General features: G+C 41.9%; 2 protein-coding genes across 2 annotated transcripts; one reads left to right on the forward strand and one right to left on the reverse strand.

The window, feature by feature from the left end:
• Nucleotides 1-1304: 1304 nt before the first annotated feature.
• On the forward strand, nt 1305-4531 carry PEX10 (peroxisomal biogenesis factor 10). Its single transcript, XM_054292000.1, has 6 exons — nt 1305-1413; nt 1572-1652; nt 2086-2492; nt 3173-3348; nt 3632-3767; nt 4336-4531. Exons 1-6 carry the CDS (start codon nt 1305-1307, stop codon nt 4405-4407), a joined length of 981 nt encoding a protein of 326 aa, XP_054147975.1. The 3' UTR covers nt 4408-4531.
• Nucleotides 4532-5073: 542 nt separating this feature from the next.
• Nucleotides 5074-12925, reverse strand: RER1 (retention in endoplasmic reticulum sorting receptor 1). The gene is made up of 7 exons (XM_054291970.1): nt 12861-12925; nt 9400-9485; nt 8766-8870; nt 7812-7911; nt 7210-7288; nt 6968-7103; nt 5074-6174 (listed from the first exon to the last, which is right to left on the reverse strand). Exons 2-7 carry the CDS (start codon nt 9478-9480, stop codon nt 6085-6087), a joined length of 591 nt encoding a protein of 196 aa, XP_054147945.1. The 5' UTR covers nt 9481-9485; nt 12861-12925; the 3' UTR covers nt 5074-6084.
• Nucleotides 12926-71798: the final 58873 nt, after the last annotated feature.

The raw sequence follows: 71798 nt of genomic DNA on the forward strand, positions 1-71798 counted from the left end.
GATCTGTGCACTAATAGCCTGCTGAAAGGATTACAAATATCCAGTTTATTTGTGGTTATGTCTGGCCACAGGGAGCTTTTCTTTGCTTCTCAAGCTCCTGCTCTCTCAAATTTTATCAGTGAGTTCCTGCCATATGAATCTGTAAATTCTTCAGGAAAACACCTACTTTAATTTCAGTTAAATAGTTTTGTCAAATAAATTAATTAAATGTGGAACTGTTCAACTGTCCTTTCACTTCAGCGTGCTGCAAATTTGAATGTATAATAATGCGACATTAAAATCTGCTAGGAAAAAAAGAAAAGAAAAAAAGGTGTTTTGTCAAAAATGAATGTACCAGACCTCAGAGTGTAAATATATATAAATACACACACATGTAGAGGTTTATCTGTCTGGTACCAGGATTTTGGAGAAGGATGCACTGACATGTTGATGTGTTTGTAGCTTTGCTGTGCGGAGGTTGTGTTTGTTGTTTTTGGCAGAAAACAAAGGGCAGCTTGTTCAGTTTCCGCATACAAACAGCTCATTTCGCAGCTGTTAAAAAAGCAGCAGTAGGACACTAAATACACCTTCTTTCTGAATTAACCCCAATTTAAAAAGCAATTTTTTAAAAGTGGGAATAGATGACACCATGAAAGGTATCGCTGCTTTTAGCCTAAAACTGCAGATAGTGGATGGGGCCATGATGTTTAATAAAAAAAAAAATTAAAAAAAAGAAGAGTTGCGGAAGGGCTGGAGGATTTGTACAAGGTTACAAGGTTGTGGAGAGCACCTGCCTGGGGAGCGGTGATTCGGTGGGTTCCGTGTGAACTGTGTTCTGAAACATTCTAGATCTCACTTTTACCGATATTAGCAACTCAGCTGCGATCGCGGGGCTCCCTCCCGTTCCTTTTCCCTCCCATTTCCCCGCCCCTCACAGCCTTTTCCTCCCCTTTCCCCGCCCCTTCCCGCCCCTTTTTCCGCCCCTCACTGTCCATTTCCTCGCCCCTTTTCCCACCCCTCACAGCCCTTCCCTCCCCTGGCGCTCTTCCCGCCCCTTTTCCCACCCCTTTTCCCTCCCTTCCCTCCCATCCCCACCCCTCACTGCACTTTTTCCACCCCTTTTCCCACTCTCTCCGCCCCTTTTCCCCCCCCTTTCCCATTTTTCCCACCCCTTTTCCCACCCTTTTCTCCCCCTCAGCGTAGGGGAGGTGTTTCCCGCCTCTTTTCCCGCCCCTCACTGACGGAATATCCCTGCGCGGCCGGCGGGTGCTCCGCCGCTGCCGGAGCCGCGGCGCCGCCTGAGGCCCCGTGTCCGTCCGCCCGCCATGGCGGCGGCGGCGGGCCCGGCGCGGCTGGTGCGCTGCGGGCAGAAGGACGAGCTCTACCGGGCCGGGCTGCGCAGCGGGGCCGGCACGGCGCTGAGGGGGCTGGCGGGTAATGCCTGAGGGGGGTTGGATCCGTCCCGAGCCCTCGCGGGTGTTCCGGGATCCGCCGCACAGCGGCTCTGGATGGGGGTCGGAGGGACCGGGAGGAATTCCCCGTGAGGGCTCGGCCCAGCACGGCCCTGGTGCAGTGACAGCCCCGTCCCGCAGGTGCGCGGCCGTGGCTGGCGTGGAGGAGGGAGGTGGAGCTGCTCTCCGATGTGGCTTATTTCGTGCTCACCACGCTATCAGGTAATCTTCTCTGCCATTTTTTATCATTTCTGCCAACATCTGAAAGCTATGAGGGGTCAGTGCTGGTGATCACCACCTGAGACTGCCCAACAGCAGTTCTTTCCAGCCTGGGGGTTGGTTTGGTTTGGATAAATGCCTTCTGGTAAATATGATAGCACAAAATTGTTGGGTTCAAACACACAGATAGATGTTCTTCTAAAAGCAGGAATAGCAGGAATAGGAATTTTTTAAAATCAGGGATACCATGGAAAGTATCCCTGCTTCAAGCCTACAACTGCAGATACTGGATGTCACCCTGACGCTTATCTTAATTCAACAAAAAAATAACTATTTCCAAATTCCAAAGCCTGAACAGCCTGTCCCCACTGCTCAGCACATCCAGAATGATCCTGCAGCTGCCCTCTCACCCTGTTTTCTCTCACACATTGTTCAGGTTATCAGACCCTTGGAGAAGAGTATGTGAACATCATTCAGGTTGACCCGAGCAAGAAGAAGGTGCCTTCCTTCCTTCGTCGGGCCCTCTTCATTTCCCTGCACACCTTGGTGCCCTACTGCCTGGAAAAGGCACTGCTGCACCTCCAACACGAGCTGCAGGTGGAGGCTGAGGAGTGCAGGAGCCCAGAGAGCCCCCCAGCCCTTGGCTTTCCCAGCAGGAGCTTCATTCGCACCTGGATTCGGAGGCAGGTTGGGCAGCTCAGTGAGCAGCAGAAGAAAAGAGCCTCCCAAATCGTGGATGTCCTCAAACAATCCATCCCCCTGCTGCACCGGCTCCACCTGGCAGTGTTCTACATCCAGGGCACCTTCTATCACCTGTCCAAAAGGGTCACAGGCATCTCATATGTAAGTGGGTTTGGTTCAAGATGTGAATGCAGAATTTTGGCCTCTTCTGGGGTGCTGTATGTATAAAAGGGATAGGAATTTGGCTGTTGTTGCAGGGCAGGAGGGGTGAGAGGGAAGGTTTTGCTTTATGTGGGGGGTGATGAGTCCCAGCAGTCAGGAGGTTACAGGAATAAACATCAATGTTTATTGATGTTCATACATATTCTATGTATGAAGTTACTGTGTAACTTCAGTCTGTCTGCCAAAAACACACTGGAAGTGAGAGGTGAGTTGATAAATCCATGGGAAATACTGTTTTGAACAACACCCAGTAAACATTTAGGTAGCAGTTTTCTATATGAAGATAATTTTGTATCTTTACAAAAAAACATCAGAAATGTGTACAGACAAAAGAGTTCTCAACAATTCCCAGCATCAGTGCAGGAAAGAGGTGTTTGTTTGCTCAGAGATACAAAAGAAAACCAAACCAATTAAAACTGCAATTTTTGTGGATAGACAGCTGCCAAGTCCAGCCTGACCAAAGGTGGTTACACCTCTTGAGAGACAGCTGGCTGAGAAGTCCTAAAATGTCATTTTTTTGACATGAGAATCCCAGATCAAGTTTATTGCAGATGGGGAGAGGGAGAACAGTTTCCTAAAACCACAGTAACAAAACATCTCTCATTCTGTGAATTCTCCAGCTGCATTTTGGAGGACTGCAAGGAGAAGATCAGAGCATCAGATCAAGTTACAAGTTCCTTGGAATAATTTCCCTCTTCCACCTTCTGCTGACCATTGGCGTTCAGATGTACAGCTTCAAACAGAAGCAGAGAGCAAGGCAGGAGTGGAGGCTGCACCGCAACCTCACCCACCAGAAGTAAGAAAGAGGTGGTTCTTAATTCTTAGGAAAGAGGTGGGAAAGAACAGGAGTAACAGCCCAGTTTAGGTTACAGTCTGATGTAAACATTTCATTAATTAGCACAAGTAATTATTTGCTGGTTTGTGTGTCTTGGACTTCATGCTTTGGTGTTTCTGCGACCCTCATGAAAATGGCTGATCCTTGAGCACAGGTTTTACCCCAGGATGTGTTGCCCAGTATTTCTGCCGAGCAGGGTGAGTGCAATTAACACAATTAACCCCTCTGTGCCTGTGTTAATTAGAAGCAGGAGCACGGAGGCGGCGGCCGGGCGCCAGTCGCGCTGCACGCTGTGCCTGGAGGAGAGGAGGCACAGCACAGCCACCCCCTGTGGGCACCTCTTCTGCTGGGAGTGCATCACGGCCTGGTGCAGCACCAGGGTGAGTACACACAGCTCACCAGCACTGGGAGCCGTGGAAATACAGTGACAATTGTTGGGAAATTTAGGTGACTAGAGAATGGAAAAGTACAAAGCCATGGCTAATTCCAAGTTTTGCACCTGTGAGATAGCGTGTCCTTGGGCCTAGCTGTAGTATAATAACAAATAGTGAAAGAGACATGAGAAAAGAGAGATGCAACCCCTAAGGAATGAGGAGGAGTTAATGGTATAGTTTAACCAATAGATTGCTTGGCTTACAGAATATTCATAAGCTTATTATTTACTGTATAAGTGTTTGATGCTTTCTTCAATAAACTGGACCTGTGATGAACCAGTTGGTGTCCTGGTCCCCTTCCTACGACAGACAATGACATGGGTGAGGTCAGCACTTCATACTGGGCCAGCTCAGGGGAGCTTGTACCACAGCTGGGACTGAAAAATTATTTTCTAAAAGCAGCTATTGAGTTCTATTCAGATTTCTTAAAATACAACTATTCAGTATGTCCATCTATTCCTTTTTTTTAATACAACTATTTACTATATCCATCTACTCCCTTTTCTTTCTGTAGGCAGAATGTCCACTGTGCAGAGAGAAGTTCCATCCTCAGAAACTGATCTACCTACGGCACTACCAAATGTAAAGGGAACCTCTTCTGTCTCCTCCTACTTGGGTTGGTCCAAGAAAAGGCTTTATTAAACTGGAAACTGCCTGTGCAAGGTGGTACTACATTCCTGTGTGACAGAATAAAGCTATTTTTGCTTCTATATTCAATATGGAATATATTCCTTTCTCTAGATTTTTTTCTTCTATATTCAATATGGAATATATTCCTTTCTCTAGATTTTTTTCTTCTATATTCAATATGGAATATATTCCTTTCTCTAGATTTTTTCTTCTATATTCAATATGGAATATATTCCTTTCTCTAGAATTTTTCTTCTATATTCAATATGGAATATATTCCTTCTCTAGATTTTTTCTTCTGTATTCAATATGGAATATATTCCTTCTCTAGATTTTTTCTTCTCTATTCAATATGGAATATATTCCTTTCTCTAGATTCTTTCTTCTATATTCAATATGGAATATATTCCTTCTCTATATTCAATATGGAATATATTCTTTCTCTTCTGATGTAACTCCTGACCATATTAAAAATGGATTTATTAACCATGCTTAACCCAAGTGAATGCTCCCTGAAGAGTTGAAAAATGCTTTGCATGGACGTAAAGTAAGGGCAACCATTATTGAAAAGGAGTCATAAATAGTGTTAGATCAAGAGATGTATATAAAGATAGAGAACAAGTAAAGGGGAACACTGTCTTTTAATAAATTTTGGAATTAAAAAGTCACTTAATAAAACTGCAGTTGTATCACATGAAAAAGTTTACATGCAGGTCCATTTATCTCTCATTTTATTCCCCCCCATAAAAAAAGAAAATCTGTGTTAAAACCCCCATGACTGTCTGTTCTGTCCTGGCCAGTTTGGGCACGTCCTGTGGGGCTGCACAAATCCAACTTCAATTATTGAAGAAACCATTACGTATGAAAGAAACTCCAACCAATAACAATTAAAATATATATTTTTATAATTCCATGTCCTCAAAGGAAATTGTAATAGAGTTTGAACAAAGTTCTGAGTCATCAGAAAGAGCCCAATTTTAGCATCTGCTGGGAGATGGAACAGTGAAACTGGCATTAAAACCCAACACAAACGAGTTGCTTTAGAAGCTAAATGAGTATTTCTGCCCTACTGCAAACCCCGTAATTTAGTAATTTCTTATTCCTATCTATACTTGTTTGGTTATAACTCAGTAATACCATGCATTTAGGAAACTGGCTTAAGTTCTGCATCTAATTTAGGGCTACTGAATTCTTCTATGAAAACAGCACACGGCCATGAAGCAGAAAACAGCATCACGTGTGCCAGCTTACACTTTCCTCCACAGATGTGCACAGCACTTCAGGGTGATGTTGAGCAGGAGAACTATGTAAAAATATCCAACTCTAGGCCATTAACCTCTCCAGTGCAACAGATTTTGAAAGAAATATGTTATCCCAAATCCATGGGATTATCCAAAGTTTCTCCAACTTCTTACATAAGAGAATAAACTCAATGCAATTTGGTTAGAATGCCAGTTTCCTCGAGAATCTGATATTTCAGATAAAAATAGCAAGATCCTCGTAAAATGAAAATTCAACTGCTTTGTCACCACTCTGTTAATCACTTTTATGAAGAAAAAAGGCATTGTTACAATGGCTCAAAATCTTTCCTTTAGTGAGCAGTAGAATTGGTCAACAGGTTGATTGCTTCTTCCTAGCTAGCAAAGGTCTTCCCCACATCCTCTTTCCCTTTGTATTTCCTCTTGCCATGTGTGAAGGGTATATATCTGTACTTTATCATGTGCTGCAAAGAGAAAACAGCAGTTGTTGAGACAAGAAATACATGTAATACTTAGAAAAATGGTTTCTAATATACACTGTAAATTACTGAGTCCTCCAAGAAAGAGAGTTCTTAGTAAAGAAACAGCTAATCCTACAGCAGTTTAAATGTAAATAGGAGTATGAGAGGAGTTTTTAAATGTAAATAGGAGTAGGAGAGCAGTTTATAAATCTCAGATTTTGGGTTACCCAACAAACTGTACACTACAGTGAGGATTACTGATTGGGGAACCAAGGGAAACTGGAGAGAGCACAGAGGTATTAATTATTTACTACCCTTTCAACTCAAATTTACCACTTTGCATCACAGTACACACCCAAAATTCTGAATATCTAAGAAAAAATTAGGTTTTTTTTTAATGCTACCAAACCATAAGTAATTTGTTAAAATGTTCTGAATCACTTGCCTATGTTTTTTCCCCTTCTCCCTTCTACTTCCTCACACCACCTTGTGAGAAGTTCCCTTTTCACCCACCAGAAATGGTTCAACACCTCTGCATCCAAAATAGCCTCAGGAAGTGGATGAGAACCTGCATAAAACCCTGACACTGCACTCTAAAGTCAAAACCTTTTAGAAACAAGAATAAAGTTTTGTAAAACATGCCCCACAATCAATGTTCAAGTATTAATTATTGAAGTTCCTCCAGTAAAATAAATGTGTGCAGCACATTTAACCCCTGAAGGGCTCCACTGGATGGCCAGTTTGAAGCAATGCTGTAAATCCTGACATCACAAATTCTCTGTTCTTGCCAAATTACCTTGATTTGCCTCTTCATAGTGATACAAAATAGCATGATGAAGTACATCACAAGGATGGGCCAAAACACAGGAACGTTGAAAGCCTCAAAGAATGTACAAGCCATAGCAACCAGGATTCCTTTAGTGGCAGAATGCCTGAAAAATAATAGCAACAATTAATCCTTCAAGCCCAGTTACCATGAATGTCATGCAGATATTTGTATTTTTCCAAACCAGAACACAGGCAGATGGATGCACTCACCAGAATTTGAATTCTGGGAGCCTTCTAATGAAAGGCCGGAATTCTTCATTTTGCCTTGTAGGTAAGGAAGGACCATCATCTAAAAATAACAGAAAAGAAACCAAACCACAAACCTCCTCACAGTAGTTTTTTTAGACTAATCAGACCCCAGTTTTTTGGGTTTTTTTTACTGTTTATCTTAAGGGAAAAATAAAAATCACAAAACAAAACCACACCCCATTTCCATTGTCACACATAGATCCCAGTTAAGAGTTGCTGATTTAATCTAAGTTCACATAAATTCCTTAAAATAAACTTAATGTAGATTCTTTTAAAGAAAATAGGGAATAGGAATGCCAAGCCACTTGAGTAACTATGGGGAGAGCTTAAGTCACATAAACCTCATTTTAAAACACAGAAAATTATTACAATATGGAATATATTCAAGCCCCATGAAAAGGACAAACTTAGAGCAACTCTTGATGTTAAGGTGTACAGATTTTTTTTCAGGTCTAAAAAATACAATATAGTGCTGAAAGTGCATTATCTTTATACTACAGTATCAGACAAAAGGAGCTGGAAATTTGACCAAGTTTGAAATTAAAAGGAATTTTTGCCCATACCTGAATCCTCCATTAGAGAGGGGTCTACCTTTGGCGACAGGAAAGCTATGAAGAGGTTGAGGTGGTAGATTCCCAAGGCATATGTCACAATGTACCAACCCTGCACAGGGAGGGACAGACAAGGGTAAAATCCTCCTGGAAATCATTCTCTGATAATGATTTTTAACAAGATTAAACAAGCTGGGTTTTGTGCTTCCTTGAGAAGCTTTTCTGTGTCTTCACATTAACTGAAAGGTTTCTGGGCTTGTAAAATATCAATTCTCGGTGATCAAAACAAGTTTTAGATCATGACAGGAGAGCAAATATCTCATGCAGTGACAGATTCAACATGAAACCATGGTCTAGCATCCAGTTTCTCTATGTTCAGGATGTGGACTTCAAAAGTAGTAAAAAGCATAAAACCATCCCTTTTTTAATCATCTTTGCAGCCCTCAGGGTCTGAAATTTTCCTACTACTATGACCTGTAAAGGTTTCAAATTCTGTAATCTTCACTTTTTGGGACTAACAGTTCCAAGTTGTTAACTGAGCTGCAGACTGGCATGGCACAGAAACATCTGATTAGTGGGGAACAGTCGGTCCCTGCCTGCAGGGAGAGAAATGCTGACAGAGCCATTGCTCGTGGTTTTCATGACAGAAAGGAACCCCTGGCTCTGAGCATGTTGTTATACAGCTTTAATATAAAACTAAAAACTTAATTACAACAGTTCCCAGAGATTTATTTTGTGAATTCAGATGAATATCCCCAAGTGGTCACACATTTTTCTCTCTGTATCAGCAGCTTCCACACCCACAGGATGTGTTCTGTCTTCAGACTCCACAATTTACCTTCTGCCACATGAATGATGCCACACCTGATTCTAAAGTAACAGCACACTTTAAAAACACTCTTAGAATCCAAATCAGACCAGCAACAATATCTGGAACTACTTCAGCATCAAGCCCAGTCCTCTCACCTGCAGTAAATAAACTCTAATCATGTAGATAAAGCTCAGCCCCAGCGTTACAATCCATCGCACTGCAGTGTAGGGGGTGGATTTGTCTAACCAGGACTGGTAGATCTGCAGGAAACACAAAGTAAATAATAAATAATGTAAAATACTTGGTGCACAATGGATAAAGTTTATTTGAGGGCAGTATGGGCAAAAGAAGGCATTTGGGAGGAGTATTTTGGGAAAGAGAGTAACATTGAGCACTTTTATTCTTTAATACAAATAAATTACACAGAACTGTACTTACAAGTTTCTATATTTTTACAAAGGAAAAAAGTCCCTAATGCTTGGGGATTTTGTAAAGCAATTTAAATTTTCTGTATTTTATGCAAATTGCTTCCGTTAAGATGAATTTGAAACTAAATCTGAACTCACTCCTCATTTCTGGCAGTAACAACATGTGCAATGTCACACATATGCCCATTGAATATTCCAGTAAATCATTTATTATAGATATTTATCTATTTTAAAAGGCTTCAAAAGAAATCTTTTGTATAGATTTCAGAACTTCAACAACCCAGCCAACAAGGAGTGAGTTCAAGAAGCTGCAGTGAGATCTGATTCTAAAGGAGTCAGAAAAATCCTTCACAAAACCAACCTGTCCAAGTCTTGAGAAAAATCTATAGACCACGGAAGGTTTTCCATGCACAGACTCCCCAATGCTGTCCCCTTCTGACATGGTGGCTGTGGAAGCAAAACATGGGAGAAGGCAACGTTGAAATCCAAAATCTGAGCTCAGGGAGGTTTAAATTAAGCATATTATCTGAGCCAGCATCTACACAAAATATTATCCTGGTTTGTTCTGTTTGAAACAAATCATTCTGAATAGTTTTAAAGAGAGGACATTCATGCCGAAATGAATGAAAATTCCTTGTCCAAGAAAGCAAAGAACAGGGTATTTTATAAAAGCGAGACAGGATCCAGTGCTTTTTGGGGAAGGAAATAAAGAAGTCACAAGGAAATTCAGGACCAGCCCAGTTGGACATTGTCACCTTGCTGAGGAACAGCCTGAGGTACAAGCCCTGAGAAATGAACGGCAGCACCTCCCTCCTGCCACCTCGGGCTCCAGAGGCAAAGAACAAAACCACAGTGAGTAGATTCTTTAAAAAAAAGCTGCTTAGGATTTTAAATACCGAGTAAGTAGTGAAGAAATAAACTCAGGACTCTGCACACCAGTGGTTTCAGGTTTCAGCCTCTGCCAGAGCACCAAACCCAAGGTGCTGCCCATGCTGGAATCACTCAATGAGTTTCTCTGTCTCTGCAACACCAAGAGCAGTGACAGGAGAGTTTTATACAAGAGCAAAACTGCACAGTCAAAGGCCCAAGAGCCTGAACTCAAATATAAAATTACCCAAGGGGATTTATTTTCAGTCCATGCCTCTGCTACCAACTGAAGAGCTTGATTTTTCTTATCAGTGAGTTTTACAGCTCACTTGGAGATAGAAGGCAAATAAAGTGGATCCTAAGCAGGAACATTTTGCCACATCACCAAGAGCAATCCCTGGCACTACTTCCTGCAATCCTCATCTGTGGGAGGGACTGTGTAACCCTGGGATACCGGGAGCACACTCAGCCCTGCTCAAGAGCCTCGCAGGATAACAAATCTCTATGAAACATTCATAAAATAAAAAAAAAAAAAAAAGCAAATTGTCTTAGATGCTGCAATACAGACTGCTGCAGAAAATTTGGGATCAAGGATAATCTGAGGAGGCACAAAACCTTAAAGCTGCGGGTTTTTTCCATAGATATCTGAAAACTACATCCTGTGGAATAATTACAAAGTAGAAAAAAAGGAGCCCTGTTACAGTCCAAAAGCTAAGGGGAATCATTAGGAGGCTTCAGGAGCTGAATCCACTTTGATTCAAGGAACAGCTAAAAGAAAAAAATCTATACAAAGTCATAGACTATACACACTTTTCCATTACAGGCAAAACAAATAATTATTTTTCTCCCCACTCTCTGCAGGACAGAAATTCAGCATTCTCAGCTGAGCATCATTTGGTGCTTTATTTTGGGGTATTTTTTAATGTCCTGAAGTACAAAGCTGCAACAAAAAGTTATTCAATTAATTCAAATCACAGAATAATTTATCAGAGATCAATAAAAACTCTCATAGTATCAAAATTAATTCTACAGATACGTTCACAGCAAATATGGGCTACAGGCAGACCTTGCAAGGCAATCCTGTAAATGTTCCCCTGTGCAGAGCAAGTGGAAAATCATGGGTGTGAGGTTACTGATGCTGCAGCAGGGATCATGCTTGGTGTAAAATATTGCATTATGTGTGATTATTTATGATTTTATCATACACACAGTTCTTCCAGAGCAAACCAAGAAATAAATCAGTTCTACTGAGGAGAAACCTCTCTGGGGCTCAGTTTAACCACAAGACCCAGACAAGAATTTAAGGAATATTTCTCATCACATTAAAACTCTGCTGGAAGATCACCTGTAATGAACAATTCCACAATTATCAAAGGCAGGAGTCCTTGGCACTGCTCTGAGGGCAGCTCACAGTTAAGAACACCGGCCTGTGTTGGTTTAAGGGAATGATTAAACCTCGACAGTTGCAATTTCTCTTTCATAATCATGGAACCATAGAATGATTTAGGTTGGGAGGGACCTTAAAGATCATCCCATTCCACCCCTGCCACAGGCAGGGCCACCTTCCACTGTCCCAGGGAGCTCCAGTGCCCATCCAGCCTGGCCTGGGGCACTGCCAGGGATCCAGGGGCAGCCACAGCTGCTCTGGGCACCTGTGCCAGGCCTGCCCACCCTCCCAGCCAGGAATTCCTGCCCAACATCCCACCTAAAGCCTCTCCATCCTTTTTGAAGTGTAACATCAGATTCAGTGCCCAGCACAAGGAGCTGTGACTGCCCTGAAGCCATTCCAGGACAACCAGGCACACACAGAGCTGAACACAACCAGACACACACACAGAGATGAACACAGCAGAAATTAACACAATCAGGCACACGCACGCAAATTAACGCAACCAGACACACACAGAGGTATGGACACAACCACCAGAAACACACAGAGACATTCCCAAAACAACCAGAAACACACACAGAAATTAACACAACCAAACACAAGAGGTGAACACAACCAGACACACACACACACAGGTTAACAGAACCAAGCACACACACAAAAATTAACACAACCAAACACAGAACTTAACATAACCAGGCACACACAAATCAACACAACCAGACACACACAGAGATGATCACAACCAACGAGGGAATCCTTTGTGCCAGCAGAACTGAGGCTGCTCCTAAAACCAAACCGTATTACAGCATTTTTCTCCGCTAGAAAACACCACGTAAGCGAAGGTACGGCCTGAACAATTATGCTTTCACCGCAATTGTTATGGTAATTTCATGACAAACAGCACTGATCGCTGAGTTCTGAAAGGCAGAACCTCCGGCAGGAAGAATATTCACTTTATGCCTCACATCATCACACAGAGGTACAGAATTAGAGCATAAGTCTGCTCATAATACAGATTTTTCTTAAATGTAAAATACAAATGAAGCAGGTAACTAGCAAACACACATTACTGATTCCGGTTACCTTATCTCATAGAGGAACTGTCTTTGGACAGTAAGACACTAAGGTGATTTATTACAAACTGGGTGAAGGGACAACCACGGGGAACCATCCCATTGGTCGCTCACATTGGTTTTTCACACTAAAAAAAGGCACCGTTTCATTTTATCCATTGCCACAGCAGCCGAGCAGCACCTGCGCCTCTCGCTTGTGCCCGCAAGCCGGGACTTCCCCTTGCCCGGGCACCGCTCAGCCCCGGGCACAGCGAACGGGAGGGGCCGCGCTGCCTCGGCACGGAGCGGGGCCGGTAAGGGGGAACCGAGCCCCGGGAGGCCGCGGCCGGAGCGCCGAGCCCGCAGCAGCCCCCGCGCTCCCGGAGGGGCCGCTCGCTCCAGGCCGCCGCCCGCCCTCCCGCGGGTGTCAGCGCCGCTCCCGGCGGCCCGGAGGCGCAGCGCCCGCCCCCGGTCCCACCCGCGCCGGCCGCGGTCGGTCCCGGTACTCACAGGCCGCCGGGCCGGTCCTGCCTTCCGCTCCCGCCCCTCCACACACCAATATGGCGGCGGCACCGGGATCCCCTTCCGCTTCCGGGGTTCAGGGGCGGGGCACAGCCGCGGTGCTGCCCCGCTATTGGCCCCGGGGGAAAGGGCGGGGCCCCGGCGCCGGGCGGGGCGGTGGGAGGTGTGCGCGCTCCGTGAGGGGACACGGGGAGCGGGCGGGGCGGTACCGGCGGAGAGGTGGGAGGTGTGGGGGTGTGTGTGTGGCCTGTGAGGCGGGGCGGGATCGGGCGGTACCGGCGCGCACCGAGCGCAGGACAGGACGGGGCGCGCGGCGCTGAACGGGCTCGACCTGCTACCGTGAGGGGCGCGCCAGGCCCCGCCCCCCGCGCTAGCGCAGCCAATGGGAGCGGCTGCTGGGGCGGGCGTGGACGCGCGGCCAATAGCGGGATGGCGGCGGGTAGGGAGGCGGAGCTGAGGGCGTGGCCGAACGTGTTCAGCCGAACTCAGCCGATCCCGAACCGAGCCCTACCGAGATGAGCCGAGTCGAGCCCGAACCGAACCGAGTGTAACCGAACTCAGCCGAGCCCGAACCGAACTCTGCCGAGATGGGCCGAGTAGAGCCCGAGTCGAACCGAACCGAGCCGAGCCCGAACCGAGCTCTACCGAGATGGGCGGAGTCGAGCCCGAACCGAGCCGAACGGAGGCCCCTCACGGGGTGAGGCGAAAGCGCTGAAGGATTTAAAGTTTTAACGAATTCGGTGTATTTTGTTAAACGAGAACATGAACCTTTAAGAATCAAAATCAGTAGGAGAAAACAAGAAATACTCGTTACGTGGAAAAAGAGGTGACACAAACATCCCTACACGTGCTGAGGTGCGTTTGTTCCCGTAGAACAGAAACGCTGATACACGAACCCCAGCCATGATAATTTATATTTTATTTATATTCCATGGATTCGCTGCCCCGAGGCTGTTCAGAGTTTCTGTACCGCCTTTGGGCACCACTGGGCGTCTCCCCAGCATCTCTTTTGGGGCTGAATCAGTAAATTCTTCAGGCTCCGTGGCTGCAGCATTTAGTACTGAAGTTTACATTCAATACATGCTCAAAAGTGACAAGATGCCAAAAAAAATAGTCCTGACACTTCTGAAAAATCGATTGATTTAGTATTTATAGTATAGAAGTATATGAGTATAGTATATACATATAAGAAATAGGCTAGAAAAAAATATATCAAAATACATGTTAATACAAATATAATAATATAATAATGTAATTACATTCTAATATAAACATATTATAGTCTACATATATATTTATATACAATATACAAACTATATATAAAATATTATATTATATATTAGATCTTATATAGTTTATCTTCTATATTATACATTATATATTATATATTATATATTATATATTATGTATTATGTATTATGTATTATATAATGTATATTATATATTATATATTATATATTATATATTATATATTATATATTATATATTATATATTATATAATATATTATATATTATATATTATATTCTATTTCAAGCTCTAGGGTATCCCAGCATTACTTCTGTGGGGTAAAGGATGGATTGAATATTGGCATGAATGTTTAATCTCAGTTTCAGCTGCATCAGGGCCAGATTTTTAGATCAATCCTTGGCAAGTATAATCTCTTTAGTGAGTGGATGCTGTCAGTTAACAGCTCACTGCAGTCTGGGAATCTTCAGAGATTCAGGTCGATTAAATGTCCACTAAACAAACAATAATTACAACTATCAACAGAGGAGGTTAATAAGAGCAAACAACCTTGATTTATCTCCTTTTTAAGAGTAAAACTGGTTTTGGATTTGGTAAAAATGTTGTGAAGAGGTGCAACTATAACTGAGTAATAAGGAACATGGAGCAGAGTCTCTGAAAGCTGGTTTTAAAAATAATGAAAATAATTTAAAACAATTAAATAAAGCCCCCAGTGACCTGTGGTGACCTGTGGTTTTCATGCATTTTTATGTGCAAGGTTCGAGAATGAAAGGAAACAATGACACATGAATGAAGTTTGCAGAGGTTGGATGAAGGAAAACACTCATTTTTTTGCCATAAAACATTTCCTCCCTGTGCTGCCTGGCTCCGTGCTGTCCCTGTGGCTGTTTCCCTGTGTGCTTTGGCTCAGTCTGGTTTGTCCTGGTTCCTGAGGAAGCCCTGCTGCCTCTCACACCTGTTAGCCACACAAACAGGTGCCCGTCCTTCTGGGCTTGCTCACCTGCAGGAATCCATCTCAGCTCCCTGCTCAGAGCCCTCAGCTCACTGCAGATTATTTACATTTCTGCAATTTTGGTTATTTATTATTAGGCTGTGTGTGAGTGGCCAATAAGACACAATAAATCTACCCAAATCTTGATTATTATTATTATTATTATTACAACATAAGGATATATGATGTAAAAATATAAACAAAACTATTCCTGATTTAAAAACCATGAATGAATCTCCCCACTACTAAGTGGTTTTTTTCTATTTTAATGGCTTTTGGAGAGGACCACTAAATTCTGGTTAGTAAGAGAGTGCCCTGAGTAAAGCTAGGTCTGAATTTCTGTACTTCATTTACTACAGTTCAGTTGTTTTCTCAGAACTAGCTGTTTCAAAGTTGTTCCCCACACAATAAATCTTCCCAAATTTTGATTATTATCATGATTACAACATAAGGGTATAGGATGTAAAAATATAAACAAAACTATTCCTGATTTTAAAACCATGAATAGATCTCCCCACTAGTAAGTGGTTTTTTCTACTTTAATGGCTTTTGGAGGGGACCACTAAATTCTGGTTTAGTGGTACCAGAATTTGCCTACCCTGAGTAAAGCTAGGTGTGAATTTCTGTAGTTCATTTACTACAGTTCAGTTGTTTTCTCAGAATTAGCTGTTTCAAAGTTTCTCCCCACAATGAATAAATTCGTAACATCTCAGGTTTTTCAAACACAAAATGAGTCATGCCAACCTGTTTTCGTGGGCTGCTGCAGAAATGAATTAATATGATAATATGACCTTGTGAAATTACTACTGTTGGTGTAATAAATGTTCTTATTTATTACCCCTAACATTTAATTGTAGTTTAAATAAATTCCATACAAACACATTTGCCGCAGAGTTTAGAAACAATCCACAATTACATAACGCAGGAATGAATTCCCTATCAGTGATTCTTAGAAGAGGAGGATTAGTAGGGTTGATACCAAGCTGATGATAAACAGCTTTGCCTTTATCAGTTCCTGTTTGTCATGAACTCCTCACACACAGAATCCCAGACTGGTTTGGGTTGGGAGGGACCTTAAAGCCCATCCAGGGACATCCATGGGCAGGGACACCTCCCACTATCCCAGATTGCTCCAAGCTCTGTCCGAGCTGGCCTTGGACACTTCCAGGGATGGGACATCCATTTCTGGTCTCTCTCAGTCCTTGCAGTGGCTTTGTGTCTGTGTCTGAATCACAGGGCATTGCTAAAACACAAGGCCTTTATGTGTTTAAAGCAGAATTTCCAGTTCTGCCTTAAAATCCAAACCAAACACAAACAAACCCCCTGCAGTTGAACTCATCCCATCACTGGGAGCTTGCAGCTCTCCCTTTTTCCCTCTCCCTGCTCCCTCTGGGCACCGGTGGCTCTTTTCCTGGAGGCCCCGTGTCCCTGCGGGTGTTCACGCCTTTGTTTCTCTGCAGAAATGTGTGATGTAGAGATTGTGCTTGTGTGGACGTCAGCATTTCCAAACCTTGCATGTGTTGCATTGCTAAGCAACTTTTAGCAACACTTATCTCGCGTCCTTATGCCATCTGGAAAAGAGGATTAGACAAGGAAATGTGCCAGGGAGAGACAAAGGCACATCTAAGAAAGAGGTGGCTTAATTGCTAAAGAGAATGAGTGACATTAATAGTAGGCAATCAGCAGAAGTGATTGAAAGCAGGCACAATGCTTCACAGGTAGTGATCTGGAAGCTCTGGGAAAGGTGGAATATTTTATATCCCCTGGCCTCTTCCCTCCCTGCAGGAGGCACAACTTGGCTGCATCCCATTGCATGATGCAAGATGAAGGCCCCTGGGATTTCAGATTATAAATTAGACACAGTTCCAGTGACAGTGAGGCTTTTCTAGATCTTCCAGTTGTTCTGTCCATCCAGGAGTGTCCCTGGCTGGCTGCTCTTTGGAGATCCTTCCCCTGCAGCAGAGGACGCTGTGAGCTGCCAGTGGAGCCTGGAACTTGAGCTGTTGCTTGTAGAGATGTTGTACACATGAGTTACAATGGTTTTGTACATGAGTTACCAGCAGTGCAGCTATTCTGGGGTAACTGCTGAGGAAAACATCCTTGCTTTGGGGGGATGGCAAGGGTAGAGCAGAGCACGTGGTGTCAGGGGTGTGTTTCTGAAGCCTTGTCTTTGTTGTCATTTCAGCACACCTGTAACTGCTGGAGGTGTAAACCAAGCCACACCTTTGGCTACTAAATCCATCTGGAGCTTCAGCTGGGTTCACACACATTTGAGAATTGTAGGAGACCCTCTTCTGATACCTCTGCTGTTATCACATAAAACACCAAATATCCAACTTAATAGAAGGATGATCATTTCAGGTTTTAAATATTCTTATTCTCTAGTTCCTTATGCACTCTGAGATTGGAAAAATGATGCCTGATGGCTAAATAGGATTTAGTACCACATAAAACCAGTGAGCTTTGTTACTGAGCTGTTTTATTTCCCATACCTGGACTTTTGACTGCACTTTGACCATTGTCTAATTATTTCCACTCAGTTGTGACTCTAAAATCATCCAATAATATGAAACAATTCACACTAAATTTCAGTGCCAGCTCTGGGCTTTAAGATGATTTTTACATGTATCTTGGAAAAGAACTGTCCCCTAATAGACAATCCTATACTTTCTTCTCCCAGCAGGAACTGAAGCCAGTATTCCTGACCATGTCCTCTCCTGCCCAGGCTGGCTGTGCTGCCAGTTAATGTCACTAAAATGGTGGCAGCATGTTCATGATGACGTCAGGCTGGGCTGCACACTTACGTGTCCACTTTTAACATTGCTGGAAACTTAATTGGCTCATACCTAAACTTCTGTGGTATTTGGCTTTGCAGCCTTAGGAACCTTTAAACTTTTATGCAAAGGGAGTACCTTGGGTGAAATGCAGACTGGATTTAAATAACCAAAGCTTTTTGGAATGGAGTTTGGTACACTATTTCACTTTTCACAATCTTTAAAAAGCAAAATAATGTGTGATTCTGTATGTGACAAAGCAGTTATTCATTCTTGCCATGTAATTTAATGCGATGTTCTATATGAACTGAAGGGCTTCACATAATAGTATCCCACAGTAACAAACCTTGGGCAAGAAATGTTTGATTCTCCTCCCTTCCCCCTTTAGAGCAGTGCCACATAATCCTTGGTTGTTGTGTGGTCTCCTATTCAACTTTTCACACAAATGTTGGAAGGGTATTTATAAAAAGTCTTGAGGACCACCCACTTTGCTATTGAAAATTGGCTGAAATAATCCCTTCTTTATAATTTAGCTGTGGTGTTGTCGAAATTTAAGTTCCATGTGCATTTCTGTTCAAGGGGCAGGGTTGGAATGACGTGTTGGATGGACGGGATTGTGGAGGTGACACCTGTGACAGGCTCAGTGCCTGGGACATCCCTTCACTGAGCTCCCTGCTCCTGACAGCACTCTGACATAATGCTTTGGCTGTCCCTCTTTTGATGGATATGATCTGACTGGAGTGTTTGGCATCCCTGGGTGCTCAGCTCTCCCAGAACACGAGGTTCTCTGGAGCAAGAGGGACAGAGACCTTTCCTGAGCTTCATTCCGATTAAATACAGAAATACAGTGAGGTGCCCAATATTCCTCTAATGAATTTTTATTCTTGCAGTGAAGGAGTGGTTTCTGCCTTTAATACTGTCAATTTTTAATTTTAAAAGGAAAGTACTTTGGAACCAAAAAGTTGGAAAAATAGAGGAAAAACCAAGCTCTGAGTGTGCATGCCTGGTTTATGTGTTTGTCGGAGAATAATCCCAGTTAGTGTAAATGACACATTGTACACTGGAAACAGTAAAGGATTGCTCAGCAGGTTGTAATTTGTCAAGCACAGAGCACAATTGAATCCCATCCTAATGCAGAGATATGGAATCCATGGCTTCAAGGAAAGCTTTTCTAATCCAATTGACTTCTGGGGGGGTTCTGTTTGCACAGCACACACAGCTCCAACCAGAGCACAGCTGGGCAAGGGGCGCTCACAAATACATCTTGGATTGCCTCACTCAGATATGAGTGCATCACCTCAAAGAAAATGATCCCAAAACCTGGGAATCCAGCAAATACAAATGTACTCTCAGTGTCAGGCAAGCAAAACACGTGGAAGGGAACTCAGGAGAACCAATACAGCAGCCCATCCAAACAATATTTGAATCTACTGTGGGATGTTAACACTCTCAAAACGAAATATTTAACAAAAAAAAATCAGAGGAATATAGTTCACCAGATTGATTTATTTCTGCCTTTAATTCTAGACATGCTTAGAGTGCTAGGTCATATATCTGAACCGAGAATGAAAATGTTTCTTTTTAGAAGTATTTCCTCTAAAGGAATAAGTTTTTGTAGGTTTCAAAAGTCTCAGAGTAAAGTGCTTCTTTAATCCAGCCAAAGTTGATAATAATCAAAATTCATAGCAATGTTCAAACCCTGTGGAATGTTGGGATGGTCTGTTCCATGATTAGTTAGCAGATGTTAACTTTAACAGGCCCTTTTTTCTGGCTCTGGAAGCTGAACAATAAGGAATTGAATAGGTCTTGAAGAAATCGCTACACAATCATGGGAGTATTCTCTTCAGATTACTATAAGGATATATTTGAAGAGAGAAAATTTGTTCCACTCCTGTTCATTGGGTACTTAGAAGACTTAATTTTCCCTTTTCTCAGCAGTGCAATCATTTACATTCTGCATTAAGAAAGCATGATATTCCTGTTTATTGCAAAAACTTAATTGTTTTCTTTTAATCTTTTTAAAATGCATTTTTGTGGAAGTTGAGGTTATTCACAGGACTTCAGTTTAAACATCCAGATAATTATTTCAGGCAGAGCGATAGCTTGGCTTTTGTGAAGAATCAGCCTTTAAGGGAATCAATGTGTGTCTTCTTTCCATCCTCTGGGGAGACAGGTTTGCTTTACCACCGCACAGCAGAGAGGATGTGGGGGGAAAAAGAGCAAAAAAAACCCCTGAGGAGACTGAGGTGAGGGGAAGGAGGTTCACCAGGTGTCAAAGCAGATCTTCCTCCTGCAGTGGAAGGTTGGAAGAAGCTGTGTGGAGCAGTTTGGGGTCCTGGAGGAAATGCAGAACAGGGAAAGCCCAGGCAGGAGCAGGAGCAGGAGCAGGTTTGGGTTCGGGTTCAGGTTCAGGTTCAGGCTCAGGTTCAGGTTCAGGTTCAGGTTGAGGTTCAGGTTCTTCTGATGGGATTCTAGCTTGAGGAACCCTGCTGGAGCAGGGAACAGGCAAGGAGGAGAAAAACCAGAGAGGGAATGTCATGGGCTGCCCACAACCCCCATTCCTCATCCTCATCACTCTGAAGTAATTAATACTCTGAAGTATTTAATACTCTGAAGTATTTAAGTCCCTGAAAACTGCTGGATGCATCAGTTCTTTTAACAAGCCAGGAACCTTTAAACCTCACCAAAACGTGTTTCAAAAAATCTCACCCAGCATTAAGTTTCTCTCTGTATTTTGTAGCAATGTTGTTCTTTTTTTCCTTGTCAAGGATAATAGCTGATGTCAGAATTGTAAATACTCTACAATAATTATTTGAAGTACAGAACCAGATTAAATAGACCCTACAGTGAAATGTTTCTTTGAAGCTGTGAAACTTGATTCTTTGTTTATTAGGAAAATCACTGCTTTAAGATGGTGCAGCATTTCAAAAGACTTGGAAAACACAAGAAGTCCTAAATAAATCCTAAATTCCCATTTGTCAGCTCCATCTCCAGTCTGACACAACCTAATAGATTTAAGTTGTTGGAGAGGTAGTTCTCAATATGATGCTTAATGTATGTTTTCTGCTGGATACTCTGCTTTAAATTCAATATACTGAGCACCTAATGGATGTCATGGTGAATTTTTCCTTATATTTGAACTTAATTAAGATTTAAAACCCATCAGCACAAACAAACAAAAATGTCAAAACTGTTTTCTCTCCCTGGCTCTGAGTGTATAAGCTATCTTTTGACATATGTTGCATCTGGAAGCTGGGAACGGCAATCTCCTGTTTGTGTCATTAGCAATTCTGGATTTGCACTGCCTGATTTGCCATTCCCTGAGGGAGGCAGAGCCAGGATCTGGGGCTGACACCCAATGTAGAGCAGGAGATGCTTCAAGCAGCCAGCATGGTGAGTAAAGATAATGGATTAGTGACTGCTCAGCTTGCTGGTTAGCTGAAAAATAAAAAAGTATCTTTGCACTGCAATAAAATAACTTGAGAGTATAAGGAACAGCCTTTGTAATACAAACAGGCAGGGCTTTTTTTTAGCAGAGCGCTGAGTTCCTCATAATAAATACAAACAAAGTAATTTTTTGACATTGATTCCATTCTGTAGGAGAAATCTTTCCCTCCTGGGCTTTCTGCTCAGTTATTTTATTCAGGCAAAACACAGTAGTGTGCAATAAGATCAAAAGAGTTCAAGTTAATAATTTCTGCAGTCCTAATGCATTTACCAAGAATGAAATAGGGCCTAATACCTAAATTTGGACCCCAGACTTTTACCCTTCACTGATATTCAGAAACACTGCTAGCACTTCCCATATTTTCAGTAACAACTTTGGCATGTGAAATGGTCATAAATACAGCAGCTACAGGATCTTAAACTGTGGGAGTTCTACTTTCAGGGAAAAACAGGAATATTCAGGCATGTAGGCTTTTATGTCCACGCAAAACCATTTTCACATTTTACAAATTATTCAAGCAGATGGTGGAGGCAGAAATGTTTCATTTTTTTCCTGATTTAATGTTCTGTCTGATCTGTAACTCGTGGTGATTGAATGGCAACCTGGGAATTACTTTGGTGCTGGAGTAACAAGTTCTAGTTCAAGTGAGAAGTTGCATGTTAAAAAATCACTTTTCCTTCAGAAACACCTTGTGTGACTAATTCTATGAAGGTTCTAAAGGTGGTGGATTTGGGTTCTGTTTATTTATATTTATTGTGAGATTTGCAACATTACAATCCCCAAACCATAACATTGGATGCATTACACTTTCTCTTGATGCCTTAATTGCAACAGAAAGTTCAGGGGGGGAAAAAACCCCCAAAAAAACCCAAAAAATCCCACTACCACAAAATCCTCCTGGCTATGAAACAAAATCAGAAGAACTGGTGACTTTAAGTTTCAAATTTGATGCTTCTGAGGAGGTTTTTGGTAGCTGTGGCTGCAGAGGTGACTGTCCCACCTGTGTTACTGTGTGGAAGCCCTGAAAAACAACCAGTTGATTTGCAACCTCTGTGCAAATCCTGTGTGTGACTCATGAATTTAATCAATTAGAAACAAAATATCTTGTGACTCTCTGGATGGGGCACCATATGTTGCAACAGAAAAAGAGCACTTTAGGAGGAGGCAGTTTGGTGTTTTTGGAAAGATGACATTGGAGAGAAAATGTAGAAAATGTGTTTGGCTTTAAATATTAGGACTTCAAAACAAAACCCAGCCGTTGTTTTGCATAGTTCACTGAGCTAAAGATTGTTTTGGGGATTGGAGTCATCCTGCTCTTACGGGCACTCAACTATTTCTGGTGCTGGTGTCACTGCTCGGGGGTGTTGCTGTGCATGTGATTGTGGTTTGTCCTTTCTGAGTGTTCATGGCAGGAAAACTTTGGGGCTTTGCAGAGCTCACCAATCAATGAGTTCAGTTTGGCCAGGGGAAATTGGCACTGGAAGGTGAGTGAGGCAGAGGGGGCAGAAGGAGTGGGGAAGACACCTGGGGGACTGAAGAAAAGGAGGGAAGGAAAAAGAAGAATGAACACAAAGCTCTACTCAAGTCTATTCAAAGATCTTTTATCTGGGCATTGCTGCACTGATTTCCCTTCTGATTCTTCTCATCTCGGCTTTTGGTGAGAAATGTTGGCTAACTCTCAGAATACCTTGGGAATAAAGCTCTGCTGATGGGTAAATGATGAGATCCTCGAGGCATTCACGCACCACTGCCCGTGGGATGGATATAATCATTCAGTGATGGAGAATCATCCACTTTCATCCAGTATTGATGAACTGTCAGGGAAAGAGTTCCAAGAGGCTTTGCTCTTTAGTAATAATATCTGTGTAGCTATAGTTTAAATATGGATGGTTTTCATATTTCAAATAGGTAATGAGATCCAAGCCCATGGAAGATGGTTTTGATGGTATTTGATGGGAAAACCTCTTTTTTCACTACTTAGTAACACATCTTAATGCTTGCAGAATTATTTTTGGTACTTTCATGGTGTTGGCCAAGCAAGTGACCTTCACTTGCAGCTCTTTAGGTTTTTTCTTTTCTCTTTTCCTCTTTTTCTTACCAATCATGATGTACTTTTGCATTTTTTGTTGAGTTATTGATTATTTTCCAAGGCTGCTTGAAGTAGCATGAGTATCCATTGCTAAACAGACTTAGAGCAGCAATTTTCCTTTGGTTATTTCCTTTTGCCACACTGATGGAAGCAATGCGTGCATGGTGAGGAATGTTCTCCTGCAGATTCTTGATGTTATTACAAGATATCACAATGTAATAAAGAAAACAATTCCTAGGCACTGATAGCAATGACATAATATTGCTGCTTGTCCAGATCACTGTAATCCCTCTGGTTTCCATTTGCTCCATATCAACACATTTCTGCTGCATCAGCAAAAATATTTTTCATTTTTCTGGACTGAAGAATGTTCTGGTCCGATGTGTCTTAAATTTACAGGAATTTACAAGACTGAGTAACAAGCTTTCAATTGAAACCAGGGCTGGGAATGCACGGAGCTGGGGTGTGGAGCCAACTCAAACACATCACTGGGTCATTGTTCAGGAGGTTGGAGCTGTAAAAAGTTCAAGTTTTGGCTCCTACTGGTTTTAGGTCAAAGTATTGTCCTTAAGTATTCTGCCATCTTTTTCAAATTTATCAGCATTGGATGTTTGTTCATCCTCCACCCACTACTGAACATCCACTCAGTTCCACTAAAAGTTAAATCTCTAATTGAGATTCTTTTCTGAAGGTTCTTTAGGACTGAACAGATTCCTTCTTTCTTTTACAGTTGTGAGCATTCCAGTACCAATTGCATTTTGCAATATCAGTGTATAGAACTGTAAACACTGGACTTGAGTGGGAAACCAAACCCACTGAGGTGATGAAATCACTGATAATTTTAGTTGGTTAATGAAGCAGATCACAGCTCACATAGGTCCATGTTCAAATGATGGAGAGAGGGCAAACAAGACTGGATTTCCATGAGTGGAACTCTGGAATTCTCAGCAGCTTAGAAAAGGTGACAAATGAGAGCCACTCTTTATGTCATCATGTCCTAGCTCTGAGCTAGAAAAAGTTGACTGCATAAATTTATGGCTGCATAAATTTAATCCCATAATCAGTGGTTTCATGGTATAAAACCATGTGCATGGGGGAAAATATCCTGTTTTCTCCCTACTATTTCTTCGTCCAAGAAGCCCTTTTTTAGACTATTTGACAAAAGTGAGTGTGTAACTGAATTCAGGAACAGCATCAGATGACACACAGGCTGTCATATGTTAGTTAAAATAAAAAAAAAGAAAAATAGTTACCATAACAACTGACTCACCACTTGTATTTCCAAGAGAGAATATCTTAAAGGAAAATGTGATGGGTCAGTCCATGTGTGTTGGTGCTGTCAGTGAACAAGCAGGAACATTTTTCATGGGTGGCAAGAGTTATTTTTTTCTTACTCAAATAAGGATTTGATCTCAGAAATAAGACTGTGCTTCTTAGAGGATCCTTTCTATTGAAACAACAATGCAAGAAATTTTGTTTCAGAACAAAACCAAAATTCCCAGCCATGATCACTGGATTTCTAAACAAATTAGGGAGCACTCGTTTTTTTTTTTTCTTTTAGAATTACTGATTTTTCTTTTGGGGATTCATTGAAGAACTGATCCTGCTCATGAAGTCAGCAGGACTTTTACTGCTGACGTTGTTGTGCGTGTGATTGAGCCTTGACGTGATTTATTCTGTATTTTGTGTCAGCCCCTCTGAGCCTGCTTCAAAGCCACTCCCCCAGATGTGTTTCCTGCATCTCCTCTGGAGCCCTCAGTGCTAAAATTTGACATCATCACTCGAGGTAGCCTGAGGATCATCAGAGACTTTGATGTAATTTCCACTACACACAAATACTCTGCTGAAAAAAAAGGTTTTGACTCTACCCCCTCTTTCCTGCAGGCAGTGATAAATAAAGAATTTCTGCAGAATCCAATTATTTTTAATCTGACATTTCATATATTTTCCTGGGTTAGGGCAGAGGGAATCACAGAGTCATTTAGGGTGGAAAATAGCTCCAGTAGCAGAGCGTCCAACCTGTGACCAGTCCCCACCTTGTCCCCCAGCCCAGAGCACTGAGACCCACATCCAGTCATTATAAATATATAATAACTGCAGCTCTTAGGAGGTTTCCCCTCTTTTTTATTATTCAGTTTTGTTCTTATCTGGCCTGCATTTCAGCAAACAGCTCTGCTTCTTTCAGCCCATAGACATTTATTGTAAGTTTGATGATTTTGTCTGGAATTTTACATGAAGCCATCACTTTAGTAATTACCATATTTCAGAAGTAATGAAGCCTGACTTCTCCCCATATGACATGGAAAAAGAAATACTAAGGCTTGGACTCATGTAAATTAATGTGCTCTAGGAAGAAATAATTCTTCATTAGCAACAATATGTAAATTTGGTTTCCAAAGTGTCTACAATAACTTTACTTTCTTAATAGTTTCTCTTTGAGTTCTCTTAAGGGTCTGAAAGACATTTATTTGGGTATAATGAGACCCTGTTGGAGCCCAGGGTCAGGCATTTCATGGCTGTGCATGCAGCCCTCCCCCAGGCACTGCTTCCCACGGGTTTCTCAGCACCACACGGTGGCTGCTTGAAAGAACAAATTAGTCTTAGTGTACATAAGTTCTGTGAATTTCAATGTACACGTTTGCCTCCCTGGAGACGTGTCAGGACCCGAGATCCCATCCAATCACATGGCCAGGGCACAATGGCTTTGGTTCTGTGCAGCAGCTCAGACCTGTCTGTGGTAGGCGTAAAACAAAAACTACCACCCCTATCCATAATCACTTCTCTCCATAATTACTTTTTGACCCAAGATCACATACAATCACTTGTCCAGGGCACAATGGCTTTGCTTCTCTGCAGCAGCTCAGACCTGTCTGTAGTAGGGGTAAAATAAGAATTACTACCCTTATTCATAATTACTTCTCTCCATAATTATTTTTTGACGACCCCAGAAATTTTATTTTGGCAAAACGAAACCAGAAACCATTATTGTCTTTCTACTGTTGGAATTAAATGTGTCCCTTTCTGTCGCTCCCAGCTTGCATCTTCCTCTACTTCATTCCTAGTACTGTGAGGCTTTGGCAATGTAGAACCAAATCTTGTGTGTGGATAAGGCACACTCTGGGTAACCCTCTGTCTGTGCAGGTGATTTATCCTCTACTCAACTTCTGAAATAATTTATAACACAGATCCTGTCATGACGGATCAATGCACCACACATATGTGTGAATGTGAACATACACACCTCTGTGTGTGCTGTGCTTGTTTGGTTTCTTGTAAAACATCATGGTTACCTCACATGGTATTTTACCTTTCAGACACCTGTTTGCACACTGGGAGCCCTACAGATCTATAGCTAGAAAGATATAATTATGAAAAGCACCTTGCAGCCCTGTGTTGAAATAGCAGCTAAATCAATTTGTCAGATTCGCCTCTCTAATCTCTCGTACACATCTGTAATCTCATTTCACAACAAAGTGATGATTAACATGTTTGCTGATTTAGCAATTAGAATCCTTGGGCTGGTCCTGAACATGCTGATTCTCTCAGAGATTGAGGAGAGCAGGAGCTGCTGCACTGATTGGGATAAGAGGGGTCCCAGCATGTGCCAAGCACATCCACGTTAACTCAGTGTAATGAGGCATCAATTTGGAGTCAGCCTCTCACTGTACAAATCTCATACCTGATCAGCCTCCACAGCCCAGGAGAAATTCCCCACGTTGTTATTCTGGGACTTGTTAACTAATTTTTATAAAAGATTATTTATTGGTTGGTAACAGGAACTAAGCTTTCATGTAAAAGCTCTTACTTTGAGTTTATCTACATCCAAAGTTCCTGCATGGCCTCTTATCCTCTCAATCAAAAACAAAGGACAACCTAGATAAATTTAAACTTATCAACTCTGTATTTTTCCTGAACATCCTTCTTGTTGATATCTGTTACAATTCCATATTCTCATCAAATTCAGTATTTTGATGTACTTTTAATGACCTTTTTTTGTTTGTTTTCATCTGTTCTGCTTGTAACTTCAGTCTAAATAAAGCAAAGCTGTGGTTCCAAGCATTATAAAAACATTTCACTTTTTTTTCAGTACCCCTGGAAGCTACAGAGAATTAGAGGCCGCCTCTGAAAATATGGATATAGTGATGTAGTGATGCAGTGATGACTTTTGGAGGAAACTTTGTGTTATTAGAACTCATTTGAGTAAAGAAACTTCTAGATTTTGACCACTTTTTTTTTTCACTTTTTTTTTTTTTTTTTTTGACCACTTTTGACATATATCCCTCTTTAAATCATGCACTAAAATAATTTGGGATTTTGAGTCTGGATCATTGCGAGCCTTGATAGGAGTAATGTTCCTTTTAGTGCTAAGGAAAATGAAAAAAACAAAACTATAGAATGCTTTCCTTTGCCTCTTGGGTTTGTTTTGTTTTAAACTTTCAGATTGGCTGCTTAGCATTTTGCTTAAAGAAAAGCCAAGCTCACACACATGGAAGATTGCCAGAGACTCTAATCCCTATTTTGGTTAAATTACAGTACCCAGATTTTGGTAACAAAGCACATTGATTTTATATTCAAAAAGATTTTTATATTTAGTCTGTTAACCTTTTGTAATTCCCACCCACAGCTTTACACTGGGGAACATTTTGATGCTAATTGTTGTCAGTAGGGAATCTGCCACGGCCCCTCGGGAATGTCAATCCACTGAATTGGAATGCAGGTGCTGGTAATTGCAGGACTCTCATTGTCTGCTGGCTGCAGCGTGGATGTCTCACACAATTCTTTTCAAACTGGATCTGAGAACATTTTAAAAAAATAAATCCGGCATTTGAAGATAGCCTTACATTATATTGACCATAAAGAAAGGAGTTGGAGACATTTTTCCTCTAATTGCCAAGAGAGTTTTCCATCCTTGCAGTTGGAAATCACTCTGCCCAGGGCAGGCTCTCAGGTCCAACAGCCATTGTGACTATTTCACATTTCCCTGGGGGTTTGGATGCTTGCAGGAATTTTTCTGGGGTGGTTCCTGAAGGCTGCTTGGTGTAACATCACCATGCACTGGATGTGACATGGGAATGGCAGCAAGGAGAGGCTTGGTGCTCTGAGCCCTGATCCTCTGAGTGATGCTGGACATATTGCTTCCTTCTAGCCCTGCTTTTCCCAGCACAAAATAACATATTGCTTTTCCTCTAAACATCTCAAGCCCTTGTGGCTACTCTGAACTCCAGCAAAACTCTCTCCTATCATTTTTGTGGGCACTTGGGTGTGTTTTCTATGCATAAGAAAACTTATTATTCTTTACTTTACTAAAATCTTCATTATTTTCTTCGTAAGATCTCCATGGTGCAGAGTTAATGATTATGCAACAGCACTTTGTTTGGAATACACAATATGCTAAAGTGCTGCCTGGGAAAATATTTTAAATACAGACTAGTCATTACTTTTATTAAATGATTATAATTTTAGTGGGTTTGATGAACCCTCCCCCTGAGTGAAGTCTTTGTTTCCACAGAATGCTTTAATATGGATGAGAGTCATTCTCACAAAAAATATCTGTAGTGAGCTGAAGTTACTATACAGAGACAAAAGAAAAATAGGGTCAAAAATAGAAGATTCTCACATTCTTTGCTGTAATATAATATATTTTTTCAATTAAAACCACTCAAATTCAATTTTAGTTCCTAAGGATTGTGGTAAAAAGTGTAAGGGCAGTGAACAACCGTGGTGAAATCACAGAATCACAGAATTGTTGAGACTGGGAATGACTGAGACCAGCAGTGAGCCCAGCATCACCACTGTGGTCAGCCCCAGGAAACTTCTAATTTTTGTAAACCTCCCCTGGTGCAACTTGAGGCCATTTCCTCTTGTCCTGTCCCTTGTCACCTGGGAGAAGGGACAGACACTCACCTCCCTGTTTGATTTTGCCAATGCCATCAATGAAATAGAGTCAGGTTTGGGGGTTGTTTGCAGATCCTAACGTGTTTATTCATGCTCTCAGAAGTTTGGCCTCTGTAGCAATGCTAATGGGGTCACAAATTAAAACACGTTTGCTTCTATACTGCACTTCTGCTGAGAGCATTACTGTGGATACATCACACTTGATAATTTTCTCTGGCATCAGTACAGTAGTGAAAGAGTCCTTGGTAACTTGAGTTAATACTAGTTCATTTAACAAAAATTAAATATATTTTGCTTTCTGCTGAATAGATCATCTTTTATCTTTTTTTTTTTTTCCTTGAATGAACAAAGCTCTTTGGTGAATTGACTCCTGCATTAAAGAGTAATGCAGTGTGTCTGGTCACCTTTAAATGAAATGCCTATTACCCCTAGGACTAATAACTCTTTCTTTTTAAAACCCTTCAGTTAAATGAGGATGATTTTGCAGCATTTATTCTGCTACAAACAGATAATAACTCTTTGTGGGATGTTAACAAACATTCCAGCTGCATCTGTGGGGTTACTGCCCCACCAGCCTCACTCAAGGTCCTTCCCTGCCAATGTTTTTTCTTCCTCTCCCCAACCACCCACCCACCCTCAACTTCTGGCTTGATGTCCTACACAAGTGATTAGTGTGCTGTAATTGAATTGGCTGTAAAAAGATAATTAATTGATATTTCACTCCCAGAGAGGTCAGGCTGCCCTATCTTGAAGGGTTGTTATGGAAGGAGTCATTCTGCTGGCACTCGGCCCTCCAAGGTGGCACATGAGCCTTGTCTTGCTGGTAGTTATAATGGTTGTAATTAAAATTAACATGAGGGGGGTATTTAAGGCATAATTCTCTGATTTGGATGCTTTAGCTTCACTTGAAAGCATGTGAAACTGGAATTTATTTTAATGCTCAGCATAAGACATTTCCATTTGAAACTCCTGTGCTGTGTAATGTGGGACCACAGAAATGTCACTAGAGGTGTGTAAGGTTTGAGAGGACTGATAGGAAATCCTGTCAGGACCACGAAACAATTGATCCTAAACACCTTTCTTTGAACAGCTGCTTATTTTGAGATGATTTCACCTAAAGATTGGCATGAAGAATTTTGTTTCTTCTTAATAAATGCATTTTATCCACATGTAGGACTTCACTGATGTTTAAGAGGCTCTTAAACATTTCCTTTAAAAGTGTGTGGCACAAGAGCTATCAATTAACAATATAATAATATTAAAAACACATTAAATTTAGTGTCACAGGAACCTTTCTGAAACCAGTTAGTGCATTAAGAACCTGGAGTTATTCTGTAAGGAATGTGTTTCTCACTCATTGCCCAGAGAATAAATACTGCTACTACAGCAAAAGCTAATGGGGAGAAAGATGTTATTTAATGTCCTTGCAGAGGCAAAGACTTAACTTTTATCACACCATATAATGATAAAGTTATGGTGCTGTGGAGGGAACTGCAGCACTGCCAGCTGCAAAGTTCTTATTTAAGGTCTTCTAGCTCAGATAAAGCATTGCAGTAGAACGTGATCTTTCTTTCCATTTCACCCCACAAAATTTGAGGCAAGCAGTGCTATTAATGATCCATATTAAACAACAGCTTTCCAACACCAGACATTCCTGCCAGGATGGGGGATGGCCCACCAAACATTCCCCTGGTTTCTGGTTTGTGTTGTGAAATGCTTCTGCAGGTTCCCACCCGTTAAGGACGTGACCAAAGCAGCCTCTCTGCAGGTCTCACAGGGAACAGAAGTTAATTAATAGGGAAATTTTGGTTCCTGCAGGGGGTATTGGTATAAAATTATCATGAGGGGGTCACAGTGTGTCCCCTCATGGTAATTGTGTTGGTTGTGACAAAAGCCATACAAGGTGGAATCAGTTCTGTTACACCTGAGTGGAAAGGGGGAAAAAAGCCTCAATTTTTTGTAATTCTGTCAGCAGAATTCCTCAGGCTTTGTAGCACTTCTTACAGTGGGATCCTGAAGAGGTTTCAGGAAAGGAAGAAAAGTAAAAGCTGTTAAACTTCTGTCTGTGCCAACCTTAGTGCAAAACACTGTGTTTGCATGGATACAATACACTAAAATGAGCAAAGCAGTGGTGTATGCATTTAGCTCCAGGAAACAGTCCAGAAAATAACTGAAGATGTATTGGGAAAATTCTAGGGGAAAAGCCCAGATCCTATTATTCAAACTGAAAAAGAAAGATGTGGCAATTCCCAAAGTTCAGGTACAGATAACTATTTACTATTTATAGAGAACTATTTACTTGACTCCCAGTAAGAATGTTCCAAAAGGGAAGAGCAGATGAGAGTCTCAGATCAGATGAAGTGCTCCAACTTCTGGTTTCAAATTCTTTTGACTGTTGAGTTGTACATTCTGGCTTTTGTCTTCACACTGCAGGGGATGCTGATAGTTTAGTGACCAGGATCCAATTTTGTTTACAGAAATAAATAATAGGAAATCACAAGAGAATCTTAATGTATGTAAATCAAAATCCACCATAGTCAAGTGCTGATGATTTTGCATTTGTTCTTAACTTAAGAATGCAAAGGAAAACACTAGCACATCATAAATTACACCATTTTTGGCACTTCCCCGGAGCACTACAGAAATACTTTTTTTTTTTTTTTTCCCCCTGCAGAAAGGAGGCAAAAAGCCAAGTGGCAGGATATCTGCTGAGAAAGCTGAGAAGATGACAGTCTCGCAGGAGAGGAGGGAAGGCAGCAGGTATGTGTGAATCAGGATTGCTGCTGCTCAGCTGGAGGCTGCTGCCTGCCCAGAGCACATTGATCCCCCTGCAAGGCACCTCCCCTCCTGCTGCTGATCAAGGGTTTGGGTCCCTGGGCACTGTGGGGTCACACTGCCCTCCACATTTTACTCCTCTTCCTTCTTCACAGCCTGGGATTGTACTTGCAATGACATTTTTTAATCCTTCACTTTAAAGAGCACAATTTAGTGTTGGGGATTTTTTGTTTTTCTTGTTTTAGTAGAGCTTTTCCCCCCCTTCACTCAAATGAAATAGGTTGGGGAAAGGGTTTCACCACACTTTAGAATTGGCATCAAATCTATTTTACACAGTTTTTAGGTGAGAAAACCTTTGTACCTGTAAGTTTTACAGTCTGCTCTGATGAGACTTGAGTCATTCCATCTAACCTTGCCATTACACCTAACTTCACCACTTGAAAACTGGTGTGTTGAAACAAACCTGCAAAATTGCATAGCATAGGATGTAGAAAGTTAAAAAGAAAATAATTACATAGCGAAGAAAACCTTCTTTTGTGCTTATTAGGTTGGTCAAGTTTTGCGGCAGTGGTTTGAACTGTGGCAATGTTCATTGATAATTTAATTAATATTAAAATTACTGTTTATTTGATCACAGAAAATCCCTGCTCTCCAGAAAAAAAACAAAAAAAAGGCAAATCAAATCACCATCATAACCCATTAGCTTGACTTTATTGAAAATTTAGGATGGAATTTGGGGTGGAAAGTATATAATGAACCTTTGTGGTATTAATGGATCAGAAGTTAACCCGAGCTGTAGATTTTGCAGGTTGAAAACAACACCAGTGTAACATTTTTCTGCTTGATAGGGGAGAATTAAGTAACTGGAAGAATAAATTGTCATTTCAAGTACAGTGAATAAACCTTCCTTTTTGTCAGTACCACATGGGAGCACGGTAAATAAACCTCTGGTTTCTTGTAACCATTTAATCGATAGCTCAGAGAGAAATCCTGAATCTTTTCCATGCTCCAGCCACAGATGTGCTCACATTAAGGCTGTGGTATGACAGTAAATGAAATTGCAGCTACAGCAGCAAGTATTAGGGGGAAATGAAAATTCCTGACTCAGAGGAGCAGGGCAATGACAGAAAGACTCCTCATTATAGATCTCTTCATGTGGAGAAGAATGACTGGTAAATGAGGTTTGTGTGGCACAAAGAGGATGGAAATACAGTTGGACGTTCAGGCAGAAATTGTGCTCACTGTACAAAACAAACAGAAGAATAGGGCAGAGCTCATTTGCATTTCTTAGCTGAAAAAATGAGCAGGGAGATAGAAATCCTCTGACATGGATGGAAGTAGCAGCAGCTCAGAGAGAGGTATTGTTTAACTTCCCCATTATTTGGGTTGTGATGAAAGTGACTTTTACTCCAGCCTGCTACTGGTGACTTCTTCAGTGTTTGCTTTAATTTCTCTGCTGTAGAATAAGTTACAGGTCTAAAAATACTTGAGCAGACCTTCCCTGATGACATTCTTCACCTTTGCCACTAGTTCAGCCAACAGCAAAACATCAAATAATGATAACAGGACTGGCTGCCATGAGCAGATAATGGTCCCAGTGCCCACAGGCTGAGCCCACGGAGGTGCAGGAGTTTCTCTGTCACACACAAGATGTTTTCTCACCTTTAACCAGTATGAGAAGTCATGTTTAGGCCACAAGAGAAGGGACAATGTGTTGTCAAATCAGAGAAATCAAGGTGTGCAATCTGGAATGGTGGAAGGAATCCCTGCTGATGGCAGGGGGTGGAACTGGGTGGACTTTGCAGGCTTCCAACTCAAACCATTCTGGGATTCCATTGTTCCATGAACCATTTAAAGCACACTCAAAAAAGCTTCATTTACCACATACAGCAGCTGTGTCCCTCATTTTTGCCTTGTGACCAGGCAATTGAGTGGAGACTGTTGGGATTGTTTTCCTTAAATGCATTTGAACTTGGATGCATTCAAACCCTTTAGTCTGACCCTATTTTTATCCAGTTACATGGCCTAAAGAGTTGCAGATTCCCAGATTTATGGAGCTAGAATAGCTGGAGGTGCCTTCACAAGACACCATCCTCCTCTGTGGTCTGTCTTTGAGCATCAGATTTCTTAGAACATTTCAGTACTTGGATAAGTGCAAAGGGTGTTCATCCAGCTTGGACTGCTGTGGTTGTCACACTGTGATGGGAAGGGTCTGTCCTTGAGTGCTGAGGGGATCTACCTGAGAGGCCCCTGAAATTAAACACTTAAAATGCTTGACTTTTAAATATTTTACCCCATTAAAGACAAGGAGTAACTAAATAACCAATGTACCCAGACAAAGCAGAGTGCTGAATTTTGGACAGGGCACTCAGGCTGCCCCCAGCTCTGTCCCACCTCGGCGCTCCCCTCTGTGTGCTCATCACTCCCACCCAGCCAGGACTGAGTTATTCATTATCTTCACCCAGAAGTCGCTCTCTGCCTGCAGTGGCAGCCACTCCATTATCACCAGGTGTATTTCAAACAATAGAGATGATTGAAACAGGAACTCCTACATTTCTGAGAAGATTAAGAATGGCACACCACCCTGTAATTTAGGTAGTTGTGCAAGTTTGCATTTGCATTAGCAGAGTGGTGCAGATTGTGTTGAATTATTCTGTAAAAATACCTCCAGGTTTTGAAAGATTTACTGTGCCATCTGTATGTTGTTTATTTTGGAGTGTTCTGGTGTGGTGGTGATGGATTTTGTGGTTGTTTTAAATGTATGTGTCTTCAAAGGAAGATGAAACTGAGCTTCATTAATTCCCTAGAAGCCCAGAGAGTGGCACATTTGAGTCTCAGTGCTGGTTTTAAGCCTTGAGAGCCACCTTAAAATTCTGATTGACATTTATAGAATAGCTGAATTTAATTTTAAATCTATCACTCAATTCTATTTCTTTTATTAGTAAAATGAACTTCTTTCATATGTGACACTGACAGTTATTGCAAGCAGAGAGTTGTTGTCACATATTTTTGTTTTCTTCTGTTATGTGGTAAGTAGGGTCAAGATTGTGTTATAATTAATTCAGAGCAGTTGAAAATCTTATTTTCTTGAAATCTGGATGAAGCTGCTTGATGTAGCTTTACTTACATTGTTCTGTGACTTCAATGATTTTGAATGGTTTAGTGTAGTGCTTAATCATGCTAGAAGTGTAATTGGACATTATAGAGTCATGTAATGATTTAAAATTCTGCTCATTTTGTCCCTTTAGCTTCTCCCTCCATATTCTGAGCCCTATTTTTAGTCAGCTGGGCACTCTGAACTGTCTGTTCATTTCCAGTGGCTCTGCAGAGATCTTCCTCATCAGGGTTGTGGGTCAGAACACTTCTGGTTAGGAAAAACAGTAATTGGAGAAATTTAGTCAATACTAAATGTTGGTTTATTTATTTTAGGAGAAATGGAACTCACTTGGCCTTAATTCTGCACCTGCAGCTCACACCAGTGCTGCACATTTGAATCAGGATTTTGAAGGAAAGTTGTAGAATTGGACATTTGTTGATAAAAGTTACAGGGCTGTAAGAACTTCTTTTTTTCCTCCATTAAAATATTTGATTTTAATTTTATAAAACCCCTTATTTTATACATGATAATGTATTGTCATCTGGGATATAGAAAATTGTTGCAGCTGGTGGCATAAAGATTTGCTGTGGCTGCAAATAACAATTTCTAGAATTTCAGGACAGCATTCAGCAAATGAAATATTTTGTGTTACAATTTGTACTTTGGACTCAATATTTTATATTCAATGTTTCATAAAAACAGGTAGGTGCTGTGTAAGGATTATATACCAGTGGAAAGTTGGTTTATCCAGTCTCAAGATGCAGTTTTTAATTCCATAACACATTTTAATACATTATTTTAAATAGATTCTTCTCAGCTGTTGAGGTGGAAGCAGCTTGTTGTTTTTCCATAGCAAAGGTCACTATGCATCAGGTTGTCAGGTGGCTGGCAAATAAAACTTAAAAATAAGTTTCCTCCTGCCATCCTACTTTACTTGAAAAGGATTCTTTTAATTGCCTGGTCATTTTATTCATGCAGGAAAAATTCCTGGAATTTCCCTATGTGGTGGGGATGCCTGTCAGTGCATGGAGAACATTGAATTCTGATGGAGTGTGTGAGCTGTGGGACTCCACCAGCAGTGGATGGAAGTTGTGAAGTGTGTGAATCTGGGCTGGCTGGTGATGGAAGAGGAAATGTCAGCTTCCTTTATTATTTATGCTGAGCACTATTAATTACCTGCTCTGTGATGGGGAAGCAGCAGCCCCGTGCAGAACCCAGATCCAATCAGTGCATGTGAGCACAAAGTTTACAGAATGACCTTGTGTGTAATTACTCATTTGGTGGCTGTTAGGAAAAGGCACAAATGGAATCTGACATACATTAGAACACATTAATGATTGCCTTCCTCCCTCCATCCTCTTCTGTACAGAAAAATGATTTTAATTAAGACTTCCGTGATTAGTCATTTAATCAGTCATTAGGCCAATACAGATGGAGTCAATTAATTTTTTTACACTTGAATAGAGACTTGATGCTACTGCAAAACGTACAAGCTTTTTTTTTTTTTTTTAACATTGTATCATGGGCAATTGCCTTGATGTCTGTCTGGTGAGTGTGCTTTGCTCTTCCCAAAACTGGGTGGATTTACAGCACATCAGTGTTATGGCAGCTATAGGTATGTTTTATTACAGGCTTTCAAATTTTAGGCAATCAGTTTGGTTTTGAATTCAGAGTGACAGTTGTTCCTGTTATGGAATATCCTTGATTTTTTAATGAGTAATGTGGCAGAGTTGCCTTTGAAAGCAAGTGTATTCAGCATCTCCTAACACATTTCATTACAGATGATAATACTTTGTGTTTCAGTGCTACATTTCATGCAAGAATTCCAAATGTTTTAAGAACTTAAGGACCTGTTTCTTTGGTGTGGGAAGGTTTTCTATATACTTGGCTGGTTCAAGAAATGAGGTGGATGAATTGGAATCAAGACACAAGTTTGTTCCATCAAATAATAACCTGGTGTGCCAGATGTGTGACAGGAACAACTGCATTGTGGAAGTGTTTGTGCAGAAAGGACAAGGAGGCCTGGGACATTTGGCTTGCCTTTTAAATGTGTCTGGATTATTACTCTTGAACAGTTAGTTATGAAGATCCTGGTGTGAGACTAACCTGGGACGTGAGAGAGGGCTGCAAAAGGAAGGACCTGTGATAAAAGGGACAATCAAATGCTCAGGCAGTGTGATCTCCAGATAAAGAATCAGAAAGTGATTCAGATGGGTTTGCCAGCAAACAGGCTCCAGGAATGGAAGCTGAAAATGAGTAAAAGTGGAGAACCCATTGCTTAAAGTATTCCATGAATCAGTTTGTTCATTCACCACCACCCAAACCTCCTGAGTGCATCTCCAATGTAAGAGGAAGAGAAGGCAGTTGAAATCTGAGGGAGTAAATGGGATTAAGAGTCTGTGTGACACAGATTTCTGTAATTGATGATGTTTCTGTTCCATTTTGGGCCATTTCTGTTCCATTTTGTCTCCATGCTGGGAGAGCAGAGGGAGCTGTCCAGCCTCAGGGTATGAGTGGCTCCTGTAGGTCAGGTCTGCAGTGTCAGGAGTTTGCTGTCATGTCCTCTTGCAGAGGCAAAAGGGGAAGGAATAGATTGATTTGTGTCTTTTCTAGGAAAGCTTGTAAAGACTGAAAAATGAGCCCTGTCTTGTCTAGCCCAGGAATAATAAATAAAAGCAGGTGTGAGGTGTTGGAATTGAAAACAGCTGGATGTGACGGATGTGATCCGACTTCTCCAGAGCTTCAGTCTTTAATCCCCGTGGCTCAGTGTGAATATTTCCCCCCTGATGCAATGCAGAAATAATAAATAGAACACAGCACATGGAAGGGTTCCTAGACCAAGAGTGGAGGAGGGAACAAGCCCAGTTCACCCTCTGCATGCTCACTTTGCCCTGTACCTGTGTACTCAGGAACCCCCTTGGTGCTTTCTGCTGGTCCTCACTGTCCAGTCCTTGGTGTTGGACTCTGGCATGGCATGCTAAGCTGAAAAAATGAGAAACCTTTGGAAATTTGTGTTGCAAACTGGAATCTACCTTCATTCCAAGCAGTATTTTGGCAGATGTGTAATGATCCCCTCCCCGTGTTTGTGTAGCTTTTGCACATAAATGCTTCTCCCCAATTAAATCCTGAACTGTCACTATGAATGGCAATGAAATGCTTCCTACAGCATTCAAATGATCAGATATTCAATTTTAAAAGAGTCATCCAGCCTTATTTTGTCAAAAGCTGCCCCTTGTAAACTGCCAGAGGTGGCTTTGGCCACTGGAAAATCTGCCACCTGGTTCAGAGAGTTCCCTACACAGATTGGATGGGAAGATCATTCCTTGATTAGAGCTAACACAGTAATTGATGTGACATCAACTGATTCATTGCATTTGTCTGAGGCAGCAGGATTCAAAAATAGCCACAGTGCAATTCCATCCTACCCAGTAATGGTTTTCTATTTAACCTGGGTTTAAAATGCTCCAAATGCTGGGATGAATCCCTTGGCATGGCTGTGCAGTAGGATGTAAAAAAACCCCAACGAAATACCCACTTAAATAAATGATACGTGGGTTCTTTCCTTCATGTTTATTCTATTCCAAGAGTTTGATAAGATTCATCAGGGTCACACTTGGAAGCTGTCTTGCAAAGTAGATCATTTAGAGAAGCGTTTTGGCACCCCGCGGGTTTGTCGTATCTTCCAAGCAGGTTGTGCCAAAAGAAAATTGTAGAAACTGCTGTCACAGAGTACAAAATCATTGGATTTATAATAGGAGCCAGTGGTGAGAATTCATTATACATTCACACCTGCAGATAAAGAGCATCTAAAATTGGAAGTTTTATTCCACTCATCTTTGATCCTGATATTATTAGATTATGTTAGCATCATCCCACACAAGGCTCTGGAATTGGAGCAGGTATGAATTCCATCCATTAATTTTTTCATTCTTTCTGTACATAACTTTACACATTCCTTCTGTACACAACTGTGTCCTGTGTCCTGTTGTTCTGTTCTGTGGTCCCAGGCTTCCAGGAATCATTTCTCTTTTGTAATCCAAGGGTATAAAAATCGCTCTACTCAAATCATTCCACTCTCCCGAACAGAAACTTTTTCATAATTCTAAACTATTTGGAGAGCTTATAGAAAAATAAAGATCTGCCACCTGAAAGTTTTAATCTGTACCCAGGGGAAAGTTAAAAGAGGAGTGCAGATTTTTGTCTATTGTTGTAAGGGAATTGATAGTTTACTCAGATGAATTAGGGCAATATTATCTGAAGCTTTATAGGCAGATACTGTACCAGCATTGTGAAGCCAATTAAATATCTAATAGCAATCCAATTAAGTTATTTTTACGAGTAGATGAAAAGTTACTGTCAGTTTATTTGTAGGCAGCAATTTAAGTAAATCTGAAAGGTTACATACTGTACAAAAGAATCTGAAGAATCTGGAGGGTTTAGTTGTAAATAATCATTCAGTCTGGACATTTTTTGCCAGACATATAGACTCTGTGTTCAGCTAAGAAATAAGCAGTGCATTGATTTTTTTCTGATTTTAATTACTGGAGAAAATACAATATGAGTTGTTTATCCAGAATTAATGTCACTTGATATAAAAAGTCTACAAACACAAGAATGTGGAGATTTACTTTTCTAGTCCATCTCAATATTAGCTTGTGATTTTCCTGCTGTAAAGTTATAAAAATTAAACCCAGATCTGGTGAATTACATGCTTTTCAAGTAGAATATAAAATACAACTGACAGAAGAGTGGATGGAGGGGAATCTACATTTGTAGAATGTGGAGGTGCCCCTGCATTTCTAAGAGATAGGAAATCATTAATAGCATTTCTAGAAATAAGACAATTCTCTAAAGAGAATCAGACTGATCAACCCTAGAACGAAAAGTGACACTGTATGAAAAGCAAGGTTTTCCAAATATGTCATTTTGGATTTGTACAAAGAGAAAACAATGTTTAAAATAGGGTTTATAGATCCACAGACTAAATAACTTGGCTTCAAAATTCTGTTCACCACCAAGGAATGCTCCTGGAATTTCCAGAGCAGCATTTCATTCACAGTGTATCAAACACATTTATTATTTGATCTGGTAGACTGAGATTAATTTTTTTATATACATTAAATCACTGACAGTATTCATTTCTACAGCATATTACTTTGCAGTATTTGCTGGGTTGTTTTTCATAAATAGTTGGTCATTAGGACAGGTGTAGTGTCTACCCACAGTTAACTCATTGTAGGAAGTCTGGAGAATATTTTTGCTTTTTTTTTGCTGCCTTACTCCATTTGAGACCCTTCCCAAAGGGTGGAGTTGGAGTCTCCCCACACAGGTAGAATAAGTTTGTTTTCTTTCCCATCTCCAGGGCTCATTTGCACAATTCTGAATGATTAACTATGAAAATTCTTAAGTCAAAGAAGATTCCAGGTTGTGCAGCCCCTCCTGTGCTGTATTGGATCCGTGGCTGCTGAGGTTCCAACAAAGAAAAGAGAAAATGATACTCCTTTTCTAATTAAAGAAGTAATTTTCCTTTGCAAATAGACTTTTTATCTCAGCTGCAGTGTTAAGGATCAATGGGTTGTCACATGTATGTCTTTTTAATAAATGTCAGCTGAGATGACATTAAAGTGATAGACTGATCACTGTAATCAATGCAATTCAAAATTGCTTTATGTCTTAAATGAACTCGGTTCCTTCCCGTGATTCTCCTCCAGTTAACATTGTCTGAGCAGTGGAGTACAAGGTTACATCTCAGTTTGGAGTAAAACTGAGCATGATATGGAATTCACATTTTTACATACAGCTTTTGCAGTTCACATTTTCACATACAGCTTTTGCAGTTTAACTCCTGGGTTTCTGCAAGTCAAGGGACCTCGCTAGAGAGTCTTTCTGAAAATAAAAAAGAGAGAGAAGAAAAAAATGAAAGCAGAAGGGAATGTTGTGAAATTTCCCCTTTAATCCCCTACACTGCCACCTCCATCAAAGCGTGAGGCCGAGGCTTAGTGAGATTTTTCTTTCCTTCACTGTCTTGGTTGAGCCATGGCCCAGGAATGGCTCAGCTCAGGCACACTCAGAGCTGGAGTTTGAGCAGGGTTTCGCTGCAGAACTGGAGTTTAAGCAGGGTTTCACTGCAGGGCTGGCATTTGAGCTGGAATTTCACTGCAGAGCTGGAGTTTGAGCTGGAATTTCACTGCAGAGCTGGAGTTTGAGCAGGGTTTCGCTGCAGAACTGGAGTTTAAGCAGGGTTTCACTGCAGGGCTGGCATTTGAGCTGGAATTTCACTGCAGAGCTGGAGTTTGAGCTGGAATTTCACTGCAGAGCTGGAGTTTGACCAGGGTTTCACTGCAGAGCTGGAGTTTGAGCAGGGTTTCACTGCAGAGCAGGACTTGAGCAGGGTTTCACTGCAGAGCAGGAATTTCACTGCAAAGCAGGGGTTTGAGCAGAGGTTTCACGGCAGTGCTGGATTTTGAGCAGGGTTTCACTGCAGAACAGAATTTGAGCAGAGGTTTCACTGCAGAGCAGGAGTTTGAGCAGGGTTTCACGGCAGAGCAGGAATTTCACTGCAAAGCAGGGGTTTGAGTAGAGGTTTCACTGCAGAACAGAATTTGAGCAGGGTTTCACTGCAGAGCTGGAGTTTGAGCAGGGTTTCACTGCAGGGCTGGATTTTGAGCAGGGTTTCACTGCAGAGCAGGAATTTGAGCAGAGGTTTCACTGCAGAACAGAATTTGAGCAGGGGTTTCACTGCAGAGCAGGACTTGAACAGGGTTTCACTGCAGAGCTGGAGTTTGAGCAGGGTTTCACTGCAGAGCAGGACTTGAACAGGGTTTCACTGCAGAGCTGGAGTTTCACTGCAGAGCAGGATTTTGAGCAGGGTTTCACTGCAGAGCAGGAATTTGAGCAGAGGTTTCACTGCAGAGCAGGAGTTTGAGCAGGGTTTCACTGCAGAGCAGGAATTTGAGCAGAGGTTTCACTGCAGAGCAGGAGTTTGAGCAGGGTTTCACTGCAGAGCAGGAATTTGAGCAGAGGTTTCACTGCAGAGCAGGATTTTGAGCAGGGTTTCACTGCAGAGCAGTAGCTCTGTGTGTGTCTCTGCTGTGCCCCCACACCTGGGCCCATCCCTGCTGTTTGTGATGCTGGAGTGTTTCACCCCTGGTCTCCTCATTCCCAGCTCCCAGAGAATCCAGGGATGGAGCAGCTGGTGATGGTGGAGCAGAGCAAACCCCAGGGAGCAGCCTGATTCCCAACTAAAATCTTTCCCTACTAATATTCTCACAGTCTAATCAGTGTCTTTAAAATCTGTTTATGCAGAATACTTCAAAACTCTTTTCTTGTTCTGGATTTATTTTTTCAAACCCCCAGAGGTTCTGTAAAAACTCTCAGAATCCTTGTAAACCTTTTTATTTCTCTTAAAGCTGGCAGACTGACAGGCTTTAGTTATGCTTAGTGCTAAATTATTTATCTTCCTTTTCCCTCCTAGCCCTGACTTCTGAATCTTTAACTTGACTCTTGGGACATGTGGGGTGGGTTTTTTGGTGGGTTAGGGTTTTTTTCTCCCACTTTAAAGTGAAGCCATTTTTATCTTTTGTCTTTTGTGTTTTACCATAAAAATGCACATGTAAAATGTGAATGTGTATGTTTAAGATGTGGTATATTTTTGTAATTGTAATATGAAGTGTAATAAGATAAGTAGAACATATAAACCATTTTATGTTTACTTGTGTATGATTCTTACCACCTGCATTTAATAGTGAATCTCAATTTGATTTTTTTAAAATGCCATTCTTAGACAATCTCATATTCATTATAGAACAGTCTTGAGGCTTTCTCTTCTAGAATCAAATTCTTTTAATTGCCAAGAGTTTTTCAACAATCAAATGATGATGTGAACAAATGAATTTAAAATGCACAGAGTGTTCAAAATGCAATTTATTCATCTTGGATATTTTAGTTTTGTCTTTCTTCATTCAAAGTTGTTGACACAGTAGATTTCCTGACCTTGTTCTTTTAGACTCTTCAAATTGCCATGGATGATACTTGCCCTAATACTTCTGTTCCATTTTTACTCACATTAGTATTAAACAGTAACTTTCTGTTCCATTTTTGAAGTTGGTGACCTCTGAAGGATTTGGAACTCTGAAAGTTTCATTGGTGGAAAAATATCTGATATCATATTCTGGAAGGCCTATGGCTCATTAACTTATATCTATTAATGGCTGCAAAATTCATAAACCTTTACATAATGATTTTCTTTAACTGTAGTACTATTAATTTTTATGGTAATTTTACTGTTATTTATGATCATCAGAAGAGTTGGTTGGAGAAGGAGAGAATCACAGGGGGCTTCCAATTTGTGGGTCCTCTCTGCCTGTAGTAATTGTTGCAGGCTCTATTAAAGATTAAGGAGGTTTCAAGATTTGACTTTATAAGGTGAAAGTAATTCTTTGAAGGAAAAGTTGTATTATTAATAGTGATTGGAATTGATTACTCAAAGAGCTGGAGTAATTTGTTCATGAATTCCATTCAGTTTTATTTCTCTCAGGGTTTGAAATGTTTTATATCTGATCATGGGCATCCTCATTTCTTTTTCTCTTTCTGCTTGACAATTATAGGAGCTTTAATACTCTTTTTAAAAGCACACAAATAAATGATCAAACAGGCAAACAAAAGAAACAACAGCTCTGCAATTAGAAACAGATAAAAAAAGTTAAATGACTGTTATCTATAAAAACACCAGAGAACAAACCATCTGAACTTCTGGTTTTCTCTCCAGAACACACAGAATATATGGTAGGTCAGGTTCTATCCTGTAGATGGTGTACAGATATTTAACAGGACTTTCCTCTGGACAAATCACACCCAAAATGGAGCAACTGGCAGGTATTTTCCATAAGGGGCACAGTAAATCCCCTGTGTTCTGCTCCTTTTAGAGTGAAGCAAAGCACCACGTCATACAGGCAGGAAAAGCTGAGTTTCAGGAGATGCTGGATTGTTTCACTTGGCATCCTGCAGATTCAGAGTTCCATAAGAAATGCCTTTTCATCATTCAGAACCAGCACCAAAAGCTGCAGCTCTTGAAGTCTCAGTAAAGATTTGAATAGGAAAAGGGTTTGGGGTCACAGACTGACTGATCTGTGCTGTAGGATTTTCTGTTTCTATGCAGTATCTTTAAAATATTTATTTCGGATTTGTTGTACTGTTTCTTGTGTGCTCACACAGGTGGAAGGGATGCAGAGGAGTTCCAGTTCTGGGACTGTCTCCAGTTCTGGGACATCACCCTGGCACAGGTGCCACTCTGACCCTGTCCCCCTGTCCTGTCACACAGGAGAGGGGACCACAGAGAAAGAACACAGCTGAGGCCTGATTGATTGATTGATTGATTGATCTACAAGAGCAGGGTGAGGGGGAATGGCTTCACACTGACAGAAAGGAGGGTCAGATTGGAAATTGGGAAGGAATTCCTGGCTGTGAGGGTGGGCAGGCCCTGCCACAGAGGTGCCACTCTGACCATGTCCCCTTGTCCTGTACACAGGAGAGGGGATCACAGAGAAATGCCACAGCTGAGGCCTGATTGATTGATTGATTGATTGATCTACAAGAGCAGGGTGAGGGGGAATGGCTTCACACTGACAGAAAGGAGGTTTAGATGGGATATTGGCAAGGAATTCCTGGCTGTGAGGGTGGGCAGGCCTGGCACAGGTGCCCAGAGCAGCTGTGGCTGCCCTGGATCCCTGGCAGTGCCCAAAGCCCAAGGATGGGCTTGGAGCACCCTGGGACAGTGGAAGGTGTCCCTGCCATGGCAGGGGTGGGATGGGATGATCCTTCAGGCTCCTTCCAACCCAAACCAGTCTGTAATTTAAAATGAGATTTATTTACCTCCGTCAATATTACGCCAGGGAATGTTACAACCCTGATATTCTGAGAAAGCTTTATCCACAGCACCTCAAATATTGCCATTGTTAAGGGATTCTGAGGGAGGGCTGAATGAGATAGAAAATCTCCTTGGGTGTACAGCAGGAGAAATTCTGTGTCTCTGCTTTTCCTTCTTCGCAGACAGGATGAGCAGTTGCTAAAGCATTTGCTTTAAAAAAAATAAGTTAACAGTCAGCCTATCTGGAATATATTTTTCAAAAGTTTGGAGTTCTTCCATTAGTATGTAAGTACCAAGAAATATATCATAAAAGCCAGTTGGCCTCACAAACTTTGAATCTAATACCAGTTAATTGTATCAAGTTGCAGTTGTTTTAATGTTTTCTATGTAAGGGGTCAGAGTTCCAGCAAACATGTTTCTGGAGTTGTTGGCAGCTAAAAGAGAAAGGCTGCTTTATTGCTTTTCATAACTGCTCTGATTTCCATAGCCAAGAAAGCACTATTAGAGCTTTTATTATTTTTCATTTTAAAAATGCTTCAGAAAATACATTACACAAGGACACCTGCAGGAGCAGAAAAGTTCTGAAATTTTGGACATGAATTCTGCTTTGGAAAGAGACATTTTCTTTTATATGCTGGAGAAAACACAAAATTTCAAACCCTTTATTCATGGCTTTGTTGCAGTGCTAAACTGTACATAATAAGCATCTTTCTGCTTAAAATCATCTGGTCATATCTTAAACCAAAACCAATCTTTGCTTTCATTGCTTTTTCATTCCCATTTATGGCTTTTAAGAAGTATTAGTAACCCAAATGTGATACGCACCCTCAATTCCTAATACTCATGTGATGTTTTCCTCTTAAAATTTTTGATCTGTTCCATGGGTAGAGTCCATAACTTTTTAAAACAAATTACAGATGTAACTGTCAAGTCCTCTGGTCCCATATCAAGATGGAATTACGTAATCACAGACATCAGAGATGGAAAAAACCTATTAGGTCATGCTGTCCATGTCCTCTGCCAGCTCGTTCTGCCTCCCTGCAGGAAGTTCTCCAGGGAGCTGCTGAGCTCAGTTCTGGACAGTTCCTCTGAAATCCTTTCCCAGGGTTCTCAGTGGGCATCTCTCAGTGGCCTGGTTTTAGTCTGACGTGACAGGTGCAGATTGGATTTCTGGAAAATGCAGTGGCTAAGTCTTGCGTTAAAACGTGGAGGTTCCAATAGAACAACACCCTCAGTGCATTGTTTTTACTCTTCAGTCTCATCATGAAAATGAGTCATTGCCATTCCTGAGCTTGATTTCTTAAGTTTCCTTTAACTTTCTAGAAAACTTTCTGCAGTGAACCACAGTTATCCCTGTCCCAGCCACCACTGTCCCAGGAAGGCACTTGGGTGTAAAATACAACAACTGGGATCAATTCTTTGCCCTTTTCTTCCCTTTCCATAAATATCTGATTGGAGCAGCATTATTCTGATAGGCAGTAAAGTCCAGATGTGAGGACTCAAGGAGATCTCAGTGAGCACTGCTAGTTCAGCCCAAAGAAACGAGCAGCTGGTTTGCTTTGGCTGCTTTCCTAAGCACACAAAGAGTTAAACCACATTAACTAACTTTACAAAGAACTTAGACATTTGTCTTCACTCTGACTGCAGTGTCTTCTCTTGCTATTAACTATTTACTATTTGCTATTTTAACTCTATCCACACCTTTGGAGATATCTCTGGATGCTGTGCTAATAATGATGTGTGGAAGAAATTCTGTGGGAATCATGAAGAAAATCTGGTCTTTTCTTTTTTCCTGAATAACTTTAATTCAGATTTATTTATGTTTTTATCGAATAATGCCAATCAGAAAGGATACAAAGAATGGAAGGGGTTAAACTGGAGCTGTAAGTGCTGCCTGCAGGGGGAAGAACAGACTGGGGGAGTGTGTGAGAGCTTCTCCCACTTGGCTGCTCCCCAGCCCCAGAGGGTACCAGACCCTGCTGAGGGTGGGGTCACTCACACCCTCCTCCCTCTTCCACTTTCCCTTCCTCTCAAATTGCTTTCGCTTAACATCTGGAACGTTTTCCCCTAATCAACAGCATTTCCTCAGCTAGAGCCCAGCGTTTTCATGATTGGGGAATTCCTATGGTTGAGATCAGTCAGAGAGGTTTTGGCTCCCCTTCCCTTCTCTCTCGTTTTCCTACCATGTGAAGAAGTGTGTCTGAAATGTGTGTAATGCCTCGTCTAACTGAGCTGGAAAATCAAAAATTCCTTAAAAGGAGCACAGCAAGCTGGAGGTTTTCCTGGGAACCTTTGTTTATCCTTGGGACTCTCAGAGCTATTACACCACACGGGCTCAGGGACACAGTGCTGCGGTTTAGTGTCTGCAGCCATCCAGATCTAAAAGCACCAAGTGTGTTGTGAACTCCACTTGCAAATCCCAGCTCCTCCAGGAAAGAGTGAGAGAGGTTTGCAGGGATCAGCCACCCCTGAAAGGGAAGGCAAAGCTTTTAAACATCAAACATGAATGTTTAAAAACAAGTGAAGAGTCTGTAGGCTTTGGAATTTCCATGGGAATGTAGGAAGTGGAATATGTTTGTTGTGTTTGGAATTGAATACTGAGCTGGAAACCCAAACTTTTCATGCTGTTCTTTAATAACACCAAGTGGCAGTGGATTCTGTGTTTTGTTGCACCCAGAAGGGAGCCTTTCCTACCCCCAGCTCCCATGAGCACCGCACAGCCCAGCTAGGGAGAGCATGTGGAGCTTCAGCAGGGATCTGCCAAACCCAACAGGGAATCTGGGAGCTCCAGGCATTCCATTTTGGGGACTTTCATGAAGACCACCCCATGTCTGTGTGCTGTCTGTGCAGAGCAGCAGGACCCCTACACCTCTGATTGTTTCTGAGTGACCCTGTGCTGTTAGACAGCCTAAATCTTACTTTAAAAAATACCTGCACACTTCCAAAAGGAATTCAAATTCCTCTTGCTTCACTGAACTGTTTTCTAAGATTGTGATGATCTTACCATTTCTTTCCAAATGCTTTTAAGACTCTGTTCCTTCTTGGCTTTCCTTCGTTGTGAAAAGCTGTTTTTGGTTTCTCAGCCTGATTTTTCACTCACATAGTTAATCTTCCTCTGGCTCCTGATAAGCTGCCAAATGTTTAAAATCTGCTTTGGTATTCCCTTGTAAAAGAGGTTGGATTTACCAGAGTTCATCGCTGTAAACCATTTTTCAATTTTCAGTGTTTATTTTGCCGTAAGATCTTTCTAATAAACAAAGGAACAAACAAAACCCCCATTCTGCTGGCTCCTCCTTGTCAGGAATATGAACTGTCGCTGCTCTTCTAATGAATTCCATCCTTTCCTCTCCAGAAACATGGCTCTCCTCATTTGTAATGATTTTGTCCAGACTCAGTGGGACTCCTGTCTCAGAGCTGTTGCAGCTATTGACTGTTTTTGTAGCTCTTCAGATGTTGTTAGACAGGCTGCATGCTTTATGTGGATCACTCTGGAAGGACTTCAAATGAACTTGCCTCCATCTCACTCAGCAAACTCTGCTCCTGACTTCAGACTAATATTCAGGATTTCTTCACTGGCAGGGGTGGTTCTGCCTCTGTCCCTGCAATACTCAGACATTGCAGAGTGGCACCCACTGTGCATTAATTAATCCCTTGCCAAAGTTGTCTCTGAAACTCAGATTTATAGATCAGTACCTACAGGACCAGTTTATCATCATCTGCTCTGACTTTCTGCAAAGCATGGGCTGGAGATTTACACCGAAGTCAGAATTAATTAGGAAGATACTTGATGAATAGGACACTGGGCAAGGAGGGTAGATCCTTTCATCAGATTTCATTACAGAGCTGGTCATTTGTCACTTGTCATTTTGCAGTTCTGATTCATAGATGGAAAATACTGATGTTGGGCTGATAGATTTTTGGGTGGCCTTTGGGAATGCCAAGACTGAAGCACATTCATCAGTGTGACAGGGGTGTGGGGAGCACTGAGAGAGCCCTGTGCCCATCTCACTGTCTGCATGGCTCTTACAGAGCCTGAAAGATGTCACTACCAAGCCAGGAACTGCTCATCTTACCCTAAATCTGAATATTCCCATGATCACCCCATAGTTCTTTGTGGAAAGCTCTTTCCACGTTCAGGTGTTTGGTGGGAAAAGCTCCTGTTGCTGTTGGATAATTTTCCTTGGGATTTGTCAGCCCCTGTGTTTGCCATGGAACCCTGGATCCTGCCTGCCCTGTCACTGTCCCCAAGGACCTGCAGCACAAAATTCCATCACCTGCCTGGGCAGCAGCCTGGCACTGCCATGGGACATTCCTGGGCACCTCCAAACCCTCCCCAAGGTGGCATCAGGAAATTCCAGCCCTGATGTAAAAGGTAAAAAAAGGTGAAAAAGGAACTCAAAACCACCTTTTCCACCATGCTGTGCCTCACTAATTCCTGCTGAGCAGCTGCTTATTCCACAGACAATTCATTGCAATAATTACATAATTTGGGGAATATTTGGAGTTTTGTGAAACCTCAGGGGTACTTTTTTTCAAGTGACAACCATTTGCAAACATTTTTAGTCTATTTTTTTTATTTTGGTTTAAGTTAAATTATTTAATTCGTGGAAGAATAGTTTTTAGAAATCCAAATCTATTTATAATAGGACTGCTGTCAGTAAGATCATGCCACTGCTGATGGTCTCCTTGGAAAGTCTTGTGAAGAAAAATGTAAAATCTGTAAAATCTGCCCTACTGGCTACTCCAAGGTCTTTGCCTCCTCACTGTCTGTGGCAATAAACTTTTGCCTTTGCCAAAGCAATTATCATTCATAAGTTGAATTAGTTTTCATTTTCTCTCATCTTGGAATTATTTTCTCTAAGATGACTTAAGGAAATGCACAGCCAACCAGTCAAGTGCACAAGTCATTTTTATTTGGAGAGGACCATGGTTGGAATAAACCAAATAACATTAAGTGTTCGTGGCTCCAGAGGCTCTACTGTACATCGTGTGATGAGGTTTTGGTGAAGTAACATTCCCTTGGAATAATGAGTAAATATTTGCAGAAAAACCAGGAGTAATGCACCTTTCTGGGCACCCAGTTTCTAATAAACAAAGGAACAAACAAAATCTCCATTCTGCTGGTTTCTTGTTGTCAGGAATATGAACCCAGAGTGCTGGATCTTTTACATAAATGTCAAATTCAATCCATGACCTCTTTTTATATCCAGTTATCTCAATTGCTAATGGGAAGAATAGAACCCCTGCAACAGCTTCCTCCTTTATTTATGAGTTAAGAACAATTTTATCAAATAGCCATGCCTCAAAATAAAAACCATCTGCTTGGCAGAAGTGCCCTGTCAGCAGACAGCAGCAATTACGCCGAGGCCAAACAACATCTAATGAGCTCCAAGGCAGGGACAAAGAGAGGAGCTGTTCAAAGCAGAATCACTCTGGGGCTAAATCAGTGCTTTTATTTAATGCACAGGGAGAAAGGCTGAGATGAGACACACAGGACTCCTGGCACAGCTTCCCCTCAGCTCTGTGCTTCCTTCTGGGCACTGCCCAAGGATCTGTGGAACTGCTTTGAGTGAAAAAGGCCCTCGCTGGCATGTCCATCTCCCTGTGAATGCTTCCAGTTATCCCAGGAAGAGCAGCAGAGGGGACTCAGCCACTGGAACCTTGCCTCACTCCTGGGTTCCCTTCCTGAGCTGCTGACATTTGGGATGGGGCAGTGTTACCTGGATAAAAACAAGTGCATTTCACTTGTTTGAAGGCACATTCCACAGGGACTGAGGAGAACTTTGGTGACAAGGCCAAACATTCTGTTTCAAACCTGGAATTTTTCTGGCTTCATCCTAAAGCCATTGCTAGATGATCTACTTAAGTCACCTGTCAATCATCTTTCTGAGATATTAAATGAGATCCTTGGACTAATAATTATCTTAGTAAAAGCAATTTTCTCCAGACCTCAAATAATTTCACCCTGTGTTAGTTCTTTGTGTTGTGTGTAATTTTTCAGATTTTTTTCCAGAAAATATTCATCACTTAAAAGCCACTTTAATATTAAACTTAATCAGTCTCTGTTGTCTTTGCTTTTTAATTCATTTCTTTAGAACCCTGAAATGGCTTCACTAATGTGCTGGTGGGACAGACCTGCAAATGGCTGGAATCTGGACCATCCAGAGGCTCTGGAATTGCCTTCAGTCCCTGTAATGCAAAAATTAATCAGAAATGATATGTAGAAACCAAATCTGGTTTCTAATTCTGCTGATGGCAGCAGAAATGGAATTTATACAGTGACAGAAACTGTGCAGTCATGAGTTTGTTATGATAATGTTGCATGCCAAGGGAAGCCTAGATTTAATAACAATGTAAAGCATCACTCCCTGTAATACATACGTGTGTCTGCTTGTGTTCCAAGTGTCCCTGGGCGGGGCCATCAGGAAAACCAAGAGCAGCTGTGGTGGTGAAACAGGGAGAATAAAAGTCTGAATTATTGTTAACATATGTACCAGTGTAACAGCCCCAATTTGATCACTCTCATGAACAACGAGCAAACCCCCTCTGGGTATGTTTGTATTCCAAAATATGTCATGAGGAAAGATTAACAGTTCTGGAAAGGGATCTTTTCCTTGGGATGAAGATTTCATTTCCTTGCCTGGTACTCTTGGAAAGCTCCCAGCAAGCTGAAAGCACAATAAAGCAGTGGAAGATGGTGTGCTACAACCTGACCAATGTCTTGTTCAGCACAGCAGGGCCAGAGGAGCTCACTGCAGGCAAGGCACGAGGTTGTGCTCTTGGGAAAGGCAGTTCTGCTCTCTGAGTTAAGCTAAATATTCAGGAGTCACTGCACTTTGGAAAGTTTGTGGTTTTAAAAAAGCCCCAACAACTTAGATCTTCCAAGAACATTTTTTTCCTCTGCTATAAGGAAATGGTCTGTAACAGTTTTCTCAGATTAAAGAGATTTGTTTCTTTTATATGAGATTGAAAGGATTTCACTTTCACATCACCCTTCTGGCCTTTTATTGGAAATAAAATGCTTTGGTCTGTCCAGTTTCACCTCTCAGTAAGATCCCAGTGCCCAAATCCCACTGTGCAACTCATAAGGAGAAACCATGCACCAGTGAATTTTTTTTTCTGTATAAACCTCACAGAACAACAATAATTTTTATAGGTAATAAGTGCTCCCTGTTTCCTTTTGTTTTTGTTACAAATTCCCTACACTTTCTAATACTCACTCTCTAATTTATAGTTGTTGCTATCAGTTTCTCTTATTTCATCCATGCTTTTTGTAGAATTAGCTGTATGATTGCTTTTGCATCCCTGGTGTTTTATAAATGGTTTTATTTGTTTTAACTAACTTAACATTGTGTTAGTGAGATTGCCTTTTTTCTCCATAAGTAAATGCTGTTATATAACTTGTAATTATTGTTAACATTTTTACTTTATTTCCTCAAGGCATTTTTGCTCTGTAATTCCTTTTGTCATAGTGAAATTTTCCATTCAAAGCAGAAAGTGTGTGAATTATTGATCCAGTCTTCATTTTCTCAAAACAAATTCAAACAAATAATATTCCAACACCACTCATTTTTTATTATTAAAAAAATTTATTTTCATTTCTCATGATTCCACTGTGCCAGGTACAATACTTATTGAGGGAGAAAATGATTGGTATCATCTGTAAACAGGAATAATGTTTTGTTTGTGTGTTTCTGGCAGCATGGAGCCTTCAGCAGACAGAACAAAGATTGAAATCACTCACTGTAATTCAGTTTTCCAACCCATTTCAAACAAATGTTTGAGCAGAGGACATTCATCTTCCTGGTATGAGGAACTGTGAGCTCTCTGGTGTGAGGAAATGGGGTTTGTGGGGTACCAGGTCAAACAGCTGATGGTGAGAGGCAGTGCAAGAGTCAGGGCTGGGACCCAGCAGGTGAAGGTGTGACACTTTGGGACCCAGCAGGTGAAGGTGTGACACTTCAGGGTTGGATCCAGCAGGTGAAGGTGTGACACTTTAGGACCCAGCAGGTGAAGGTGTGACACTTCAGGGACCCAGCAGGTGAAGGTGTGACAGTTCAGGGTTGGGATCCAGCAGGTGAAGGTGTGACACTTCAGGGACCCAGCAGGTGAAGGTGTGACACTTCAGGGATCCAGCAGGTGAAGGTGTGACACTTTGGGACCCAGCAGGTGAAGGTGTGACACTTCAGAGCTGGCATCCAGCAGCTCCTCCCTTGGGTCATAAACGGGACTGAGCTCCTGAGCCCAGAGCTGGAAACCCAAACCTGTGCCCGGTGATCAAACAGGGGTGGAACAGGAGAGCGATGCTCACAGCCACAAGCAGGGGATCTTCTTTAGCATCCAAAAAGCAACAAAATTCAATGTTCTTTCTATTTATTTTCTATTCTGTGATCTGATCCCAGTCACCCCCTGCCCTGTCCATCCCTGGGAGCTGTTTATCATCCTGCTGCAAACCCTCCTGCAGGGCTCTGAGCCTTTAGAGGCTCCTTTGCCGCAGCCCTGGCCCCTCTGAGAGGGCTGGGGCTGTTTCACTGCCATTCCTTGAACCCAAACTTTGGGAGACAAGGAAGAGACAGTGAGCAGAAGCTTTCATGTGTCCCCCAGCTGCCTTCCTATCAGAGTCAAGATCTGATTTCATTCCTGAAAGGTCCCATTGTTCCAGTGAGGACTGTGAAATAGTTGCCTGTTCAGTGACAGTGAATGGGAGGGCAGCTGGGCCAGCAGGGATGGCTCTCCCTGAACAGCTCACAGCTGTGCTCCAGGGTGACAGATGTGAGGATCTGACACCCCCTGCTCCCCCCAGCACTCAGGAGGGGAAGCTGCTTTCTCACAGGGCAAATACCTTTCCAGGCCTGAATAACCTGCACTCCTCCAGCAGATGGTCAGGTGCTCTTTTACACAAGTTTTTCCCAAAAGAAATGTCAGAATATCTTGGGGTGATTTTATAAAATATTGTATTCTATAATACCACCAAATTGCAAAAGCAACACACAGATTTTTGATCCAGGTTATTGACTAAGAAGAGAAATTTTATACAGCATGGACAGGATAGTGCAAACAGTGTGGCTGAGGATGTGTTCATGTATCAGAGGGCTGAGAAGCAAAGGGCTGGCAGCACGTGGAATTTCTATTTGATTTTTGTGACTGTGGGAGCTGCAGATCCAGCCTGCGTTTATGAAAGTAACTTCTGCACATCACTGTGTCATTTCTAGCATTTATTAGTTTGTACATAGCTGTGCAAGTGACTCATTCTTTGTCCTTTCCAATGGGAGACTATTCCACTAGCTTCAAATACATTATTCCCACACTGCTATTTCCTTTTGCTTTGTTTCATTTCATTGCTCCTGAATTTATCCTGTTATATTTTCACTGAGCAGTACCCCTCCTTTATTTTTCAGACATCACACACTTAGTAAATTTGTCTTACTGTTTGTTTTTACATTCTCACATTATTTATTGATTGGCTGAATATTGAGTTGAAAGTCAAAACTTGGGGCTTTCTGAGGTTTGGACTAATTAGTGGAAGGACAAATATGTTAATCCACAAAGTAAAAGAGCTTCAAATATCACTCAAAACTCTTACAACAAATAATGAATAAACTTTAGGGGACAGTTCAAGGTCTCAAAATTCAGAGACAGACAAGATAGGAATAGGAGACCAAAATTTATTTCACATCTGTCATGGAAATGAGCATAGTGGTAGACAGCTGAGAGGTTCCTTAAGTTGCACTTCATATTTTTCTGGAGTTGGAGTTTGTGGGAAAACAAGAGCTGGAAACTGAGCAGCTGCCAATGTTGATGAGGGGCCTTTTGTCATGATCATCATCTTATACCCTGCTGAGGGGTCTTGTGCTGGAAAAAGGAGGAGTGAGAGTCCCACCACACACTGCAGAGCAGTCTTGCTGTTGTCCCCAAGCAGGTGGCTGTGTCCCCTGCTGGCTGTGAGAGTGTCACACCTTCCCAAAGCAGTGACCACACACCTTGTTCCAGCCTCTCACGCTGCTCCAGACTGTGGGGAACAACAAATTCCAGACTTGAAAGGGTCTTAATGGCTCTGTTTAAAGTGTGGAGGGGCTCATTGGGGTGTCAGTGACTGAGGCAAATCCTGGAAGTTCTGTGATTCCATGGCCTGAGGTGCTCAGCACTTCCTTTCTCTGGTCCAGGTGTGCACTGAGGGCAGGACAGTGTGTAACAGCAATAATGCTCTTCTGTAGCTTTTTGAGTTCAGCTCTCTCAAAGCAGAAAAAGTTATATTGCTTGAGTCTCTCTCCAACAACACCAAGTCTTTTCCTCATTTGACAGATGCAAAAATTTTATTCACCAGAGATAAACTGGGGTTTGTGTTCTACAGCACCTGGGCAGCAGGCACAACAGAAACCTCCTGTTCCCTGTGCTGTGCTGCTGCTTTCTGTGCTCTGCCCTCTCCAAGCAGCAGAACTTTCTGAGGCAAAGCCATTTCCTAGGGAACTTTCTCAGATTAAGCTGGCAAACAGAAAAATAACACTGCTGCAAAAGAATAGGTGATTAGAACAATAAGTTAAGCTGTGGGGCTCACAGTGGGAAGATCATCAAATCCTTCTTTCCTGTAACAGCCTGTTCTTATACTTCAGCAACAGGATATTTGAGAAATGGGCTGAAGCAAAAATCCCCAGCTGCTCTCTCCTAGCCAGTGGAATGCTCCCAGAACACAAGCAGTGGGTGGCCCTGAGTCTGTCACTTGTGGCGCTGATGTTCTTCCTCCCTCTCCCACTGTGGTGACACAGGGCCTGTGAGGGACAGAGGGACACCACAAATGGCAGGGAGCAGCCTGGAGACCCTGGGGCTTCGGGGAGAGCCTGTAGGAGTAGCACAAGCTGTCATTAGGCTCAGAGTGGGAACAATTGTGTTTTCCAAAAGCAGGTCTTGGTTTTATAGGGAGGGAGTTCCTGTTGGGATTGAATGCCATTTGTGTGGTGCTTTCCCCTGGCCATCAACAGCCCGTGGTTATTTGAAGGCTATAAATAAAAAAGGACAAAAGCAGCAACCTGCATGGAGTCTGTAAGTGCTTTTAGCAAGGAGAATAATTTGTCCTCTAGGCAGGCAGGCCTAACACCAGTATTCATCACCCCATCTCTGCTCCCAAAGCCTTGGAGTCAATTCATCCTCAAATTCTCTGAGAGAAGAGAACCAAGAGAGTTCTTGAAACCAGGGGGTTTTGATTTAGAGAGTCTGAGATCACATCAGGGCCAGACCTCCCTGTTCTCCTGAAGCAGATCTGAACTGCTGCCAGCAGTTTGTTATCTATCTTCTGGGATAAGAACTGCAGTGAAGGACATCAGCTCCCCTGGGCCCTGGAGCTGATCAGAACTCAAAGGTCAAATGGAGAATCCACCAAAAAGCACAAACACAGTCCTACGGCTGTACGTATACACACATGGACACTCTTCACTATACTTGTCTCTACCTACAAACTCACAGCCATAATGCCAATTTTCCCCACAAATAAAAACCAATTCAGACCTATAAATAAACACACCAACACCCACAGCACTGCCTGAGCACATACCTGATCCCAGGCTCACATCCTCCTCATCCTCCAAAGCCACCTCAAGCTGATATTCAAACGTGTGCTCATGTCAACAAAACCACTTCCCAAATGAACTCTCTGGGCACATTCATGCACTGCAATAGCAATGCTCCTCAGCATATTTACACACACAGAATCTTCCTGCTTGGGAGAACAAAAACCCACTCAAGCAGCACATACACACACACACAAGACAGGAATCACTCAGCAGCTCCAGTGTTTATGCTGGCAGGAGCACGTCAGTCACTGAGCAGCCTCCAAACAGATGTTTGATTGTTTTTGGGTTGCGGTTTAATTGTTGGATGGTGTTCCAGCACTCAGAGGGGATCGAAAATACTCCAGGTCTGCAGCTGCAGCAAATGCCAGCCTCAAAACAAGGCGGATTCTGAAATCACTGCTTGGGGGGAAACTGCTTGCACAGGAAACCTCAGCCAAACTCTGCATTAATACTACTTTGAAGTCAGAAAATTAATCTCTGCCATTTAAAAAAGTTCTGTTTTTTCAGGGCCTTTTGTAAGTTTATCTAAGACAAGCCAATTCCTTCTGGGCAACTGCGACAGTTTATTGACTTGCCCAGGCTTAGAGACTTTACTGGGCCTCTCTTCATTTTCCAGAAAATCTTTCCTGGATCTGTCCTGCACTTCAAGGCTCCTGGTGGAAGTGAGAAGCAACTTATTAGTCAGTCTGCTAGTTGCTAGTCAGTTTTTATTCCATTAAAAGGCTTCCTCAAAATAATTGACCTTTGTCAAGAAAAATGACCACTACAGGACTGCATCTCTGCCTCTCCAGCCACACAGAGGAGCAGGATGCACTTTCTGGATGTGCCACCAGAAACAGATGGTGGGACTTCAGGATTGGTGGCAGAGGAATGAGGAATGGGACACATGCTCCACCTTCAGCTCAGGTTTGTGGGAAGCAATAAACAGAAGGGAGTGGGAAGCTGCTCTCTTGAGGATAGAAACAAGAGACATTGAGAGATATTCAGGGCACAACACAAAGAAAACTTTATTGAGGGTAATCAAATAAAGGTCTGCATTGGACCATCCATTTTGGATTCATTTAAAAGGGTGGTTGCATCACTGACTCTCTTGACTCATCTGCTCCCTGGGAGCAGTTCCGGTGAAGCTGACAGGACAGTGTGGGACTGTCATTGAGAAGGTTCTGGCATCCTTTAGAAGATCCCCTGACTGCCTGCTGCAAGAAAAGGAGGTGGCATCTGTATCCAGGAAATGCTATGGCTTGCAAGTAGCTTGAAATTCAGAATATTGTATAAGATCTTTGTTATCTACTGGGGAGCAGGGAACTTTGGGTTCCTTAGGGACAAGACACCAAATACCTGCAAGCTCTTCTGACTATTGTAAACATGGATGAATCCTGTATGTGGCCTTTTAACAACATAAACATTGTGGAATGAAATGGGTTTTTTCCTATTCTTTTGAAATCAAGGGGGATATTTCCTACAAGACAGACAAAAAGTTTAGGCCCAAGCCCTAACAAGACCAGCTGCCCTAGTTTCATTTGGCATTAAACAGCACATAGAGAGGACAAAGAGTAAATTGTTCCTTTGGTTCTCTAAACCAACCCCAGGACGTGCGCAGAAGGAAATACCCTGAAGAGGCAGCCAAGAAAAGAGCAAAGAGCCTCTGGGCAGGGTCTGTCTCATTCCCCACATGGATTCTGTTGGTGTCCCATGCAGAGCTACCTTGACAACCCCAAACCCAAACGCTGGAGATTTAATAGGTGTCAGGAGCAAGGGCTGGAGCAACGAGCTCATTCAATGACATCATGGAAGTCACTTGGTCAGCCCTAGCTTAGGTAAGCCTCAGCACAGCTGTCTCAACTACATTCTCCATTGCAGACTTCCTCAGCTCTGAAGTTTGGGCCCTGCATGGTTTTTTTCACTGACTTTTTTTTCCATTTCCATTCCTCTCCTTCCCTTGGAAAAAAAATAACTGTAATTCCAATATTTGTACCAAATTTTGTAAACTACCACTCCTGCTGAGCTGACCTGTCCAGATGGTGTTCCCTTCAGCTCACACAGAGCAGTCAGGAAAGTACAGGGTATGAAGTTTGAACTCTTTAAAAATCTATATTGTGCAATTTAAGGGACAGAGGAAAGCAGTGGGGCCTGCCTCAGAGCCATGGCATTTTCCGCTGGATTTCTTCTATAGCTTTTTGGTCTTCCTATGTTCTGATTAGATGATAATTCTTTAATCTTTTTTGAAGCAAAACCAATTTCCTGGTCATATATATGAATACCATCACACATGTGATATGTTCACTTCCAGACTCCATTAGAATACAAAATAAATATATTTTTTTAATTGCTTTACACTTCATTCAACATTCTTTCCAGGTCTTGTGACTCTCCCAAATCTATTCCTTGGCCTCTATGTGAAATCCTTCTTCTCTTTCTTTTCCAAAGCTTTTCATCTGGGTGGCTCCATGTCTTCTTCTGGCATCCCAAACTCAAGTTTCAGGATTTTCAGCGCAATGCTGAAGGCTCCTTGCTTGTTTCCTTCTCCTCAAACTGTTTTCCATATTGTCTTAATTCTTCTCTGCCTTTCTGAAACTAATCAGTCTTACTGGAAAATCCACAGAATGCAGAGATGGAAAGGCACAGGAAAGACAATCAGTACCCAAGTGGAGTTAATTATCTGCATGGACAACACATTCTTGTGAGAATCATCAAAAATCAAAGAGCTTTCGTGAATCAAAAACCTTTCCTGTTCTGCAGGAAAGCCCCAAACTACAATCCAAGGAGCCAGATTCTCAATTATTTTTAAATTTACCCTTAACAGTTTAATGGTGCCAAAACCCAGCAACAGATAAAACTTGAAATGGAAAATTCCTGGCGTAGGAAGAATAATTTATCATCTACTTTGTACATTTTCTGAGAGAGGATTTCAAAACAAAAATGAGCAGCAGAGGAAAGGCTAATCCTATGGCACTGTCCCTGCTTGTGGGAAGAATGGAATGATTCACTCACCCAGGGCTCCAGCAGAACACAAGTCAAGTGGGTCTCAGCCCTTTTACCACTATATTTTGAAATTTAGGAAATATTACCACTTCCTCCATGGCTTTTCAGCCAGAAAATGCCCAAATACCAGATAAAAACTGAATTTTGAGATAGATTTCTGGGTAGATTAAGGTTGAGTGGCCCACTAAGGTCAAGATTCCCTCCTCCTGTTCTCCCAGGTGGAACCAGGTGGAAGGAAGCTGGTAAAGCTCAGCCTGATCTGTGCTCAGAGCTTTCCTAAGGTTTTCAGTCTCTCACTGTTCAAGCCTGCCTAATTAGCACAACGTTGAGGAAGTTTATTGTGTTGACCTCATGTAGTTCTATTCCAGCTGTTGAACTGAGCTAAAGCTGCTAAACCATGATCCTAACACTGTTCTAGTGCTGGCTTTTGTTTAGTTAAATGGGTTCAATTCAGCTATAATTCTTGAAAAACAAAATCACTCTTTTCCTAGTCCAGACAAAACCAAAGGGCTTTAAAGCCCAAGCACAACAGGCCCAAGTTAAGGCAGGCCCAAGTTAAGGCAGGCCAGCTGTGATTCAGACAAAACTACTGTGCTTTAAACTGCCTTCCTTGCCTTAAGAACAAAATAAACAAAGTCAAACAACAAATGTGAGAATTCTGCTCATTTTGCTATTTTGTGTGGCTGATTAGTTTGTTCAGCCAACCTTCAAAAGGGAGATAAAAACAGGGGCCACACTCCTTCCTGCACAAACCCTACAGGTGGCTGCCCAGGAGCAGACACATTTTTAAACCATTCCTTCTGATCCTAGACTCACTTGAAGCTCTGAGAAGCCTTTTCAGACACAATTCCCCAGAGAAGCAGGGTGTTTGTCCCCCTCCCTGCCCTCCACCACCTCGTCCAGCCATGTTCCTGCAGAGTTTTCTGCAGGGAGGATCCTGTGGGAGCGATGGAGCAGGGCTGGGATCTGCTCCTCGTGCCCAAACCCCATCCAGAGGGGAGGTGCTGGCTGCAGCAGGGTTCAGGGAGGGGAAAAGCTGAATAATTTATGCCCTACCCGAGGGCCTTTTAATTCTTTCCTGTTTGTTTTTCTCCCTCCTGTGGCAGCGTTTAGTCATCTCCTCGCAGTGTGTCTTCGAGAAGGGAAGGGAAATGGAATGTTTTCCAGGAAGACATATCATTCTTCCCAAAGTGGGTTATACAAATTAGAGTTTGAGCAGCTCAAACCCATAGGGCTGGGCTGCTGAGAATGTTCCACACAGCAAATGCTGCCATAAGGGAAGGGATAACGTCAGAGGTGCTCTCCCAGACGTTCTGCAGAAAACATGGTGTCAGCACATCTAATTCTTTACTCCTTTGAGACAATTTTTACTCATTTTATTTGAAATTGACTTGAGACAAAGTAGTAAAGCAGAGAAATCTGGAGAAATGGATGTAAACTGTGAAGAAAAGAGAAGGCATGAAGTAAACTTAGAAAGGGCTAGCAATTAATCCAAGCATCCATCCACTCTTCCCAACAACACAACCACCCACAGGAAGGGGGATGTGGGCAGCTCTTACAAGCAGTGACTTCTATCAGTAAAATCAGGTCATATTCCCATAGTGTAGGGTCTGATCCTGCTTCTCCTGCTAGGAAGATTCCCCTTGCTGGTCCCTGTGAGGTGAGGACTTCATCCAAAGCTGTTGAAAACATGGACACAGATCATCCTGTGATCCACCTTCCATCACTTTTCTCCAAGTGTTCCCATGCCATCCCTGCCAGAACAACCAGTCCACCTCGCAGCCACGATGGTTCAGACTTGCTTTAAAGGCACACAAGTAAAACACACAAGTCTTTAGGGGAGACTAGTAAAACATTTCTAAAAAAATAAACAAGAAAAGTTCTCATAGATCTATATATAATTAACTGTGTTTGCATTGATACAAACATTCTGTCAGATTTAAATGAATATAAATGGTTGTTCGAAAATAAAGGAAAGTATTCTTTTTTTTAAAAGAGCATAGTCTGCTCTAATGGGATCTAATAACTCTTAATAGTCTTCTATAAAAGTAATAGTGCACTTAAATCTCCACTTGGCAAGAATCCGGGGCAGAAAAAAGTGCATTTTAAAAATGGGAACAGCTCAAGGCTGCATGTTCCCAGCCAGCAGCGACAAGCTGAAACAATACAAGGAATCCAGATAATGAAGCACATATGTCTCTCCAGGACCACGCGAGTCAACAGCTTCCTCATTTACGCAATGCAGAGGGGAAAACGGTCCCCCCTTAATCCCAGCACCTGAGGTAAAGGGGTGAGGCCCAAAAGCAAAATGAGCCCTCACATCAGGGCTGGCTGAGGTTTTATGTGAACTCACTTTGTGCTTTGATTTCTTGTCTCTCTTTCCTTCCCTTCTCTTTCTTCCTGGTGCATACATTTCCAAGCCCAGGGACTCTGGAAAAGCAGATTAAAGGCAGCCCTGGAGGTTTCTATAAACTCCATGAGGCACATGGCAGGATGCCTGGCATGAAACATTGGGCCTGATTCATGAAGGGTTCAAAAGCACAGAATTAAAGTGTAAAATGGAGGGGTCTCTCGGCCATAGTTTGCAGCAGAGCTCCTCAGCAGAGTGGAGGAGAAGGAACCTGTGTCAGTGGTTCTCTCAATTATTTGAAGCAGCTCCCTCAAGGTCTTTGTATTGATGATGTCAAGAGTACAGCACCCAGCTCACAGGGGTTGATACACTGGTTTTGATAAAGATAAGGACACATTGCATCAGTGCTAAGGTTTGTCTTTGCCCTGCTACAAACACTGCAATCCTGCATTTGCATTTACCAGCTGTAAAACATCCAGAGGCAAACCCACTCTTTTAGAGAAGGGAGGGGTAAAAGCAAAAATATTGAGAAAAAGCCAGAAAGAGTTTCATTTCAGGATGTGCTTGAATGAAACCCAGCACATTTTTCATTCTGAGTTTTAAAGTAATCTTTCATTTGTAATCAACGTAAAACACTCCCAAATCTATGAGTCTGAAGCAGCAACTTGTGGTTGTATATTTAGGAAAATGAATTCCATTTGAATTCAGAGTGGTTTGGGGTTTTTTTCATAATGGGAGTAAGAAATCCCCCCCAGACCAACGAAGAGCAGATCCCATTAACTGCAAAGGCCAAAGGGGGAATTGACAAGTGAGTGATTTGGCCACAAAACGAGGTGAACTAATTTGTAGAGGAATGAGTATTGCTGAGCATCTGGTGGCTGGCCTGCCTATGATAGCACAGATAAACTGCACGCAGAAATGAATATTTGGCTTGCTCGATAGTAAACAGCAATGGCCCCAGAACTCTCCAGTGATTTGGAGTTTACAGAAATTCTCTGCATTACCAAATATTTTCTTTTTTTTTAAGCTGAGCTCTTCTTCCCTACCCAAATGTGTCCATGGCTCTGTTCAAAGTAGCACTGAACAAAGACTATTTAGGCCCAGGGCCACAGATGTTTCCCCTGTTTGTGTGATCTACGTGAGGCAGATATTATTCCATGCCGTGTTATCTCAGAGATTAATGATGGACCAGTTTCAAAAGGTTTGAAATTTCCAAATAATTGATTTGGAGGAACTCCCACAACACTGAAGCTTCTTTGGATCTTATCAAAACTCTCTGTACATGGGGGATCTGTAGCAGGAGCCAAAGATGACTGAAACAGCAAAGAGAGCCCTCAACCCCCTGCCAGGGCAGGAGGGGAACAAGTTAGCGAGCACATAAAGAAAAAGAAATCATTTCTATGACTTCTATGGAAGGAAATTGTTTCAGAGAATCATGTTTCCTACATATGCTCATTTTCCAAAATCGTTTTGGTTCTGATTTAGTGGGAAAAAAATTGCAATTTAATCTTTTAAACATTGTAATTTTATTACCTGAAAAAGACTTGGATGAGGAGTCTTTTAGAGATGTCCCTTGAATTAACAAGGATGAGGACACAGAGCCTGCTAATTAGTTACACTGAAATGTTCTTCCTACATATTTTTGTTTTTGGAAAAGCAGTGGAGTGGAATTATGAAATGTGTATTCTTGCTTGCTAGAATCAGCTGCCTTCTTTCTGAAAGCATTTTGTGAGGGAAGGCTGAGGAACAGGAGAAATAACAGGCTTTACTCCGGGAGTGTTAATTGCCATTTCTCATTTGTTGCTATTCTCCTGCTAAATCAGCTTGCATACATAAAATCAAAAAATCCACAATTTTAAAAGTTGTTGCCATTAACTTCTTGTTTTGTGAAGGTAGCTAAATGGAAAAGGACTGAATTCTGAGATAACTGCTAAAAGAGAGAAGGGAGAACTTGAGGAGAACTTCTCTTTTAGCTCTTTAGTTCCAACTATCTTTAGTTAGGATTACAAACAGGAGAAGCAGTGATTGAGTACAAGAGGGAGAGAGAACTGATTTATATTTGTATCAGATGGAGACAAAAGGAGAGCCAGAATAACTTCCCCAAGTGATGTAAAGCTGGAATAAACCTTATGAGGGCAAGGAAGGCACAGCAAAATGGAGGCCAGAATGAAGAGCCTGGGATGTTTTATCTCAGCCAATTTTGTTCATTATTGTGCACTTTTATCTCTTCTTTCCATTAAAACAAGTGCTTTAAGGTGGTTCCCCCCTCCTCACGCTGACTGTTCTCAGGAACCATGGCAGAGGGAGCAGCTCATTGCATTTTTCCTTTCCCCTGTGAAACCATGAGAGACTCAACCTTACCTCAACCAAATCTCCTCTGCACCATCAGTCCCTGTGCAAATGCTCCTTTTTTCCCCTAAAACTGAGGCTCAGATTGTCCAGCTCATTGACCCAGCTCCATCCAGTGCTTTGCAGGCAACTGTTTGGATGGAAAAGTGGATTCTCCACTGCCAGTAACCCTGATTACCAATGGACCAAGTGGGAGAATGAGTTCCTTAATTGAAAATGCATTTCTAAAGTCTAAATGTATTAAGAAAATGAGTTTGGTTTTTTCAGCTGCTGTCATGAAGGAAAGCACTGTGTGGGAGGACAGGCAAATTCTCTGAAAACTGTTCAGCCTATTTATGGCCACTGTCAAAGTCAGATTAATAAATTTTTATCAAAATTATACACAATTAATAGTTTTAAGGATAAAGATTAATAATTCAAAGGATAATTTTAAATTATCCTCATAGTTTGGAAGTAATAACCCCATCAAGCTCTGGGTTTGCACATCCTGTGGCCTTCAAAAGCAATGGTTGAGTCTCAGAGACTATGAGACCTTTAGTAAAGCTTCATGCATTTAATCAAATGTTATGTTGTAATTTTACACTGCATTTAAACTACTAAGTTTCTCAAAAATTCAGACCTCTAATCCTACTAATCCAAAAATGAAGAACATTTTAATAGCATATCTTGTGTAGTCCCATTTTTTAGTCAAAATAAATGCAAAATACCACTTCTAATATGCATTCATATTTTTATGATTAATTTCTCTATCCTCTTCATGCAATTGAAAACGATGAAACAAATTTGCAAGCACCTATTAGTGCCAGTCTAATGAGCAGATCTGCTCATTCCACCCAGCTTTAGCCCATGGCCAAGGGATGTGGAGAGGGAAGGGTGAATAAAAGCCTTGGGACACTGATGCCTTTTCAGGACTACCTAAAACCAGAGGCCAGACAAAATGAAGATAATAAAAAAGCAATTCTATTTATTGAAGGGCCTCCAGGTACATTTAGGGCAGACTGAGGCAGGGAGGTGTCCCTGATTGCCAGGCCTGGAGAGGAATTGTTGTGTCTGCCCAAAATGGGGAAGCAGCAGCTCCCGCTGTCCATGGAGTTTAGAGTTCTACACTAAAGAACTGCAGGATTACAAATACCTGAAAAATGTAAAACCCAAAATCCTAATTCATCAATACATCTACAAGGGTTCATCCACAGCAATGCTGTCTCATTTGACCACGTTCCTGAATGTCTTTAAGTATCACCAGCCCAAGAACCCAAGCTCACCATTTTTACCCGAATTTCAGTGGAAATAACTCCCATTGTATGTCCATTGGTGGCTCTGGCCCTGTGGGGTTGGGGATCCCAGATCTCAGGGATGGAGCCACTCCTCCTGTGGCTCCCCTCCCGAGCTCTTGGCAGCAGCCCTGAGCAGGAAATTGTGATGGAGCAGAGACATAACAGAGACATTGCAAGGAGAGCTGTTTACATTCCTGTGAAGAAAAACTGCAGGGCCACTGAGTGAGATCCCCAAAGCTGAAATTCCCAACCACTCCTGGTCCCTGGGAATGCTGCTGTGCTCCTTGGGTGCTCTCAGCTCAAGCATCCCCTTCCACTGGAAAATCTGGATTCCTTCCTGACTTCTGGAGTATTATGGGGCTCAAGTCAGGCCGTGGAGTTTAGATTGGTGTGGTCTGGAAGTGGAGCCATCCAAGCCAGGAAGAAAATTCCTGTGACAGGAGCTCATGGAGGCCGTGTGCGCCTGCCATGAGGTGATTTTACAGAGGAGAGGATCTATGTCATCAGCTGTGTGCGTCCAAAAAGTCTGGTGGGGCTGGAGCTGAGGAAGGAGTGTGGGGTTTCTGTTTGTTATTTCATGTGCAAGATGCTATTTTAGATGGGAGGAGTGCACTCTGCAGAGAATTGGGAGGTATTTGCCATTCGTACCAAATATAACTCGGTGTTCAGTTTCAGGGCCTAGCAATGCTTCAGAATAGTCCATGAAATTCAGTGTTAGGGATTGTTGTGTTTCCAAGAGACAGATCCCTGGACTGCAAAGTACAGCAGGGAGAACTTCAGGCACTCTCATCCCTCACGTGTGTTCCTGGCACATCCCAAAAGCCTCCAGAAGCTCTGCTGGCCATGGTTGGATCTGCTGATAGGAAAATGCAGGAGTTCTGTGTTCTCAGCAGGCCTGAACATCCCTGTTCTCTCTCAATGTCACAAATGCATTGTAGATCTGAAGGCTTCTCATTGTCTCAGAGATAAAATTCAAAATTTAAAAAAAAAAAATTGAAAAAAACCTCCAATATGATTTTATGCATTAAACCCCTCTGCATTCCAAAATCATATTGGAATTTTTTTTTTGTAACCAGGATATAACAATTTATGTGTTCCTGGACATTCCCCTGAGCAGTCCTTCTGGGAGCTTTAGCCATTGAAAAGGCTCAAAATCAAACTGTGAAAGCTTGAACCTTAATTTTGTATTAAAATGAACAGAATTTTATATTTTTATTCAAATCATTGCAGTATCTGGATGTTTAAACTAAAGTACAACAACTCTGAGGTGGTTTTGTGGACAACAAAATGATGTTTGAGTTAGGTTTGGGCAATGCCTGTCTTGAGAGGACCAGTCCATCAAGGGCTGCTTCTATGAGTAGCTATGAGATTAAGTATCACTTTCAACTGCTTTGTAATCTGTTTCCACTGTTGGCTTCTACCTATTTATCCAAGATGTGGCAATGTAAAGAGATCACACTGAAACTGTGAGGAAATTCTGTCCTGCCCATCACAGATAATCAGAGTCAAAATTTTAGAGCACTGAAAATTAGCAGCACATAACTTAGAGACTGCAGCAAGTGTGTAACCTTGTTGTTCTTACATAAAGTAATTTCATTTTGATTGCCTATTGAATAAGTCTGATTATTCTTTAAGAGTCGCTTTGGAATGGAGCCTGAAGGTACAATATAAAATAATTGAATTGAGCATAAAGTTCCAGCTGGTAACCTTGTCAGTAATTTGAACAAAGATCTTGTCTCTGTAATTTAGAGAGCTGTAGATGTGAGTGTGAAGTGGATTCTACTGATACTTAGGAATTTACCCCCTCCTTTTTTCCTCCCACCAGTGTAACTTCTGTTCTCACCAACAAGCTCATTTTAATGGAATTAACGTACCAGTTGATGGCAGCACACTGGAATTACAACTATATGGTTGGCTCAGATTTATTTCATGCTATATCACAGTATGAACTTGAGGAATGATTTCCAGGAGACTAATTATCACATTGCACTGAGCTGCACTGAAACTACAATCAGCAGAGTGACAGGATTCTTTTTCATCTCTTCGAAGCTATTTGTTGCAATTTTGGAGCCCCTCGGTGAAATTCTAAAAAAGAGGAATTCTGGAGCTGTAGCCAACTGTTCTTTAAGAAGTGACAAAATATACTGTCACTAATATCCTGGAGTATAAAATCCAGACCCTCAGAACTTCTGAGAGTGGATTTTAGTGTGCCATAATTTGAGTTTTGGCAGCTGCTGTCCCTGGGCCAGGTTCTGTGCTGCTCTGGGGTGAAGGTGCAGCCATGAAGGACAGAGAGCAGTGAATTGACTGCAAGATATCTCATTCCTGCCTCTGCATTTAATTCAGGAGCTCTCCACCATCAGCCCCTCACACCTGTCCCCCAGTGCCCTCTCTCTTTACATTTAATCTGGACAAACACCCCCAAGGGCTCCTCTATAGATGGGGCAGCCTGTTCATTTCAGAGGGAAGCTAAATTTGAAATCACCTGGCTGTGAACTCTTATCCAGCATACTCTCCCACAACATCTCTCTCACAATTTTACTTTGTGCATAAATGATGGAGAAATTTCCCTTGCAAATCCAGACAGCTCCCTTTTCAAAGCCTAAATTATTAATAACTGCAATAGTTATCTCATAGAGAAAACAAAATACTGAGGAATTGGAAATTAATGCTATTTGGAATGTGAAAATCATGCACAATTTGTTTTGTGCTGCTTAAAATCTGCATTCAGCTAGAAATAAGTTTATCAATCCCTTTTTTTCCCCCAGGATTTAGGATGCACTTTTCTTTTATTGCAGAGGCAGCTTCCTTAGTTAGACAAATCCAAACATGGAAATCAACTTTTTGGAAGCATCCAGATAAATGGTATGTTACTATGGCATTTTGGATGCCTTCTCATTTATAAAGCTTGGTGTTGCTAAGAGGCAAGGCTGGTGCACAAAGCAATGGGCCATCCTGGTCTCCAGATCATAAGGTCAGAGTACAAAGCCAGCAGGATGTGATTTTCCACAAATGACATGAGTTCTCATTAGAATGATTTGATTTTTAAATACTGTTTGAAGTAAATGTTTTCTGATCAAAATAGACTCATTATCAATAAAATCGAATTCACGACTCTGGTTCAATAACTGGCAAATTTGGCAACCTGAGACATCCTCCAAGCTTTGGTGCCTCCCTTGGCCCCCTGCCACCCCCACCTTGATTTCCCAGCCCTGCTCTGTCTCATTCCATGAAAGGCTCCAAAGAGCTGCTGCCAACCATCCCATGATGCTGCTATACCTCCCTCCTCCTTTGATAGCTCCCTTCTTATGTCCCAGCTGGTATTCCTTGGAGCTTTGCCTTTGGTAAACTGCCATATATTCTTTGCAAATATGCCACAGCTATTCACTTTTCCTTCTGCAAATGACTCGCATTAGCTGCTATTGTTGTTGCATGTCAGGGAGAATATAGTTCCTTCAGCTCACTAGCTGCTATTATTTTTCTCCGGCTATTTTCCATTAAGATGCATTTCCTCCCAAATGTTATGAAAATATAATTCTTTTTTTTCGTTTACTTAGAATTTGTAAAGCTTTTCCCATGGATAAATATCTCCCACAGGATTGACTGTAAAGAGTGTGAGAGGTTGTTGTTGTTGTTGTTCTTTTCCTTCTGCAATGAATTTTCCCCCCCTGAAATTTCTGTATGTGCCTGCCCCCTCTTTATGGATCCGTGTGGGAAGGGAAAAAAGGAGGATCTGGTGATAGGTACATGTGTGTTTGCAGAGAGGAGGAATAGTTTTGGGAATATCTGTGGAGAAAGGCCTGTCAGTGTCTGTGAGCACTGTGAAGGCAGCATTAATCCCTTCTGCAGGATAAACAGGCACACCAGGAATTTTGGGGTTTGAAGATTTGATTAAGAATGATCCTGGCAGTTCTGCTAAAGATAAAAAACTCCTCCTGAGGAGTTGCAGAGGTGAGTTCCACATGGTGGAGGACTTTCAGCAGGAAATGGTGGTAATTCCATTAAAGCTCAGGATTGTTTTCTGCACCATGTGCTGTCCAAGGTGTCCAGAGTGCCCTGATCCTGTGCTGAACACAGAAACCTCACAGCAGAGCATGCTCTGAGGGGTGAATCAAGTGAGAGTTTGCAGAGACAACCCACGGCAAGAGTAGGAACAGAATATGTCTGTAAACAAGCAAGGGTAGAACACCTGAGTCCTAACCTGGGCATAGGGTGTTGATTTAAAAACACGTGGTTATCAGAAGCTTTACGAAAACATTTGCATTTTGTAGGAAAGATAACATTGTAGAGTGCTTTCCCGGAAGCCTGGAGCTCTGAGTTTCAGCTGCAGTTCAGGCACACGCTGCCTCTACTCCTGGATCAGGCTGAAGGAGAAAAGCAACTCCTTGTATTTCATTCACCAGAGAGGGAAGATGTGATGGAAGGAGAGGAGCAGTTCTTGAAGTGTTCCACACCCTGACGCAGTAGAAACAGTGTGAAATCAGCCCAGTAATGACATTTCTGCCACTCAGAGCACCAAAGTTTTTCCCATTCTTTCACAGCACATCCATGCTGAAAAGGAGGCTCAAGGGTGGCTCTGCACAAGGCCCTGACAGGAGGGGACAGCCCCAGGTAGGGCTGTGCTCCAGGAAACAGGGACAGGAGAAGAGGGAACAGCCTCAGGCTGGGCCAGGGGATGATCAGGATGGACACCAGCAGGAATTTCCCCATGGAAAGGGTGCTCAGGCTTTGGAACTGCCCAGGGAGGTTTGGAGCGCCCATCCCTGGAGGTGTCCAAGGAATTCCTGGATGTGGCACTCAGTGCCCTGGGCTGGTGACAAAGTGGGGATTGAGCACACATTGGATTCAGTGGTCTTGGAGGTCTTTTCCAACCCCAGGGATTCTGTGATGCTGCTTGAACACCAGCCCTCAGAAAAGGTTTTGCAGCCAAAAGTGGTGTTTGCAGCCCAGCCTTGAGCAGGGAGCACAGGCAGTGCCTTGGGGGCACCTAAATCCTGCTACAGCTCTGGGGTATCACAGAAATTCATCTTGTTGCAACCATAGGTATATTTTTAGGATGGGGAAAAAAAAAAAGATAAAGAGCAAATATTTTATACAAATAGCTTGGTTTGAATTCCTCTCCTGAATATTTGATCACTCCTTTGGCCAGGCCCTGTCAGTGCAGCTGAGCCCTGGGGATGGACTCGACCTGCTGGAAACACAGCAGAAAAGAGACATTCTCTGCTTAGATTAAGCAGCACAAATTGGAAGGGAGGGAGATGGAGCAATTTTTCACATAACCATAATTGTGTGCTAATTATATCATGGAAGGAAAGCAATTGCCCAATTATAAGACAATGTATCACTCTATCAAAGGCAGTGCTTTGAAGGTTTATGTACTTTAAATTACTGTGACATTCCCAAGGCTCCTCTGTTTACACATTTGTCTCAACATCTTCTACCAACAACAGTACTATGACTAAAGCCATTAATTAATACATTCCCTGTGTCTTTGCAGAAGTTAAGGGGTCCTGTTCAGACTGAATTTGTGCTGTTTTGTAAAGCAACTTGATTTTCCTATTATAGTGCTAATGGCCATTCTGGGTCTGAGAACTGCGGGTGGATGAGGTTGGTTTTCTCCTCCACTCTCCTTGCAAATGTTTTGCTGTCAGTGTGCCCTCTGTAGTACTGAATTTTTGTGCCTCTCTGAACTTTAATGTGATTGTACTCCCCCCTTAATGACAGTGGATTCTCCCATCATTACATTATAATTTCCTGGATTTCCAGAATGAGTGAGAGGAAAATCTTAAACAATAAATCTATCTTCTTTTTTACCATCAGTGGAAGAATACCTTGTTCAAATACCAGAATTGCCATTTTATTTTCAGTTGATTATCAATAGGTGTTTGTCATGGCATGTAAAACTGCTTTATACACAAGTCCACAGCAGCAATAATCAAGTTAGACAGAACAACAACCACAGAGAGCATTCAGTGACAGAGACTTGAGTGTGGTCTGCAAAAACCTGACCAGAACCCCCAGGGTGTGGTCAGATGGTGCCTCTGCACAGAAGCTGAAATGTTTGCATCTTCCAAACTGCTGTTGCTTATTCTGGCACTATTGAACCTGGTGTAAAACTACCTGGAAAACCCAGCAGGAGACAAGCTGTAATTTGCCATTATTTGTTCTTTAAATAGACAATGTAAATCCCATAGCACTGGGATTTAATTCCTTTTATCTGAAGACA

The sequence above is a fragment of the Melozone crissalis genome, unplaced genomic scaffold (assembly GCF_028551555.1).
Source record: "Melozone crissalis strain CALT ecotype California unplaced genomic scaffold, PUWL_Pcris_2 ptg000107l_1, whole genome shotgun sequence".
Classification (NCBI taxonomy): Eukaryota; Metazoa; Chordata; class Aves; order Passeriformes; family Passerellidae; genus Melozone; species Melozone crissalis.

Bases quoted from the DNA above. Each gene is read 5' to 3' on its own strand.
- RER1 (XM_054291970.1), bottom strand. From the start codon at position 9,480: ATGTCAGAAGGGGACAGCATTGGGGAGTCTGTGCATGGAAAACCTTCC. The intron at 7,912-8,765 runs GTGAGAGGACTG...CTCCCTGTGCAG, and splicing joins TTAGAGTTTATTTACTGCAG to GGTTGGTACATTGTGACATA. The intron at 7,289-7,811 runs GTATGGGCAAAA...TGTTATTTTTAG, and splicing joins CTCTCTAATGGAGGATTCAG to ATGATGGTCCTTCCTTACCT.
- PEX10 (XM_054292000.1), top strand. From the start codon at position 1,305: ATGGCGGCGGCGGCGGGCCCGGCGCGGCTGGTGCGCTGCGGGCAGAAG. The intron at 2,493-3,172 runs GTAAGTGGGTTT...TGAATTCTCCAG, and splicing joins GGGTCACAGGCATCTCATAT to CTGCATTTTGGAGGACTGCA. The intron at 3,349-3,631 runs GTAAGAAAGAGG...TGTGTTAATTAG, and splicing joins CGCAACCTCACCCACCAGAA to AAGCAGGAGCACGGAGGCGG.